Raw genomic sequence first — 72,089 nt, 5'->3', positions numbered from 1 at the left:
GTCTGGTCAAAAAAAAATTTCGTGGGCGTGTGTCTGAGGGAGCACGGCTCAGTAAAATTTTGGTGAAACTGATTACGACTGAGTCCAAAGCGCTAAATATATTTCACTAGTGAGTATGAGTGCGCTCTACAATTTTTGCCGACCTAAGATGCCACTGCGTACCCAAATAACTGCGCCATATACCAAAATACGCGACCATTGGCTGTTTTGAGCACTGTGAGCTGCCTAATTTCAATGGTCACTGTGAGATGTCACCACGGGCACTCGGGGTCAGACGGTAAGTAGGTCACTCATTCGAAGAAAAAGAAAAGTGTTTAAATTTATGACTTGCACGTGAAGCAACTTTTTTGTCTCATGCCAAACCTCTCGGCTTAGAAGTGTGGCAGCTTGGGCTAGTTGGTATGGCATGACGATAGCTATAGCGCGAGAACAAAACGATGACTCGTGTCTTTCGTGTGCTTGTCTCTGTGTCGTCGTTTTGTTCTCGCGCTATAACTATCGCCATGCCTCTCGGCTTAGCTTCTAGCGCGCTCGTCAGGACAAGAGAAGACAAGTAATTACAGATTGCGACGAATCTGTAGCCGAACTCGTACTTGACATAATGTAAAAACTTTTGATTGGAGCGGCAATAAACTTCTTTAATGAAGACAACCCATGGTTACCTGAGAAACATTTGCAAGGTCCCCTTAAAGGGATTTACAGGTGCTTTTTCTTGGCCAAGTTTTTGCACGGGGGCAGAAAAGCTCCCCTATAGGGGTTAAACCTAGAGAGGTGTATTCCAAAAGCGCGCGAATAATTTGTGAAATAATTTTTTATTTAATGCGAAGCATTTCTTGGTGAACTTCGGCGACTTTGCGCGTATCTATCTATCTATCTATCTATCTATCTATCTATCTATCTATCTATCTATCTATCTATCCATCCATCTATCTATCTATCTATCTATCTATCTATCTATCTATCTATCTATCTAGCCACCTACGACTTTTAGCTCTCCTGGCCGTTTCGATAATGTTATCGATACCAAATTTAGTATGACATAACATGACTGTATGAAGAACATATTTGACTAGTCATAACATGAAAATCATGACATGAATGTCATGCTTGTCATTATTTACATTTCATGGTCCTGCAGCTCTCGTGGTGGTTTCGTTCAAGTGGTATGTTGCAAAACTGGTATGGTATGACATGATTGCATGGCGAACACAAACGACAGACCCTAACATGAAAATCATGGCATGCGTGTCATGTAACAACATAACTACATGCCAAGCTCATGATGCGCTCGCGGGCGTTTCGCTAGCGTCACATATACCAAATTTGGTATTACAGTACGTGAATCAACGAAGAAGGTATGTGACTGGTGCAAACATGATAATCATAAAATGCGGGCCATGTAACATGACTACATGCCACGCTCATGATGCTCTGGCGGCCGTTTCGATAGCTTCACTTATACCAAATTTGGTATTATGGGACGTGAATAAATGACGAAGGTATGATACTGGTGCAAACATGATAAACACGAGATGCGTGTCACGTAACAATATGTCTGCGGACCCCAAAAAAACTAGCAGTCACTAACTACCTTCAACCATAAATGTTCCGCCATACTGCCCACACGAGTGGGAACTATTATTACTGATCTATTATTTTATATTATTATTCATCTCAACGATCCGTGTTATATTTGTCAAGCTAGTTCTTTACACTTCCAAACTGACTTCCACATTGAAAAACAAAGCAGAAGAAAACAAAAAATAGGGCAGATATACACTCCTTTTGTGGGAAGACTGAGGGATCGAACAGGGGAGTTCGTCGTGGCCCACTCCTTTCTCTTCTCCTCACCCTCAATTTCCCTTTCCATCTTTTTGCTATACATCACTACAGTAGCTATGGTACGCTTTCTCTCTGTCTATCTTCTTTTTATATCTCTATGTATCTATTTTCCCTTTTCTTTGATTCTCTATTTTTCTGTTTTGCCCTCTGCTTTTGTCTCTCTCTCCATATCTCTCTCCGCACTCGTGCTTTCACCCATCCTAATTATTGCATCCCACGCCGGGTGAATCGGCCCACGTGCCTTGGGAGTGAAGCAGAAGAGGACGAAAAGAGCGCGTGCCGGCCGAGTTATTGCGTTCGTACTGACGATAGTCATTGTTCACTCCAAACAGACATTCTCCGAACACAAACCAAGTGCGCGAGGCTAAAAGCCAAGTCCGTGCCTGCGCCTGGTACGTGTGCATTGTAAATGCGGAGCCGAAACGTATACCACAACAAAGAGAAGTTATGAGGACGTCAAAGCTGTGAGAATGAATGGACAGCTTGAATGACCCGGATCACCCTAGAGCTCGGCGTAGCAGATGCGTGAGGCTAAGAGAGTACAAGCTACTCGTTTGTACTCAAGGAGGTTTTTTTTTAAAAAAAATTTGCTGGAAAGGAAATAATTGCCCAGGAGTGAAGCCGTGCCTATGGCAAGATGGCGGCTCTGGCAGCCATCGTACTAGGGGCATGATAAAGTATCAACGTCGTTCAACAACGGAGCGTTTCCCTCGCACGCCCGACGAGTTCACTGTGGAAACTTTGTCGGGTCACATAGTGCTCCAACTGCGTCTTAGTGGTACTTATTTTTTTTTTAGCAAGCCTGTAATGGGAGGCAAAGTTTTTTGGAGATTCCGTCACCTATATTCGTTTCTCTGTGTTATTTCGTCGGGAACAATTATCCTTTATGTTAGAATTAACGTAGCAATTACAATAACATATCAAAGCCACTTGTTCTCTAAGTGGGCACTATCAGAAAAGAGCATGTTTCCGACATCTTGGCAGGGCAAAAGCTGGCTTCACTTCTGATGCCAAGGCATCGCGGGAGCTTCCACTACAGCAATTTTTCTTTAAACCTCCTTGGTTGTGCTGACTTGACACCTTTTGGGTAGGTTACTTCACTGTACAGTTAACAAACCTCCGGTCAGTTCAATGATTGCTCCCTTAAAACGAAAGCAGTAAGCGTGCTTTAGGGGCGAAGCTTTTTATAGGGGCCCCCGTTCGTCCCTCGTAGCTGTAGCGTGTAACAATTGTTACATTTTGACCTCCAAAGTGGTGCCGGTGGAATATTTCTTCTGTGCGTTGTTGAACAATGAAATATAGTGGTCAATGTACATGCCAATGCTAATGTACATGCTAATGGGAAATGAGAGACAGGAGCATTCGGCTTTTAGTTAACGCGCACGCTGCAATCCCTATCAGCAGCCATTGGCATGTACATTGAGCACTATCTGACAAGACAAGGTTGCTAAGTTATACTCGCTGGGCGTAACCTCCTTGGTTTTTGAGAGGTTTAGCGAGCATTGGGCCGCAGTGCCACGAATACAGTGAACTAGTATATACCACGAACTCGAGGTGGTTAAAGGTGGGAAGTAGACACGAAGCGCAAACCGTAAGAAAGTGTGCGTGTGCCACCTCTTGTTTAGTCCTTGGAATGTCCGCTGAATGGCGGTGCTTTTATATGGGGTATATATGATGAAAAGATGCGAGATGGTGGTACTTGGAGTGCTGAATAGATGGACGAACGGACACACAGACAGATGCATGGATGGACGCATGAACGGATGCAGGGGCGGATACATGGACGAACGCAGGGACGGACGCATGAACAGACACACGCACGGACGGGCGGATGGACGCATGGACGGTCACACAGACGGATGCATGGACGGACGGAAGCAAAAACGAATGAATGGACGAATGCTTCGCCCCACTCTCCATCATTCACTCCGTGGATATGGTGCCAATTTTTTTTTTTCACGTTGCGCCAGAGTAAGCAAAGAATTTTTACCCATTTCCGCTAAAAGAAAGGCGCTTAAGGTAAAGAACTAGCTCATTTAATGCTGTGTTTAGCGTAAGAGAATGTGTTTTTTTTTAAGTATTTCGCTAGACACAGCGAGAAAAGTGGTGAAAATGTGAGAGTTACTCGCTAACGCTCTCGTTCCCCGCCAATGCTACTTGACTACTCTTCTCTAGTGTTGTGTCCTTCTTGTCTCTTTGCTCGCACTATAACTGTCGACATGTCACACCAACTAGCCCAAGCTGCCACACTTTTAAATTGACTACTCCGGCACACAAAACCGGAAGCCTTCCAGAACGAAGTTATGTATTACCACGGGACGGCTCGACCTAGTGAGTCGGTCACGCCTGAGTTTAGCCTGTGTGGTTGTTCGCCTAGTTTTCGCATGAGCTACGGCGATCTTGTCGCCTTTTCGGGCTTCACCCGCAGGTCGGTGTTGGAACCTTCTCCGTGCTCGACAACTCTACTCGCTGAGGCGGAGGGTGGCTCCCGGCTTTTAGCCGTGCCGGTTCACCAGGGTACGTTGGGTATGCGTGTAGCGGCATTCGCTGCTGCACCAAACAGTAGTCCCGTAGTCCCCAAGGGACGGATTGTGTCTCGCTGGGCCCTAGCGGTCAGGAGACGGGCCGTGACCACAGCGCGCCCCGCGCGCTGCGTTTGCCCACATTGCCAGGGTACGTCCGCTTTGTGTGTCGTGATTGAATTACCGCACCAAAGGGTGACCCCTATGTTGGGTCTCTTTGGCTTGTACGCTGAGGCAGGCCGCGTCTGTTAGGCACCTGGCGCCGAGCGGCGGCCCCCTTGCCAGGGTATGGCCGTCTGCCTGAAACAAAAACTTCCCCCTCACATGACCCTGGCGGGGAGGACATGCCGGGACAGACACATAGATGATGATGGATTGATGAGTTACGTGAGACTCTGAGACAAAGCGCCTCTGGGCGCCGCATCTCCTTCCAATCTGACAACGGCATGTATTACCACGGGACGGCTTTATGCTCTCCTACAGTGGAGTACCTAGTACTCTCAATCGTTACCCACTGTTTCTAAACACATGCCGGGGCTAGTCATGTGTCTGAGTGGGACGGCTTTTGCTTTCCCATAGAGTGCCCAGTGCTCTAAATTATTTCTAAGCACACAGAGAATTCGTATACCTGAATGCCTGAATTGTATATTGAACTAGAACCAACGTACAGAATTGTAATGCCTGAACTATGGAGTAAACGTTGCTTTCATTTTCCAGCCTTAGATAGCCACATTTTTTTTCGATTCCGCAGTTATTTATCTAAAATACAACTTTAATGCATACTTTTACGTATTTCACGAATTCTCAATATGCCACAGAAACGAGGACCTTGCAAAAAAAAAACATACTTCAGAATTACATGTAACATTTTGTGCACCACCTTTTATGTGGTAAAGGGCTGAAGATGAGGGGAGTGTATCGGCTTATTCGAGGCTGCGAAAGAAACTATACAATCTTAATGTTCTATTTGGGTGTCTTTAATAATTATATAGCCCCTATAACTCGTTGAACTTGCTCAGAATTTGAACACTTGGGTAGACTTTAAGTACGCTTTTTGCCGTCGACTTCCATAACTTCACTGTAAACACACATACCACTGGCGCCGGCTTTTTCACCGTCTTACACTTCCTCTTAAAGGGGCCCTGAAACGTTTTTTGAAGTAACCACAAAATGAATGGCGCAGCTTAAACCAAGCCTCCCCCTCTCCCCGGACGAGTTCGAAAGAAAAGAAGCTTCACAATTCAGGCAAAAGGTGAAGGTTCGTCGCAACAACCCTGATCTCAATTCGGTCAATCTACCTTGCTGACGTTGCCCCCCCCTCCCCCCCGAGTCGCAGCGCCTCTCCTCTATATTATGTCAGTGTATGGGGCTGACAGCGTCTTCACCTCCTAGGTGTACCCCCCCCCCCCCCCCCCCCGCGTACGCACGCCTATGATTAGTCGGCTGTCGGCAGACAGAGCCAGGAGGTCTATACCATACGCCGACGTCGAGGTGAAGTGAGTGGTATGCAAGTTTGGGTTCCATCCATAGAGCATCGACATCACTGTTGTCTCGCATAATTGTGAACACAACACCCGTCTCTACAGCATCGATCCTTTCTCAAAAACGAGTAACCCCATGAAGCGACGTAAGCGTCAGATGTGTTCTCGCGGAGCCAAGCTTCCATGATGGCTACGATTTCTGTTTCACGGTCGAGTAGACGACTTTTTAACACGCCTAACATGTTCAGAATACTTCCAGCATTAAGATTTATTATCTTGAATTATGCAAGACACTTCTATATGTCAAGCATTTTCATAACTCGTTGAAGGACCTGATCACACGTACCGCTTATGATTATCGTCATCCTAAGCGCAAACAGTTTTGTTATTTTTTTTATGAAACGTCAGCTTGACTTAAGCACCTTTCTTTTTTTTATCAGAATTCCACTGGTTTTTTCTTGCAACGTTAACTCCTGTATTAAAGATATCCTCTGCCCCACCGTGGTGGTCAAGTGGCTAAGGTACTCGGGTGCTGACCTGCAGGTCGCGGGTTCAAATCCCGGCTGCGGTGGCTGCATTTCTGATGGAGGCGGAAATGTTGTAGGCCCGTGTGCTGAGATTTGGGTGCACGGTAAAGAACTCCAGGAGGTCAAAATTTCCGGCGTCCTCCACTACGGCGTCTCTCATAATCATATGGTGGTTTTGGTACGTTAAACCCCACATATCAATCAATCAAAGATATCCTCTAGGACGCTTAGTTGGATTCCTTCTAGCTTTCAGCAATTTTTCAGTACCTTCATTTTTTTCGCGGTAGTTGGCAAAGCGTAAAATTAACAGGTCTGTTTTTAACATTTTTTGCACAAATCCTGTAAATATGTTTGATTGAGGTCGATATCGACCTCGATCAAACATATTGAACTTTCAGTACTTGCTCAAAAATATATCGCAATTTACTTTGCCCATCAAAAACTCACGCGTTTTTTGTCCTCTTCAGTTGTTTTTATTTATATGGTTATTATGCTTTGAGTGGTTTTTTATATCACCTACTCTTATTATATCATTAACATCTCATTATAAAATTTACTCAAAGCACAGTCTGTGAGTAAATTGATCATGTGAGAGTAAATTAATAATTGTGAACATGATAAATGCTTGCCCAAGTGAAGTACCATGTAGCCTGTGCCAATAATCATTTCAGAAAGAATGTCGAACGATAGTCTGGAATAGCCGATGATGTTCCCTTAATTTCTTTGCTTTCTTGTGAATACTTTAATTTTTTCCTCATGAGTAGAAGGAAGCAAACTGCAGCATTCCACCGCTGAAAGGGAAACAGGGAAAGGGATATATATATATATATATATATATATATATATATATATATATATATATATATATATATATATATATATATATTGTGGTGAAGCCTTCGAACAGTGGGTCGTCCTCTCCAGCGCCTTCTAGTGGGTTGCCCTTTTTAGCAAGAAGAAGAGCAGCTCGTGCAGAGAGTCGGTACCCGCATTGACTGTCACTGTCAAGCATCGTCGACAACCATCCGCCAATAAACGTCTCAACAATTTGGTGGAGAGTGCTGTGCCCTTCTAACACCTTCGGTTAGCATTTGATGCCCCTGGAGCTACGATCCCGCACCGTGCCTTCTACCATGCACCAAGACGCCGCACAGCAAACGCTTCCTCCTGCGCCGACGCCATGTTCCGGTGTTCCCCGCATCCGGGACCCTCCTGTCTTCACCGGCGCGGATGGCACCGACGTCGAGGACTGGCTTGCTATGTACGAACGCGTCAGCGTCCCCAATCATTGGGACGAGGCAGGTAAACTCGGCAACCTGGTTTTCTACCTCGCGGGTGTGGCCGGCATGTCGTACAACAACCACGCATCCGATTTCCCCACTTGGTCCGCTTTTAAAACCGCCGTCGTCGACGTGTTCGGCCGTCCTGCCGTTCGTAAGCTCCAAGCCGAACAGCGGTTACGTGAACGAGCACAGCAGACCGGTGAGTCCTTCACAAGCTACATAGAGGACATCCTTGACTTGTGCAAAAAAGTGGACGCGAGCATGTCAGAGGCCGACAGAATTACCCATGTTCTAAAAGGCATCGCCGACGATGCCTTCACCATGCTCCTGGCCAAGAACCCTCGCACTGTAGCAGAGATCATTACACTTTGCCAAAGTTACGAGGAGCTGCGACGGCAGCGCTCGATGACCCGTCGACCACCCTCACGTGACGCTGATCTCTCGGCCTTGTCAACACTTCCGGACCACACCGCCCTGCTTGCTGAAATCAAGACATTCGTGCGTGAAGAAGTTGCCCGCCAGGTCTCTTTACTGGCCTTTGCTTCCCCGCACCGTGCTGAACAGTCGTCAAGCACACTTCTGCCTCCCCTCCACCGAGCCATTCAGCACGAAATCGTGGAGGTCGTTCCAGAATATCACCAGCCGCCTCCAGTATCTACACCACTCAGTTACGCCCAAGTTGTCGCCAGGCCACCCCCACCGATTCCTGTGACTGGCCCTCTTGGTTACACCGAAACCATCGCCAGACCCCAGGCCTTCGGAGAAACTGTGCCGCCTACATATACCGACGTCATCCACGTGCCCCGTGTGCCGCCCACTATGCAGTTATATCAGCAGCCGGCTCGCCCATCGCGTTCTTCGACATGGATGGGACCCACGAACCGATGGCGCACTGCGGACAATCGCCCCATCTGCTTTGCTTGTGGTTGCGTCGGGCACGTAGCACGCTACTGCAATCGTGTGCAGCGACCGCAAGTCGCCTCCAATTTTCCCAGCCAATCGAGCCGCTTCTATGACCAACCGCCACCTACGTCACCGTCGTCCCGCCCCGCTCCATCTACCCGCCGCTCACATTCTCCGCGACGTCGCTCACTGTCGCCGATGCGGCCACGTCCACTAGAGGGTGACCAGGAAAACTAGTCGTCGCAGTCCACGAGGCAAGGGCTGCGACGCTGTCGAACTGCGGAAGCCCTCAGGAAAGACCTTCGAACGTGATAGACGTGCTTGTGGATGGTGTTCGTGCATCTGCCCTTGTAGATACTGGAGCCGCCGTATCCGTGATGGACGCAAAGCTTAGCCGAATACTGCGCAAAGTGACCACGCCACTTTCCGGGCTCTCCCTCCGTACAGCCAGCGCCCAAAGCATTCACCCTACAGCGATGTGTACAGCCCGCCTCATGATTCAGGACGTGATGTATGCCGTTGAATTCATCATAATTCCTTCATGCTCTCACGACGTCATCCTAGGATGGGATTTTCTCTCCCGCCACGACGCCGTCATTCATTGCGCACCAGCAGAAATAGAGCTAACACCATTCTCTTCTTTGACGCCGGCCGACAGTCCATCTACTGCAAGCAAATTACTCGTCAGGGACGACACGCAAGTGCCTGCAAACTCGTCCGCGGCGGTGTCGGTGTACTGTGCCAGTCTTTCAGACACCGCTGCACTCCTCTCACCATTTCATCGTGTTTTCACCAGAAAAGGTTTGCTGGTTCCTTTCGCGACCGTGCAAGTAACTCGCGGCAGCACCACTATTTTTGTTCTGAACTCATCCCCGTACAGTGTTACGTTGGTGCGAGGGGAATGTCTCGGCAGCGTGGAACCCATCGAAGATGCACAAGTCATGGATCAACCTGATGACACGCACTGCCGAAGTTCCAATACGCTTAGTGCTGTTTCTACATCTGTTTCATCATCCGCTGATGTATTTGGTCCTTCCAATGCCGACAACCTTACGCCGGTCCAGCGCTCCCAGCTTCTGGCCCTGTTGGAAGAATTCCGCTCTTCTTTCGATGTCTCTCAACCTTCTCTCGGCCGCACATCGACTGTTACGCATCGCATTGACACAGGCGCACAACCACCACTACGGCAACGTCCATATCGCGTATCTCCCACAGAACGCCGTGTAATCAACGAGCAAGTGGACGACATGCTACGCCGCGATGTTATTCGACCCTCTAACAGCCCCTGGGCATCTCCTGTCGTTCTCGTCGCGAAAAAGGACGGTTCTGTGCGGTTCTGTGTGGACTACCGACGTCTCAACAAGATCACTCGTAAGGACGTGTACCCACTACCGCGTGTGGATGACGCGATTGACAGCCTGCAAGGAGCCGAATTTTTTTCATCTCTAGATTTGCGCTCAGGGTACTGGCAAGTACCTATGGCTGAAGACGCTCGACCGAAGACCGCTTTCGTCACTCCCGACGGCTTGTACGAATTCAACGTCATGCCGTTTGGGCTGTGCAATGCGCCTGCCACCTTTGAGCGCATGATGGATACCGTCCTGCGTGACCTGAAATGGCACACGTGCCTGTGCTACCTCGATGACGTCGTCGTTTTCGCTCCGGACTTCTCAACGCATCTTCAACGCCTGCGGCATGTTTTAACGCGTCTGAGTGACGCCAGTCTGCAACTGAACCTGAAGAAGTGCCGATTTGCAGCTCGGCAGTTGACAATACTCGGCTACGTCGTGTCCAAGGACGGAATTCTCCCCGATCCAGCCAAGCTTCGGGCCGTGACCGAGTTCCCCAAGCCGACATCCATCAAGGAACTGCGCAGTTTCTTAGGACTGTGTTCCTACTTTCGGCGCTTCATCCGAAACTTCGCGTCTATCGCATCGCCGCTGACAAAACTCCTCGGTAGTAACGGGCCTCTCCATTCGTGGTCATCACAGTGTGACGACGCATTCACAACGCTTCGTCGTTTACTGACGTCGCCTCCCATACTCCGCCACTACGACCCTACTGCCCCTACAGAGGTACACACGGACGCCAGTGGTGTCGGTCTCGGCGCTGTCCTTGCGCAGCGCAAACCAGGGTTCCCGGAATATGTCGTGGCGTATGCAAGCCGTACGCTTACAAAAGCCGAGACTAATTACACCGTCACTGAGAAAGAATGTCTGGCAATCGTGTGGGCCCTTACCAAGTTCCGACCTTATTTATATGGTCGCCCATTTGATGTAGTCACCGACCATCACGCACTATGCTGGTTGTCCTCATTGAAAGATCCCTCAGGCCGTCTCGCCCGGTGGGCACTTCGCCTGCAAGACTACGACATCCGCGTGCTGTACCGCAACGGAAGGCAACATGCTGACGCCGACGCCCTGTCGCGCTCTCCCTTGCCTGACGACAATGCCCACGACTCAGCGTCTCACCTTGCCGTTTCTTCCATTAGCATTCATGCCGTTGCTACTGAACAGCGCAAGGATCAATGGATTGCCTCACTCATAGACTTGCTGACTGATCCATCCACTCCATCCACTCGCGCGTTGCGTCGTCAAGCCCACCATTTCGCCGTTCGCGACGACCTTCTCCACCGACGCAATTACAGCGGTGATGGCCGCCAGTGGCTACTAGTCATACCCCGCAGTCTGCGCTCTGACATATGCGAATTCTTTCATACTGATCCGCAATGTGCGCACTCCGGCGTATCGAAGACTTACCAGCGCATTCGCCAACGGTACTTTTGGCGCGGCATGTACCGCTATGTGCAGAAATTCGTTCGCTCCTGCATAGAATGTCAGCGCCGCAAAACTTCAACGCACCTGTCGCCGGTAGGTCTGCAACCTCTACCTTGCCCTGCCAGGCCATTTGGGCGCGTTGGCATTGATTTGTATGGGCCACTTCCACTAACGTCGGCCGGTAACCGCTGGGCCATTGTTGCTGTGGACCACCTCACGCGATACGCCGAAACTGCCGCTCTCCCCGCGGCTACAGCGAGCGATGTGGCCTCCTTCCTGCTCCAACGATTCATGCTGCGACACGGTCCACCTCTGGAACTGCTCAGTGATCGAGGCCGCGTCTTCCTGTCTGAAGTCGTCGAAGCCATTCTCAAAGAGTGCAACGTTGTTCACCGCAAAACTGCTGCTTACCACCCGCAGACGAATGGCCTTACTGAACGCTTCAACCGTACGCTCGGCGACATGCTCTCCAAGTACGTCGCCGCCGATCACACAAATTGGGATTCCATTCTACCCTTCGTCACCTACGCATATAACACCGCCCCTCAGAGCACTACTGGCTTTTCACCTTTCTTTTTATTATATGGAAGGCACCCGTCGCACACCATCGACACTATACTTCCGTACAAGCCAGATCCGTCAGAGTGGGCGCCTATTTCTGCTACAGCCAAGCTTGCTGAAGAGTGTCGAGAGCTCGCAAGGACCTTTACAGCGCATGATCAAGAGCGGCAAAAAGGCATTCGCGCTGACACCAGCACCACTGCGCCCATGTTCCTCCCTGGAGCGCTCGTCTGGCTCTCGATCCCTACCACTTCAACTGGCCTATCTTCAAAACTATTGCCCAAATACGAAGGCCCCTACCGTGTCGTCGAGCGCACTTCCCCTGTAAATTACTTGATCGAACCCATCGAACCATCTTCGGACATGCGCCGTCGAGGGCGCGACATTGTCAACGTGGAGCGCCTCAAAGCCTACCACGACCCGCTCATAGTAACCAGCTGCTAGGTCGCCAGGCGGCTCCCTCTTCGTACCCGGGGTAGTTGTGGTGAAGCCTTCGAACAGTGGGTCGTCCTCTCCAGCGCCTTCTAGTGGGTTGCCCTTTTTAGCAAGAAGAAGAGCAGCTCGTGCAGAGAGTCGGTACCCGCATTGACTGTCACTGTCAAGCATCGTCGACAACCGTCCGCCAATAAACGTCTCAACAATATATATATATATATATATATATTATAAGGAAGAGCTTTATTCGAGGCAAGCTCGAGCTGGTGGCACACACTGATGATGATATCTACAGATGAGGAAATTATACAAATGATGATGACACGTCCAATTGATAAAGAAGAGTCGGTGACTGCGCTCACAATAATTCCCCGTCACGCTGGAAGCGGCCTCCTGGCCGCGCGAGAGACAACATTAGGAATTGCGTCGGGTATACAGTTTCAGCCGAGAAACGTGCACAATTTCTGTCCTGCGGCAACGTTGGTCGGAGATACGGTTAAGTGGTGAGATACGGTAATTAACGGGGGCGTTTGTTCAATCAACGTATAAGGCCCTATAAAACGACTGAGGAATTTTTCACATAAGCCGGGCACACGCACGGGAGTCCACAGAAGAACTTCGTCTCCTGGGGAAAAGGTGACAGCACGGTGTGTTGAGTCGTAGTGAGTCTAGCGAGCTTCCTGAGAGATGCCGGTGTTGATTCGGGCCAGATGACGGCAGTGCTCGAGGCGAGACAAAAATTGTGCGGATAAAGGGCTTGCTGAGGTAGCAGGAGCCGAACGGAAGTAGACGTCCAGAGTTACACTTGGAGAGCGGCTATGGACCAGAAAATAGGGAGAAAATCTGGTGGTGCGTTGCGTAGCTGTATTGTAGGTGAACGTTACGAATGGCAAAATGGCGTCCCAGTTCGTGTGGTCAGGGTTAACGTACATGGCAATCATATCCGAGAGGGTACGATGAAAGCGTTCCGCCAAGCCATTTGTTTCAGGATGATAAGTAGAAGTTGTTTTGTGGATGGTGTTGGCGGCGCGTAGAACCTCAGCAACAATAGAGTAAAGAAAGACCTTGCCGCGGTCACTGAGCAGAACACGTGGAACTCCATGGCGTGAAAATATGTTACGCAGAAAAAAATCAGCTACTTCAGTGGCTGTACCAGCGTGCAGTGAGGCAGTTTCCGCGTAATGAGTGAGGTGGTCAACAGCCGTTACAATCCAACGATTTCCATTGGAGGTCACGGGAAGGGGGCCGTATAAGTCTATCCCGACGACTTCGAATGGCAAAGTGGGACAAGGAAGAAGTTGGAGAAAGCCAGAAGGAGCAGTAGTGGGTCGTTTCCGCCGTTTACATAAGGCACACGAAGAAACATATTTGGCAGGCGCGGATGAGAGGCCAGGCCAGGTGAACCGACTGTGTATTTTGTCGTACGTTTTGTGATAGCCGAGATGCTCAGCAGCAGGATCATCGTGGAATGTCTCAAGAACCTGACGTTGTAGACAACCTGGTATAACGGGGACCCGTTTGTTTCCTTCAACGTGGTAAATATAGCGATGTAAAACACCATCGTGAAGCTTGAATTGTTTCAGTTGTCGGCGAAGTCGGGCGTTTGGAGGAGTGGATGTACCTTCTAAGCGTGTTATTATGGAGCGGCAGTAAGGGTCAACGCGTTGATGTGACACAAGGGTAGAAGGGTGGCCGGATCTTAGCCAATTGAGACCTGCGATGGGTGCTGCGGTGGAAATTGGTGACGGTGGGCTATTACGGTTGGGTAGAGGGCTGCGAGAGAGAGCATCAGCACCTTGGTGCTTCTTACCAGACCTGTAGACGACATCAAAGTTGTGCTCTTGTAAACGAAGCTCCCAGCGGTCAAGACAACCCGTCAAGTTCTTTAGCGACGAAAGGCAGCACAATGCGTTGTGGTCGGTGACGACTGTGAAGTAGCGGCCATTGAGGTATGGACGAAATTTTTGTACCACCCATACAACAGCAAGGCACTCTTATTCGCTTATTGTATAATTTTTCTCGGCAGCAGTCAAAGCATGACTGGCGTAAGCAATGACACGTTCGCGTGCGGTGTTTTGTCACGCTGCAGTAGAACGGCACCGAGACCCTGACCACTGGCGTCAGTGTGAAGAATGGTGGGTGCATCAGGATCGAAATGACATAGTACCGGGTCGGATGTCAGGGCTTGCTTCAACGCCAGGAAAGCATTTTCACAGTCTTCAGATCAGACGAATGCCGTGTTACTTGCGAGCAGTTGATGGAGCGGAGAGGCAATCCTTGCGAAATTGCGTATGAAGCGCCGAAAGTAGGACGCCAAGCCGAAAAAACTGCGCAGGTCTTTTTGACGCAACGGACGGGGAAACTTGAGGACGGCGGCAAGCTTTTCAGGATCCGGTCGAATACCGTCTTTGCTGACTAAGTGCCCTAGAACCTTGATCGTCTTGCTTGCGAAGGTGCATTTTTTCGTAGTCAGCTGTAAACCAGCTTTTGCAAGGCAATTGAGGACTTCTTCGAGACGTTGTAGATGTTGCGAAAAGGTAGACGAAAACACTGTGATGTCATCTAGGTAGCATGAGCAGGTTTTCCACTTCAGGCTACGCAGTACATTGTCGATCATACGTTCGAAGGTAGCAGGCGCGTTACAAAGTCCAAAAGGCATTACGGTAAATTCATATATCCCATCTGGGGTGGTAAAAGCCGTCTTCTCTTTGTCAGATTCGGACACTGGTATTTGCCAGTAGCCCGATCGCATGTCAAGGCTCGAAAAATACTCTGCGCCATGCAACGAATCTAGTGCGTCATCAATTCGTGGGAGAGGGTAAACATCTTTGCGCGTTATTTTGTTCAGTGCCCGCTAATCAACGCAAAAACGTACCGTTCCGTCTTTCTTTTGCACCAGCACAACTGGCGAAGACCACGGACTCGAGGAAGGACGTATGATATTTCGTCGAAGCATGTCTGATACGTTTTCCTCGATTATCTTCCTTTCTGCGAGAGACACGCGGTATGGGCGCCGGTGAATTATTCTGGAGCCTTCAGTCTGAATTCGGTGAGTCGCAGAAGTTGTCATACCAAGAACAGCGGAATGATCGTCAAACAAAGGGCGATGTGTGTTCAATAAATTCAGCAATTCTTGACTCTGGGCTGCTGTCAAATCAGGGCTTATCGTCACCAATAGAGGAGTGGGAGAGTTGAGGGGCGGCGTGCTTGGCTCTGGTAGGTCTTCTTGACTTGGAAGGGCAACAATTGCAACGGGATGCGGGTCAATAGCGCATGTGACTGTTGATCCACAGGGCAACAATAAGGGTTCGGGAGTCTGATTTAACGCAGTAATAAAAGCAGACCCTTCAGAAAAACGAACAAGGCCTGGAATGATCAGAACGCCTCGATGTACCGTGTGGCCATACGGTAGTAGAAGCACGTCGCCATCCACAATGTTGCTGCAATCAACGCTAATTACTTCTTTTCGGGATGGCCAAAGAGCATATTCTGAAGTGGTGACGAGATTAATACGCTGTTCGGGTTCCGAGACAGAAGAGTCGGTGAGGCGCTGACGACAAGATATAGAAGCGCGTGCAGACGACAGAAAATCCCACCCCAAAATGAGTTTGTGGATTCACTCACGGAGAACTGCAACAGCAATATGATGATGAATACCGTCTATGAAAACGTGAACTGTACACTGGGTGAGTGGACGACAAATGGCGTTCGTCGCAGCACGGAGAGACGGGCCCGAGTAAGGTGTTATTACTTTGCGGAGGCGGGAGCAAAGGTCAGAGCGAATAATGGAAATAGCAGCGCCAGTATCCACTAGAGCTTCGACGCGTATACCTTCGACTAACACTGTTAACAAGTTCGATGGTCTGTCTGGAGGAATTGCTGGCTGTCCGGTGGATGCAGTTTCCCCTCCTAAAGCTGCATTGGGGAGTTTTCTGAGTGGGCATTCAGAACATTGGAGGCGGGTCACATAGGCGACAAGGAATGGCGATTGGGGGATGGTGAGCGGCGGCGAGACTCACGGGAGTTCACAGGCAGACCACTACTGTAAGGTGGAGAGGGCGAACGCTGAAAAGAAGACCGGTAAGGCGTGCGCTGGTAGTTCGTGAGTGGACTGAAGCACCCGCGTTCCTCTGGAGCGTAGCCACGTTGCTCGTCCAGTTGACGCCTCCAGCAAAAGCAAGATATATGACCTCTATAGCCGCAATAATAATAGATTGGGCGTTGAGGACGCGGCATGGCTGTGGGCGCATCGGTGGTGACACTGACGCCCAGGTACATGGCCACCTAATGTAGCCGCTGGGATAGTGGTGGGTGCTGAGAGCGCCGCGACTTCTGCGTACGTTGGTACCTGACGAGGTCTGGATTCGGCGGAACAAGGTGAATGTGACGCAGATGCAATCTCTTGCCTAATGATGTCCCGCAAGTTGGTTGGAGCTGAGCCTTAAGTATACGGTGGGGCGCAGGAAGAGCAGCGCCCATGAAGCTCCTCACGAACGATATCGCAGACCAGGGCACGGATGTCGAAGGCTGCAGGAAGACGAATGTCCGAGGCATCATGGCAAAGACGAAGAGACTGAAGTTCTTCTAGTCTCTGGCAAATGGTGACGACATCTTGAGTCGTGGTAAGGTTTTGCGACGCAAGGGCGTTGAATGCGATGGTATTTATGCCTTTGATAATATGGCGTATTTGTTCGCTTTGAAGCATAGCTGAATTTACACGCTTGCACAAGGTAAGAACATCCTCAATGTACGAGGTGTATGATTCACCCACTAGCTGAATGCGTTCAGCAAGCTTCTTTGTTGCTGCTTCGGCGCGAACACTGGGGGAACCGAAAATCTGACGGAGCTGCCGTGCGAATGTGTCCCAGTCGGGAAGATCTTGTAGGTGGTTCCAAAGTCAGGTTTTGGCAACATCAGTTAGGTAGAAAGGGACCGTACGCAACTTGTGTAGAGTATCCCACCTGTTCAACTCGCTGACGAGGTCGTAGGTGTGTCGCCATTCTTCAACGTCATCCCCTTTGAGACCCGAGAATACCGGCGGATCACGCTGGTGGCTGTGGATGGCCAGGGTCGACGGCGGAGGCTGCACTGGGCTGGTGGTGTTGGATGGACAAGGATTGTCTTGCACTGCCATGGCAGGTGGTAGTAGACGACGACCCGAGCAGAGCTTTAGTGGTAACGTGCGAGAGGACTTGGGGATAGAGAAGCACCTCCACCACTCATGAGGGAAAACTTTATTCGAGGCGAGCTCGAGCTGGCACACACTGATGATGATATCTACAGATGAGGAAATTATACAAATGATGATGACACGTCTAATTGATAAAGAAGAGTCGGTGACTGCGCTCACAATATTTATATACATATATATATATATATATATATATATATATATATATATATATATATACATATATATATATATATATATATATATATATATATAGAGAGAGAGAGAGAGAGAGAGAGAGAGGTTATTTCTTCACCCACTTTTTTTTTCTTCCTATTTACATCACATTTGTTCTAATAACTTCCCCTATACATTCCCTGGCTATATTGTCTGTTAGATCTCGTTATATTGTGTCAAAACACGGAACAACGAGCCCTTAGGTATACACTTATTTCCCTTTATATATATATATATATATATATATATATATATATATATATATATATATATATATATATATATATATATATATATATATAATATATATATATATTATGAAGTCTTGGTAGTCTGGGTTGCGACAGCGTTTAATTGAGGAAAGACCTCGCAAAACGAACGGGCAGAGCCAGTACACAGACGATGACGATGATGATGAACCAGAGTGGCAATGAGGACAAAGAGACAAGCGGATGATGGTGATTGCGATCATGCAGGGATGAGGACAATGCAAGTAACAAATGCCCACACTAATTCCCCCCACTTGGAAGCGGACATCCTGGCCGCCGTAAGTCAAAGTGACGGGGAACGTCGCGTGAAAGGTTTCATGCGACAAACGTGGACAATCTCTGTGCTGCGGTAGCGGCGGTCTGTTGGGGCGACGAGTGGTGTCACACGATAATTAACTGGAGAAGTCTGTTCTAAAACAATGTATGGGCCGATGAAGCGTGGTTGGAATTTGTCACAGAGACCAGGAGTGCGAATAGGTGTCAAAAGCAGCACCTCGTCACCAGGTTGGAAAGACACAACGCGGTGGGATTCGTCATAGGTGATCTTTCGCTCGTGCTGTCTCGCTTCAGTATTGATGCGAGCCTGATGGCGAGACTGAGCCAGGCGGGAAATGTATTCTTCGCTAGAAGACTGACACGAATTCCCATGGCTGCTAAAGAAGGAGACGTCGAGAAAGGTAGTCGGGGTGCGTCCGTACACGAGGTAAAACGGTGAGTAGCAAGTTGTTCGCTGAACGGCGGTGTTGTAAGCGAATGTCAGGAATGGTAAAAGAGTATCCCAGTTTTTGTGGTCGGGTTGGACGTAAACGGCTATCATGTCTGCAAGGGTTCGGTGAAATCTTTCTGTGAGACCATTTGTCTGAGGGTGGTAGCTTGAAGCTGTCTTGTGAGTAGTTCCAGAAGCGCGGAGTACTTCATTTACCATTTGTGACAGGAACACTTTGCCGCGATCATTAAGCAGTACACGAGGAGCCCCATGACGCAGTATTATTGCGTGAAGAATAAAGTCTGCAACTTCCACAGCTGAGCCTGTGATAACAGAGGAAGTCTCAGCGTATCGTGTCAGGTGGTCCACGGCGGTCACTATCCATCGTTTGCCAGCAGATGTGACGGGGAGAGGCCCGTAAAGGTCAACACCTACAACCTCGAAAGGCATTGACGGGCACGGAAGTGGCTGTAGAGGTCCAGCAGGTGCAGACGTGGGGAGTTTACGACGCTGGCATGGGTAGCAGGAACCGACGTACCGCGCTACACTAGAAGAAAGGCCAGGCCAGTAATAACGACATCGAATGCGGTCAAGAGTTTTTTTAAAACCAAGATGACCAGCAGTCAAGTCGTCGTGGAAGGCTTCGAGCACCTGAAGTCGAAGAGAGCGTGGCAGTACAGGAACCCAGCGCTGACCGTCAGGGTGGTAGACGTGGCGGTAGAGAACCCCATTGTCCAGCTTAAAGTGCAGGAGTTGACGACGGAGTCGCGCGTTTGGTGGATGAGAAACTCCCGAAAGGTGGTCCATCATGCGTCTGCAGTATGAATCGGACCGCTGGTGCGAGATAAATGTTGCCTGGTCGTCCGAAAAGGGTTGCGTTATTGATGCGAGCGTATGAACTTTGGTAGATGTGGCGTTTGAGTTCTCACCAACGCTGATATGGGTAGTTGGAAGTGGGCAACGAGATAAAGCATCGGCGTCTCGATGTTTTCTGCCTGACTTGTAAGTTATGTCAAAGTCGTACTCCTGCAAGCGTAGTATCCACCGACCCAAGCGTCCGGACAAGTTTTTCAGTGTAGAAAGCCAGCATAAGGCATGATGGTCCGTAACGATTGTGAAGTGACGGCCGTGGAGATAGGGACGGAACTTCTGGACCGACCAAACCACAGCCAGACACTCTTGCTCAGTTATAGTGTAGTTCTTTTCAGCAGGGGTGAGTACGCGACTGGCATATGCAACAACTTTCTCTAAGGAAGACTTGTCACGTTGTAGAAGAACGGCTCCTATACCAAGGCCGCTAGCGTCGGTATGAAGGATAGTCGGTGCGGCTTCGTCAAAGTGGCAGAGCAGAGGTTCAGACGTGAGTGACCGCTTCAACAGCTCGAATGCCGTTTCACATTCTTGAGACCACAGAAAGGGGACGTTCGAAGCGAGTAGTTGGTGTAATGGAGCAGCAATAGAAGCGAAGTTCTGGATAAACCGGCGAAAATAGGAGGCGAGGCCAAGGAAACTGCGAAGCTCCTTTGGTTTTTCGGGACGCGGAAAGTGAAGGACTGCAGAAATCTTGTCAGGGTCGGGCCGGATGCCATCTTTGTTAACGACATGTCCTAAGACCTTGATAGATTTGCTAGCGAAAGAGCATTTCTTAGTGTTTATTTGAAGCCCGGCGCCGGCAAGGCACGTCAGAACTTGATCCAGTCGTTCTAGGTGCTCAGGAAACGTTGACGAAAAGATTATAATGTCGTCCAGGTAGCACAGGCAACTTTTCCATTTCAGACCGCGCAGCACGGTATCTATCATGCGCTCAAAAGTCGCGGGTGCGTTGCAGAGCCCGAAAGGCATCACGTTGAATTCATATAGCCCGTCGGGGGTTGCAAACGCCGTTTTATGCTTATCGTCTTCATGCATGGGAATCTGCCAGTACCCAGAACGCAAGTCGATGCTTGAAAAGAATTCCGCGCCTTGTAGGGAATCAAGGGTGTCGTCAATGCGTGGCATAGGGTACACGTCCTTGCGTGTGATCTTATTGAGCGCCCGGTAGTCCACGCAAAAACGCACAGAGCCATCCTTTTTGCGGACCAAAACAATGGGAGACGACCAAGGGCTAGATGAAGGACGGATGACTTCCCGTTTAAGCATGTCCGCAACGTTTTCTTCTATAATTTTTCTTTCAGTCAGAGACACGCGGTAGGGTCGGCGGTGTACGATAGATGTCCCAACAGTTTGAATTCGATGTGCTGTAGTATTAGTGCGGCCCAGCTTAGACGAGCAAATGTCGAAAGAATTTGCATGTTTCTGTAATAATGCGAGCAGCTGCTGCCTCTGTGAATATGTCAATTCGCTGCTGATAGTGGTGGTAAAGGCGGAGGAAGAAACATGCTCACCGAGGCAAGGCTCTTTGGATGCGATGGCCTGAAGTGGCGTGACAAATACAGGCTCGAAGTCAGCAACATGGGCCACAGTAGTGCCCTGTGGCAGTAAGATCTTCTCCGGTGTAGAGTTGACAGCGGTGACAAGTGCCGAGCCATTGCAAAAACGAACGACACCGGACGGAAGAACTATACCTTTGCGAACGCAAAGTGGTGACGGTGAGACCAATACATCCCCGTGATAGATGTCGTTGGACGTAATGCTGACAATTTGCTCTTGTAGTGGCGGCAGTTCGATGTCTTTCGCAGCGACCAGACGAAGTGGCTTCTGATTGTCGTCGTCAAGCATGTAGTCCGTGTCAGCGAGGTGAACGACGCGTTGTCCACAACAAATCGCCGCGGAAGCAGATGATAGAAAATCCCACCCTAAAATTAGTTGGTGAGAGCAGCGGGACAGGACAGCAAACTGGACATGATGGCGGATGCCGTCGATGAAAACACGCACAGTAGAAAACGCGGAAGGGCGAATGACGTTCCCCTGGGCAGCAACTAATGTGGGGCCATCGTAAGGCGTCATTACTTTCCTTAAATGTTCACACAAATCAGCACGTATCACAGACAATGTCGCACCTGTGTCCACCAAAGCATCGACTCGCACTCCTTCCACTTCCACAGAAACCATGTTACACGGGCCCGATGTAGGAATTTCAGTTCTGATTCCGAATGCAGTTTTTCCTCCACAAACTGCATCACTTAGTTTTCCGAATGAAGTTCAGAGGTGAATGAGGCGGACCGAAGTGGAGAAGTGGAACGGCGGAAGGGCGAAGGCGAGCGGCGTCTCGTGTTTCGGCTGTTTCGTGGTGCAGTCGATGCAGGAGGAGATGGAGAACGGTGCGGGGGAGACGAATAACGCCGACCTTGATAAGACGCCCCGGCGTACAAATCCCGTTCACGCACGTCGTTCCGACGCTCATCTTGCTGGCGCTTTCGGCAGAAACGAGATATGTGGCCGCGATAGCCACAGTAGTAGCAAACAGGGCGAGACGAGCGCCACGGTGGGGAATAGAAGACATTCGGGGCACCTGTAGATAGCGCGGTCAGGTGGGCCGGAGGGTCAGGGGGTACGGAATGGTAGTTGACCGGGGGAGCGGCAGCAACTGACGCGTAGGATGGACGCGGCAATGTCGCGTGGGCGTCGCTGGGAGGCACGGCAGCAACTTCAGGGTACGTGGGTATGGGGCGTAAAGCATGTGGCTGTACGGGCGCAGAGCCAGTCAGGGATGTAAGTTCCTCCCTGATGATGTCACGTAAGGGCATTCCCGAAGGCTGTGTAGGTCGTGGTGTAGGAGGTGTGAAGCCCATGGACCGCAATTCTTCGCGTATAATGTCCCGGATGAGGTCGCGCAGGTGGCCATCTGACGTGGAGTGGTGGTCGCCAATGTCTGGTTGGAGGCGAACGGAGTCCAGCGCATCAAGGCGCTGGCATGTCGTCACGACATCAGCGATGGTAGCCGGGTTTTGCACAGCGAGTGCATTAAAGGCAACAGGCCCAATGCCTTTCAATACGTGGCGCACTTTGTCCGATTCCGGCATGGATTGATTGACACGCCGGCACAGTGCGAGGACATCCTCGATGTATGATGTGTACGATTCACCGGGATGTTGTCGGCGAGTATCAAGTGTCCTCTTCGCGACGGCGGATCGAATGTCCGGGGTGCCAAAAACGTGTCGCAGCTGCTGCTGGAAGGTAGCCCAGTCGGGTAAGTCAATGACGTGGTTAAAATACCATGTCTTTGCGACTCCGGTCAGATAAAATGGGACGTAACGCAGTTTGGCGGCCTCGTCCCACCGATTAGCGACACTTACGCGGTCGTAGTTGTCGAGCCAGTCTTCTACGTCTTCTCCACGATGACCAGCGAAGAGCGGGGGTTCCCGCTGATGTCCGTGTATGTAAATAGGAGGGGCAGCTTGCGTCGGTGCATGGTTGATGACATGAGCGCCGGTAGGCTCGGTCTGGGACATGCTGCCTGACAGTGGGCGCAATCGGCGGCCTGAACGAAGCTCCAGCGGGTAGAGCGGGCTGCGGGAGGTAAGAGGACCGAAAATCCGCCTCCACCACGTATGAAGTCTTGGTAGTCTGGGTTGCGACAGCGTTTAATTGAGGAAAGACCTCGCAAAACGAACGGGCTGAGCCAGTACACAGACGATGACGATGATGATGAACCAGAGTGGCAATGAGGACAAAGAGACAAGCGGATGATGGTGATTGCGATCATGCAGGGATGAGGACAATGCAAGTAACAAATGCCCACAATATATATATATATATATATATATGTGTGTGTGTGTGTGTGTGTGTGTGTGTGTATATATATATGTATATATATATATATGAGATACGGCATCACATGTGAGCCCCCCCCCCCCCCTCCCGTATCGTTTCAAATCAAGGCAGACTTCACCAGTCTACGGCCCTTAATTTTTAATGGTTTCTCACTTACTAAGCATCTTCTCTTAGTAAGTGTGGTGATTTTTGAACTGTAAAATAATAATTTGCCATAGTGAGAACACCCGTTTTTCTGTGTAAAGACCAAGTGCAAATGTTTCTCATATAAGCCGCACCCGTACGTTGTAAAGTACATTGCGTGTGCAAAGGTCAGCTTAATGTTTAATTTATTTTGAGCTTCTACCAAATTTTTAGTTTTTAGCGTTAAGTTAGTAGTTCATAAGACATCTGGTCATTAATTATTTTAAACGGTTTACCCAAAAGATAGCTCCGATAAGTAGGGGCGTATTTCTCAACCAATTATATCAAAACGGGTGTTTCCTGCGAGTGCCGCATGGAGTCGCCGGCTTCTGGATCATTCGAAAATGGCAGCGACTAGGCGGCTGGTGAAAGTGAGTCATTTTCCGCTATCTAACTACGTCTAACTCGTTCGTAACACCACGACAACGCGCTTGGTGTGACATTGTGTGCAATGTGCTTACGTTCTTATTAGTCGCTTTCTCTTTCACATTGTGCGAGAACCTGTTTTCACGTTTTCCTCTTCGCGGCGCCTCATAAAGTAGGCCTAGACATTGCTATCAAATCGGTGGGCCGCACCGCCTCCTGAATGAAAACTCGTCATTTTACCATTTGGCGTCCTCCCTTCTTACCGGCCTGTTGTTTTTGATGTTGGGTATATTGTCGTAGGTTCATTTGCCGTCAAAGTCTCGCAGGTTTGAAGTGCCGCGACTACCGCCTATCATTGAGTCAAATCTCGAAATGAAATGGTTCAGTTGGCTGTAGCGGTCTATGCACTTGCCGGTTTGTTTGTCTCACTTTGGTTTCATGATATTTAGAATTATTGCGAGCGATCCGTACACAAATAGGCGGAGTGCAGCTAGCGAAGTGCACTTTCATTCAGATCTTGGGTTTGAATTTTCGAGTGGACATAATTTCGGTTTAGCTGTTTGTTCCCACACCTGGCGAGGTGCGACAGCTAACGTCGCGTGGGGTAAACTCGATCACCTTCGACAACCCACAAGTGCCTCTTTTTTTTTTTTTTTCGTCTTCTCAAGTCGGTGTGTTAATTTTTTTCTTGCCAACTACCTACGGCAGCGTGTACAAACTCGCCGGTATTTTTGGCAACGAAGTTCACACTTGTCAGATAAGCGTGCTTTCCGTTTCGCTTCGGTAATGGCGATGTTCCCCGAGTCGAGTTGCGCAGGATTTCGCATCGAAGTCACCGTCGTCTACTGCCGTTTCACCGTGCATTGCGATGCAGCCGGTAAGCGCCGGCGGCTGACGCTTGTTTCGGGGCGTTGAGCCTAGTCTAAATATAAACGTCGCCGCCCGCCGCTCTCTAAGTGGAGTTTCTGCGCTGTGCGTGGCTAGCTTTTCCCGTTTCTGAGGCCGATTATGAGCATTCCCTGTTTGGCTAACGTAACTCGCCCCGTTGTTTGTGCGCGGGCTACCGTACAATGCACGGCGCTTTCGTTTAGCAGACACTTGCACGCTTACTCGAACTAACTAAACTACCCTTTGGTCGCGTGAAATACGAAAACGCCAGCCATTCGCGCTTGTGTCACTGGAGCGTACCTTCTGCACGATTCGCACCTCATCTTTGTTTCACTAACGTTCGAATCGCGTTAGCGCGTCACGAAGACGGTCTTGATGAGCACCCTGGCTAGTTTAAAACGAATGCTACGAAATATGGGCGTTCGTAAGTCAGCCTGTTTGTCAAAATCGATGCTTAGTGAAAGTACAGAGACCGAAATAATATGGCAAGATGATATGGCCGGCTCCACTCCAGTTATCTTTTCCGTGCTATTATCAGCTTGACCGAGGGAGTATGGTACTGTCGGCGTTATCGGCTGTCCCGAGAAGGATGATCAGAAAGGAATAGAATGGAGCTGAAGCAACCTCCGCATTACAGCGACTTAATTTTTATAAGTGCAGGCGTGTCGAGGTGTTGCTCAATTGCTTCAAGACGAATTTGTGCTGCCTAGTACAGATGCATTGTGGACTCAAGCTTCTCTAAAACTGCTAATCGCATCGCTAAACCTCGAGATGTAGGTTTGGTTTCCAGCTGCAACATTATGATGGGTTCGAAGCGAGAGAACATTTGTGTTCTTAAGTTCATGTGCATGTTAAGGAACTCCTGGTGACCTAGAGTAATTCAAAATCCTGCAAAGATGTCACTTTTTTTTGTTTAATTTGGGTTGTTGGGGTTGAGTAAGAGCAGTAGCTACTTGGTGGTGTTTAAATAGAGCACAGTCAATACTAAGAAAAATTTAAGCTCAGTGAGATGGTCAAAACTCTTCTTGTTTTTGGGGAGCTAGTGTGTGGACTACAACCTTCACTGCCTATTGTGATGCACAAAGGTATTGAAGGTCAAGATTGGTCTTACAAACTTCACAAAAAATAATAACTGAACAAATAGTACAGAAACTGCTGAAAAAAAAAACTCTGTTGCTGCAATTAAAGAAGCAAATGCAGAAGAGCTGTGGGGAATGCAAAAGACAATACCAATGCAAAGAAATCTGATAGGAATTCGAAAGTGAGGCTACGTACAGTAGTTTCAAAAGTAGTAAAGTTGGTAATAGCTACCAAATTGCATATTATCCACATTCGTGTTTGGGAAGGTGTCGGGAGGTGCCATCGAGAAATGAATTGAATTGTTTGCTTTGGCATCAACAAATGCTTACTTGTTTGGAATGATCACTGGCAACTTGATAGAGCTAGCCAGAAACCTGCCCACAATGCAAGCGAGTGCCGCCTCAGTGGCTTCATTAAACAAAAAATGTAAGTATTAGTGGAGTCATTCAATGCTTTTCTGGTCATGCAACTTGGCTAGTAGTTTCATATAGGGACAAAAACTGCTGCCGCTGCGGTCAACACTGGAGCATACGTAAGCGCATCAGCTCTCAGCTGAATCTTTACAGTCAGATTACCTATGGCGTGGTACATGACTGCATCACAAAAAATAAGAGCTCTACAATCCTGTGTTTACAGTTCATAAGAGCTAAGCTCAATCTGGTGATGCCAAACCTTGAAACTTTGAAATCAATCTGGCAACACTTGAAATCGGGAAGGATGAACTTTTGGCAACGTAATATTCATTTGCAGTGTCAACACACGATGATCTCTAGGTTCTATAGCCTACCTTTAACTCCGAGCTTGCAACCACATTCTGTTCATTTCCGACGTATAACATTCACAACTGCATGTTACAACGACAATATTTCACTAGTGAAAATGTGTCTTCACTTCACATTGTGCAGCGAACCAAGGGCACGCGGGTAGGGTGGCACCTTCACAAATCGCAACGTGCGTTACTTTGACTCCTTAGATGTACTACACTTGCACAATGGTGATGCAACGAATTGATTGATGAAAACTGCTCATAGAGCAGACTTGATTTAATGAGTTGAAATCATGTTTTTCTAAGCTAGAAAAGACAAGTGCAGGTGTTCACAAGCAAAGCTCTGTTGTCCTTTCGATTTATTCAGAACATGAAAAAGGGAACATAGACAAAACACTAAAAAATGTGCCAAGCCGAAGAAGCGCTAACTCCCATTAAGTTTATACTTTTTTTTACAATTAACTTATTTCAGTGCATATGTTTAAGAACCTCATACTGTTGAGCTACTATGTAATCTAAGCAAATCAAGCAAAAATGCTGCAGTTAAAAAAAAAGAGAGAAAAAGATGCTGGTAAATAATTTCAGAAATCAGATAGCTATGACCGACACTTCTTCTAGCGTAGCAAAGCTCTGTGCGAGGCCAGTAAATGCGGGCAGCAAGGTATTAAAGAAAACAGAGTGAACTGATGTCAAAAGAAATAGACGTTAGCTTTTGCCCACTTTGAGTCAGTGTAAATAGAAAAAAATTTATTTTAACGACCATAAAGAAGAAAAAAATGCAAAGCACCTAAAAAACTGGCATAAATCGAAAAAAAAAAAAAAAAACTAGCAGGCCACGAAACAAACAGCTCCATCAAGCAACATGCCTTCTCTCTTTACAAAAACATGCTTTTCTCCATTCACTACAAAGTCATCAGTCCCAATAACCTCTGTGACATCGAAATTTTGCACACTAACGTTTTCAGAATGAAAAGTAAGTGCACCTGCTGCTTGTCACGGTGTTGCACGTTTCTATTCGTCCTTTTCATCACCATCCCTCGTCAAATTAAACACTTTTTACGCTCGCACCTCTGTAGCTAGAGCGACAACCCGGCACACAGAAAGTCCTTGGCATCATCCCTTACATACAACATACGATTCTGACAGCCGTCGCGCACACAAATTTAGGGAAACGTGGAAAACTGAACACCGAAGCCGCCAGGAACCTCGGGTCTCCCTACGCAGCGAAGCTCGCCTCAATGCCACCACTGCCCTCCTGCCGCTTCCGCGCGGCCACTGTGGAGGCATAGCAAGCTCTCCCTATAGCGTTACAGAGCAGTTTCATGACCAGAAAAGCATTGAAGAACTCTGATATTGGTTTTCTTCATATGTGGTGTATATCAAGAATACCTATATTTGAGTGCGATTCAAGTTACTTATATTACAAATACTTTTGATTAAGTGCAATCTGGTTGTATAACAAATATATATGTACTGAATATTAATATGGCTTTCCAGTTGTTTACTTGTTATTTTTTTATGTATTCTTCATGGTATGCAAGCTATCCAGCTTATTACTATTTATTGTCTGATTGGTATTTTGTATTTTGCTCATGCATGGGCTTGAGGAGGGCATGCAGTATCAGTAAATAAGTAAATAATATTAACATTCCTTAAAAATTTTGTGCAGTCTGAATATCTGTAAACCTTTGAAATTTGAAAAAAGAAAGTGGCTCGGAAATGGCTGGTGTATAATATATTCCAGGTGCATTCATCTTTCTTCTTTTTCTTTCTTTTTAACTATAGCTGAGTGTGTGTGTGAGAGCAAGCGGCTAGTTTTATGGCTTCTTTGATCACTTTCAATCCATTCTAGTTTCCCAGAATAGGCACAATGCAATATTGTTGTAGAGGTGAGCAACTTGCATGTGCGTTCATGCATTTATTTTGTTTGCTAATTGGGTGGGCTGCAGGACTCATAAGTTGCAGAAGTCCATGTTTTGATTAAAAGGGACTGCTGTTGTCACATACATTGTCATTAAAGCTTCCGCTGGCTGCATCATCCTTAGTTTGTTACATGCCACAGTAGTCTGGTTCATGCTCAATGAAACATTTCACTGGTGCTTACCTTCATGTGTTTTTTGTCCGCAGGAACTTCATGACATCAGGACCTCAGGAACAAAATGCTTTCGGGACATCCAGGTGGATGAAAAAAACATGCTCACATGGCAGGGGTTGATTGTACCTGTGAGTATTGTGTAGCTCCTTTTGACGGCCTTTTGTTTATGTTGTATGGGTGGGGCTGGTGTTCATTAAGCTTTCATTGTTTACATTTTACCTCTATTGCTCAAAATGATGTTTTGTGTCTACAGTCATCATCATCAGCTTGACTATGCCCACTGCAGGGCAAACGCTTGATCCGCCAATCAACGCGGTCTTGTGCTTTCTGCTGCCACCTGTTGACTTTTCATTCTCATCGAGACTTTTCATTCTCATCGACCCACCTTACTTTCTTTCTCCCCCTCGTGCGTTTGTCTCTCTTCTGGGAATCCATTCAGTTACCCTTAATGACCAGCAGTTATTCTATTAACTTGCTACGTGCCTGGCTCATGTCCATTTCTTCTTCTTGATTTCAACTATGATATTCTTAACCCCTGTTTGTTCCCAGATCGACTCTGCTCTCTTCTTGTCTCTTAAGGTTACTTATTTTCATTTCCATTGCTCGCTGTAACGGCCTCAATTAAGTCGAACCCTCTTTATGAGCCTCCAGCTTTCGGCTCCATTGGTAAGTACGAGTAAGATGCAGCGGTTATGTATATTCCTCTTGAAGGATTGAGGTAGACTACCACTCATGATTTGAGAATGATTGTCGAATGTGCTCCATCCTATCCTTGTCTTTCCAGTTATTTCACTCTCATGGTTCGGCACCCCGGTTACTAGCTGTCCTAAGTGGACATACTCCATTACAACTTCCAGTGTCTCTCCTCCTATAGCAAAGCGCTGTTCTCTGCCAAGTCTGTTGCACACTACTTCATTTTTGTGCATGTTAATTTTCATACCTACTCTTCTACTTTCTGTGTCCATTTCAGTAATCATGAGCTGTAATTGCTTGCATGAGTTAACAAAAAGGGGCATAGAAGAAAAGAAGTGGCAATTAGACATTAGGATAACACAAACCATCTCTTTGGTGGGACACTGCTGCTTGTGATAGTGCAAACGAAGGTTGACTGGTGCACTTGTCACCGTCCTGCGACATGTTCCTGTGACATCCTTGGACCGATGCAAAACTATCATCCCACCAAAACCTCAATCACAAGCAGTGCTGCGACACTGATGAGCCAAATGACAACCTGCATAATTTTGAACAGCATAATAAAAGCCCTGTTCTTGCAAAATCAGAAAAATGGCAACCCCATAGCTTTCCAGGTGACCCGAAGGAGGTCTGGAAGTATTTGAATGTTATTTTAGAAGTTGTAAAATGTTGAGACATCACCACTAGTTTATTTCGCCATAGTTTATTTTTTAAAATGTCATGCTTTATTTTTCTTAACAAAGTTTTGTCACCACGTGTATACCTAAAGGCCTCTTAATCATTAAGGCATTGTGAAGAAGCAGTGCTGAAGGGAAACCTTCCTACTGTGGTCATGTTCTCAAGAAAAAAAGAAGGGGAAGGGGAACGCAAAAATTTGTAACTACTATATTACAATCTCTTCAAGTACGTGATGGCCTTGAGGATACAAGAAGGATGAATGATGAGTGCCAGCATCTACAGACGTGAAGAAATAGGGCATCTGCTTGTGTTTTATACGAATGAAAGATATCTGCGTACAGCTGCTTGCTCATTTAACGGCCCAGCTGCTTACTCCAGTTGTAATACTAAGCCATGCTCAGATATGACCATATTGTGCGTTTGAGGTTGCTGTGATATTGGAACATGGACGTGCTACTACATATTTTTTAATTTTATGAACTCTTTCTATTCAACTAAAAGAAATCGAACAAGGGCTGGGTGACTGCTGGAGACCTAGCATGCTTTAAACGGCACTACTATTGACTAGTCGTATGTCACCATCTTTTACCACTTACCCACTCACACATTGTTGATTTTTTGAAACATGTCTTAGACTTGAGTAAGTTGTTTTCAGTAAATAATATAAAAAAATGAACAATGTTCTTCAATACTGTTGAAATTGCTGGGGGGGTAGGGGGAATCACATAGCATATTGCTCACTTGCGAGATAAACGTCACATGGCCAGCGGCTATTGTGCAGAAGATGCTGCTTCAAGGAGTTCTGACGTAAAAATTTTGCATCTTGATTTTCTGGTGCAGTATGTAGCTAAAGGCCAACTCATCATGGCTAGGAAGTTTGTTTGCACGAGGGCTAATCATTTGAAGTGTTCAGTCGTGGCAGTTCCAGACAGTGATGAGACGGCTCCCAGTGGGGTTTGTAAACACAACTGGGCATGCGAGCTCGTACAACAGTCATGCACTCGGGATCATGTGCATGTCAGCACCATTTTCACAACTGCGGGAGAGCGGACGTAAGAAGCGTGGCAACGAACACATTATCATTTAGGTGGTGGTTGGTTGTTTACGTTCAGAGTGTCGATGTCTCAAGATACTCAACTTCATGAGCTGTCGTGCGGCAGTGACTTCAAAAATGATTTTAAAGGTGCCCAGCAACACTTCTCGAGCATGGTCGGAGAATGCTGCCAAAGAGTAATACAGGCTCCTGAGAACATGTGGGTCACACATTATAGAACAGCACGTGGCTACCTGGAATTTGCCATTCATTTCTGAAATTCAGCTAGAAATGACTCCTCTCTCACCAAATGAGGCCATATTCTAAAATTACAATGTTATAAGCACAAAGTTCACGGTCATTAACATACTCGAGCATCGTAAGATGCATAGTAACCATGGTTGCCACAGGATCCCACGTCATGCGTGCACAACGCTCTTTGTGTATTGCTAGAATTATACTCAGTATAGAATTACTCCAGCACTTTCACGATCACGCTGAAATCAAGCAGTGTGATGAAAAAAGAAAGGGCTCAAGGTCACGATGCATGCTTATGAGTAGACTTGGCTTTTCGCCACTTTTCATCACCCGCTGTGTAGCACTCTGTGCACTCACTGGTACCAAAGGAGAAAGTGCTTAGATCAGTTGACAAGTCCTTGTAACTCCTCTGGCAATTCACGAATTATGAATGTTCTTGGGGCACTAGATTCGCAAACTGCTTGACTAAACTCTTTTATATTTACTAGGAAGACTCTAGCAGTGTCTCTTTAAGTATGTCCTAGGCTGCATCAACTCCTGATATTTTGTGTATGATGTGGGTGTGTGTCCTCACGTATAGATCTGACAACTTGTGTCTCATTGAATATTTTGTGTTAGTACTACTCAAGGATAGTACTTTTGCTAGCAATTGCTGTTGCCTCTGTCGAGCTGATGAAAGTATCGAAGCAGTGCAATTCTGTGTTTCAGGGGCTCACAGTACTCTGTTGTTTCGAGCGAACAGTGAAAAGCGTCAGTTAATTTGGTTGCTACAGGTTCAAACTGCTGAGCTCATAGTTTCGAGTGTGATCCTCTTTGTGTGGGCTACAACTCCATTTAGCAAAATGCATAGATGCTCATGTAACCAATGGGGCCCTGCAACACTTTTCTAGTATAGTTGGGAAGCTCTGCCGATCTATAGTCAAGGCTGCCGAGAACGTGCGAGCCAAATATTATGGCGCAGAACGTGGCCTGGAATTCATGATAAATCCTCAGTCAGCTATAAATGTCTTTCTTCTCTCTAAAAATGACGCTACAAGCTCAATCACTCGTCACAGCCGTAATATTAGCCATTAGCTGATTTGGTAAAAAAAAAGGGAAAAAGTGCTCAGTCACAAGGCACGTGTGATGGATTTTCTTTCCTCATGCCATCCCTCCCTGCTTAGCATCCAGCACTTTCATGAGGATGAGAAAAGAAAATTCAGTTGCAGCGTGCGACGAATCTTTGTAACTCTGCTCGTACTAGACAGGTTTAAAAAAATTTTATGTGGCAGTAAAATCATGAGGCAATAAGCTCTTTGAGTAAATTCATTCCACGGCTGCATGAAAAAGTGTTGCAGGGTCCCGGTAAATGTACCAGGTCAAGTAATAATTAAAATATTGCAGGGTCTTTCAGTTAATAATTTCCAGCTAGGCCTTGTTTTGAAAATACCAACCTATTATCATGCGGCTCATAGCTTCAGTTATTTGATTGGAATCAGCATAACGTAGTTAGTCAACAAAATGCCACCATTTCTTTTGTCAAATAAATTTGAAAGAATGCCAAGGAACAGTAGTAGCCAAGGAGTAGTAGTCAAAAGCTAAGGTTCTCACAGTAATTAGCAGTAAAGTGGCAACAAGAATTGTTGGGCTAAATTGGAAAAGATTGTCTAGCATTTGGTGAGAAAGTAGCGTAGTAGTGAGGGTCTATTGGAGGCATCTTAGCACCAAGCTAAATGCAGTAATTCGAATCCTGGCTGCGGTGGCTGCATTTCCGATGGAGGCAGAAATGTTGTAGGCCCGTGTGCTCAGATTTGGGTGCACGTTAAAGAACCCCAGGTGGTCAAAATTTCCGGAGCCCTCCACTACGGCGTCTCTCATAATCATATCGTGGTTTTGGGACGTTAAACCCCACAAATCATCATCATCATAAATGCAGTAAAAGGCGAGGAAGTCTAGGTGGATGCTGATGATGGGACATTTGAGGACATAATTTCATCTGTGCAAAACAGGGCTTTTGAGAAAAGCTATTATAGTGCACTGAAACCTGCAAATGCGTGCATTTCTAATGGATATGAGCAGCAATACAGTATATATTTCTGCTTTTAGGCTGTTGTGTGGCAAATGGGTCGACGAAACTGCCTTTCTGTATTGTAACCCTTACAACTAAGTCATGACATCTATGGTGATCAGAAGTGTGGTTTAGGCGCATTCATCTCAATTACCAATTCTGTGATGCAGGACAACAGCCCGTACAACAAGGGGGCCTTTCGGATAGAGATCAACTTCCCGGCCGAGTACCCGTTCAAGCCGCCCAAAATCACTTTTCGCACCAAGATCTACCACCCCAACATTGACGAGAAGGGCCAGGTGTGCCTGCCCATCATCAGCGCCGACAACTGGAAGCCGGCCACCAAGACGGACCAAGGTAGAGGGACTGCTCTGCATGCTTACCCTCCCCATGATTCTAGGGAACACAAGCAAACGCACTGCTTGCGGTCTGCCAGGAAACAGTGTACCCTCGTTACAATGGATCTGCTTACAAAAGTCATTCGCATACTGCTTAGCGATTTGCAGCATTATAGTGATCGATCTCCTTGTCTGTTCCATTGATCGATCTTTGTTTACAAGGGACGATTGGTTATAATTACATAAATAATGATGTAAGCAAGGTGGTCAAGACATCTTTATAGCATAATTTCCTACCATGGACACCCCAAATTCAATAGCTTTCTACTTCAAACATGGCTTGCTGTACTATCGGGACTGCAATTAAGCTGGCTGGCAGAGCTGGCTTTGACCTCATTTTATATGTCCTTTCTGTATGTAACATATGATTTTCGGTGATTTCAGTTTGAAAGAAAAAAAAGTCTCAAGAACGATACAGGTTGCACAGCAATGGATAAGCAAAGGCTCACAAATACCAGCCTGCCGATTTTAAGAATCAAGGCCGCTGATCTCTGTGCTACCAACCATCATTTAAGTGACGATGTGCAATATGCCTAGCTGCCACTATGAAAAATCAGCATGCAACGTGCTTGCTCTTGTGTTTTGGGACACCAACCCACGAAATTGCTATCCGCTGCGCTCCAGCTTGGTTGAGGGGTCTGCTGCAATGCCTGGAATGACAATTTGTGGTTCATAGGAGTCCGCGAATGATGTGATTTGTTGCTTTCGACGAAGCACATCACGGCTTTCTCACTTTCTCATGTCCACTGGAGTAATCTTGCTCACGTGGTTCGGATTCGTTGGTACATCGGTGCCGTGAGCATAGTTGCACTTAGCCCCAACTTTGATCAGTAAGCTAGGTCACGATGTGTGTACACAAGCCACGGTGCTTAGCGTTTCAAAATGGTTTCAAAACGTCTACCATAAAAACCGGAAAATAGGTTGAATTCAATAAAAACAATAGTCCTAGAGCACTGTGAGAATGCTTGCTCCAGCACACAGAGGCCTCAAAGAGAGGGAAGGGAGTGTTGGGGGAGCTTGGCTTTACGGAGCTAGCTAAGTGATGTCATGTTACGCTCAGCAATATAATCGATAGTGTAAAAAAAGAGCCTCTCTTTCTCCTTGAAGTAGTCCTAGTGGAAAACGTTTGGGACAGTGCAAGTCCAGTGTATAGGTATCGTTCTTCATCGCAGCCTTTGTCTACTACATCTTATGGTAACATCATAGGTGTATTTAGAATGTGATTTTGAAAAGTACAGTTGTATTGCACCAATGTGTTCAACCAGTATTCAGTTTATTTGCTACAAAAGTGATTGCTGAACAACTTGTCCCAGAGTGCTCTACTGCCTGACACCATTATTTTTGCATAATCGACTGAAATAGGGTGTGCTCCTAAGGTGATTCGCTTCATGAGATCTGCAATGAGTCCAAATATTTCTAGCTCTTCACAAGAGTGGCGAGTTAATTATTCATGTCCTTCAGTGTAAAGGCAACTTGCTTCTGCAGTATACTGCATGATCCAAAGTTAGCTGCTTCGGAGTACTCCCATGATGCAAAATTGCCTGTCTCAGAGTGCCCCAAAATGAAAAATTTTACTGCTCATAAGTTCTCCAGAATGCAAATTTTGCCACTCCACAAATTGCTCAAAACTGGAAGACCTTTGTAGCAACACTGTGAATGTAATAAACAGCATGGTAATGAAAGACTGCAGTAATTAATGAGTTGGAAGTAGGCAGGAAGTGGCTATTTTCAGTCTCCATACGGTTCGGACTTATAGCAGTGGCATTGTGGACTGTGCTGTCTCATTTCGTGGAGATGTGAAGGCCATTTTCACTCGCTTGCGTGGCACATTTGCAGGGCTTAGCTAGCTCTCAGCAAGCTGCAAGGATCGAACAAACTAAGCTGCAGCCAAGTGCAGTGGTAGCTCTTTCGTATGTCCCCTAGTTTTGCAGCAATCCACATGTTAAGATGGTCATTTTGTCAGAAAAACGGGGAAAATGAGAAGGTATTTAGTGGCGCAGAACTGTATTTTGATGCTTATGCCTCAAGAAACCATGCAACATTTCCTGGTGTGTCTACTCCTGCCCGATCAGCTAGTAGAGAATGAAGATTCATTCACACCTCCTTCAGTTAAATGCTTAGCGGCCATTTTCAGAAATCTACATTCCTTGGAGAAATGTAATGTCGCTTCGCGAGCTTGTTCAAGTGGTGTGCACTGGTTTTTTGCGCAAAAAAGAATGTCGCTGCCATTATTCATGGATTTTCGGTTACAGTCGCCGACCGTTTATTCGGACTCAACGTGAACAGCAGAAAAGTCCAAATAATCAGGAGTCCGAAAAAATGGATTCACTAAAAAAAAAAAAAGCGCTTTTATAGGCCCTATCACCCGAAAAACTGTCTAGTCTGCACGCACGCACGCTTCCGAGACAGTTTGCTTAGAAATAGAAAATTCCCAAGCCACTTCAGACGGAGGTCAGCCGCCTTCTACCTGGCGAATTATATCTGCTTTCTTTGCCATCGTGAGCATCTTGTAGCTCCCACATTGGCCGCATTTCTTCACTCCTGGCGGCGCAGCAACAGGTGGCGTCATAGCCATTTCAGCACGCCACGGAACACGCAAAAGAGCGAGAACACAGAGAACAAAACGAACCAGGCCTAGCCGCAGAAGCAGCTGACACACGCCAAACGCCACAGCGAACAGACTCTGTAGGTGGCTTGGCTTGGCCGCTTGACTGGCCAAAATAAAAAAAACGCGTCGCCGCACATAGTCTTCGAATCGGCAGTGGTGATTTCTGGGTGCATTTTGACACTGGCCCGACGTCCATCCATAGCTAGTGCAGCATATCACTGCTGGCAACCTAGCAAACGTATTGTCAATGTCGCTGTCACCGTGTAATGGTGTACGACAACGCATCCGGTCAGTCAAACGGAGTCCGAGTAATCGAATGGCGCACAGTGGGGCGTCCGAATTTTCGGTCGTGAGTTCACATGAGGATCAATGGGGCGAGTGGCGGTACCATGAAGATGTCTGAATAAACGGTCAGCGACTGTATATGACAATTTTGCATGGCTCCCAGTATAACTAAATTGATGAGTTCGCTCAAAGAATGCATGGCCTTTGTGAGACCAGTGAACAAATCCCATTTGACGCGTTTTGGTTTTTTCGCACTCTCGGCACATGCAAGCATGAGGTCAGCACGCACTACTCAGAGATGACGTCTGGTGGGATTCAAGCACCCCTCAGCGTCTTCCATGCCTCTAAGCTCCGCGAACTGTATAAATCACTTGAAGTACATTCATATGCAGTATAAGCCGGCTAATATGTTTTTGAAGGTATCATAGAAAATAGTTGAGGAGCCGGGAAATGCAACAAATGAAAAGACGAAAAAAAATTTTAAAAAAATAGTTGTACAGAACGTAGTAGCAACGAATCCCCGACCGTGTCTGCTAAATACTAATGCATTCGCAGGCTGCTTAAGCCGTAGTGGTTCGTCTTATGCCTGCCGGTTAGTGCGTACCAACTGCGTACCAGGATAGCATTTTGCACCATGAAAATTTACAGTGCAGCTGAAATTCTAGACTCCACAATGTGCTGCAAACGATTTGCCATCATTTCGAGAAGTTCAGGGATTGGGACATCAACTATTGCGGCTTCCCCGTGACTGTGGCGGTGCCTTTGGGGGTAATCATAGGGGAAAAAAGTAAGACGAGGTGGCGACCACCGACAAACGCGCCGGTTTGGCTTATTGCCGACAAAAAGCCTCATCTCAGAAAGCATCCCCAGTTATCTGCTAAGGAACGTATGTGGCGTAGCGAAATTTAAGCTTACTGCACGCATTTAGTAGGCAGCTGTATGAACATGCTGGGCCGCCGATTGCTGCCGCCTTGTTATGTGGGATAATGCACAAGCGCGCAATGCTTTGCAGAAACCCAAGCAATTCATTGTCTTGGAGTTCAGCATTGCAGGTCACAGGCACTGAGAAGCCTTGCTGCATTGACACTAACACATGCTCAGTACAGTAATCGTACCGCTGTTTTAGTCATACTGCACGCTTACATTAAGCGACAGCACAAAAGCGCCGTCGTTCGCTACGAGGATTGCTAGGATATCGCTTGCGAAAATTTTGTCGTCGTCGCGTTAACCCCACAGGCTATTTGTTACATATGTGCACAGTCTGAAGCGGAGTGGGCTTTTTCTAGAGCAAGCGAATCAGTAGACACTGCATGCGCCGACTAGGCGAAGCGCTGCACGCGGCTAGCCAGTAGACGATTTGACTCTCTGTGGCCACACTGTGTTAACAAAAAAAACTTGGTTTTCACTTACAAGAAGATTGTGAAATACATGTATCGCGGACAGTCGATTATGTCTGTTCTGTCACTGTACCAGACTGCGTATCCCAGACCCCGCAGGAGTTTCGAAGTGCTCTTTGGTGTCACCACCACGAGCTATCGCACAGTTTGGGTTGAGTGACTAAATTCTTTCTGCACCTCGGCAAAAAGAAAGAAATGGCTTTGTGGTGGGCACATTGGGCAATATTTTCTGCGGCACTGCATTTATTCCTTTGTTGGCGGCATCGGTGCAGATCCGGAGATGCAAACTCGTAGCTAGTTGTTAAGGGGGGGCGCGGCAAGTAAAGTGCCGATTTTGGTCAAAATATGCGATTTTCTGATTTATTTTTTTTCGTAATCTTCAGACCTTCAACTTCCTTGTTCTAAAATATTACAGCGAAACGTGCGCTGCAAATCCCGCAAATAGTGTTTTTGCCGAGGCCAGTCGCCGAAAAGTGCGAAAAAAAAGCCCCTGAAACGGTGTTGTTCACGCCGCACAAACGCGCCAAGTTGTTGACTGTGGGCCGCCATTTTGGTAGCTTTGGAAAGAGGAGAAAGCCGGCTTCCCGATGGTCGTGGTCTCGTATTTCGCCGAGTGAAAATAAAAGCGCGAAGAGCAAGTAAAAAAACGAAAACGAAGAACGGCAATTGGCTGCGCGGGTCACGTGGTAGCAGGCGCGACCTCTTACTGGTCAAAGCTGCGCCGCCCACCTTGGCAACCTTGGAAGCGCGAGCGCATCTGCGGCCGCCGTGTCGAGAATCATCCGGCGTGCGCTTCGTTTTTTGCCAGTTTGCTGTTTTTGTGATAGTTCGCGTGCTTTTTTTACCAAGCTTTGTTTACATCGGTGGTCTCTTCTGAGTGCTTGCTCATACTGCGGTGCTATGTTGTCGCAAAAAAAGTTCCGGAGCGTCCACAAGTACGGCAAGCGTCGGAAAGCTTGGAACAAAGGGCAGACGACTGCGGCTGCCGTCCCAGTCGCAGTTCCGGACGGAGCATGCTCTTCAAGCGTCACGGAGCCTCTACTCAGACCCTTCGCTGATTGTTGTGAGGCCGAGAGTGTGGAAGGTGCCACATCGTCGTATGTCAGACCGCCGGATGCCGTCGACCGTGACGGACGCTCTCGCGAACCCGATTGCGGTGGCACCGCGTCGGCAGCCGTTGCAACTCCGGGCGTGCGCGCGTCGAACATTCTATCGCGAGTTTCGGCCCAGATTCCGAGCAGTGAAGAAATCGCGCAGCGGGCGCAGACAAGGCGGGATGTTTTGGATGCCGTAGCATCGAAGTCCGCTTCAAAGCGGAAGCTCGAGCTTCTGAACGAAGGCTGCGACGAAAATGACGGCGGTAAGGACTCCACATTCTTCATTGTAAATAAGAAGATGCTGAACGGTCTGCTTTCGTCAGTAAAGTGCAACAAGTGCGACGAAGGGTCGATACGCCTCGAGACTACGCACTGCCTTGGACTCGCGGCGAGGATGGGACTTTTTTGTGACAATTGTGGCATAGTAAACAGTGCGTGGTCGTCCCCGAGGTGCTCCGGGCAACAAAAAACGAACCCCTTTGAGGTAAACGTGCGTGCTTTGAGGGCTGTGCAGTCAGTTGGCAGAAAACAATCTGCCATAAATGACATTTTTTCTGCGATGGACATTTCGCATCGAGCACTGCACCACAAGTCCTACCAGAGACTGCAAAGGAAGTACAGCCACCCTGCCACCACATCAGCTGCCACCCGCATTGAAGCAGAAAGTGCACAGAAGGTGCATGACATCTACAAGGACCTAGGAGGAGTGCCAGGCAACATTGACGTCATTTACGACGGCACGTGGATGACGAGGGGGCACAGAAGTCATATTGGCGTGGGCTGTGTAATCGAGCTGTACACAGGCTTGGTCTTGGACCACTGTGTCCTGTCCAACTACTGCCAAGGCTGTGCTGTTGGCCCCAAGCCTGGTGACGACAACTATGAGGAGTGGCTTGAGAAACACAAGCCACAGTGCCAAAAGAACACCGATGCTAATGCAGGCCAAATGGAAGTAGAAGCAGCTAGGATCATGTTTGAAAGATCGTTTACCAAGTACAAGCTTCGATACATCAATGTGCTGTGCGACGGTGACAGCCGTACGTACCTTGCCCTCACGCAAGACAAGGTGTATGGCTACATGGTGATTAAGAAACAGGAGTGTGTGAACCATGTGAAAAAAAGAATGGGCACTTCCTTGCGCAACCTTCTTGATGAGCACAAATCCAAAGGCCGAGGACTGAGCATGGGTGGCAAAGGCCGGCTGACGCAGGGCCTGATAAAGAAGTTGACGAATTATTATGGCTGGGCCATTAAGAGCCACCCCAACGATGTTCCTGGCATGGAGAGGGCCATCATGGCCACTTATTACCATGTAACATCCACAGACCAGGATCCACACCACGACCTGTGCCCAAGTGGGACTGACTCCTGGTGCCCGCACAATCGGGCATTGGCCAAGGGAGAGCCGCTGCCGCCTCACAAACATAAACTGCCCCCTCACGTGCGAGTGGCACTGCTGCCAATCTACAAGCGCCTCTCGAACAAAGAGCTCCTTGAAAGGTGTGCGCAGGGAAAAACCCAGAACGCTGTGGAGAGTATGAACAGCCTCATTTGGTCGCTCCAGTCCAAGAGCCAGTTCGCGTCCCTTCGAAGTGTGGAAAGTGCAGTTGCAGATGCAGTCTGCCGTTTCAATGGTGGCTGCAAGAGTGCGCTGCAAGAGATCACTGCTCAACTGGGCTTCAATCCAGGAGACTGCTCTTTGCGGCGAGCAGCCGAAAAGGATGCCAAAAGGGTAAAGAGGGCTCAAAAGGCGCATTGTTCCACGACAAAGAAGCGCAAAACTGGGTTGCGCTCTACGGAGGCCAAGGCCACAGCATCTCAGGATTACTGCCCAGGAGGATTCTGAGTGTTTTAGGCATGTTGTGAACTTCCAAACAAGAGTGAACTTTCAAAGTCAGTTTTCTCAACTCTTGATTTTCGCCTATGTGCCTTCGCTAGAACATCAGTCATTTTCTAACAAAGACTGATAGAGTCGTTCCGTTTTTTGCACTAGGCTCAGGAGGCCTTTAGCAGTGCAATAAAGCTTTATCTCTCTTCTTACTCATCATTTAAAATTTTTAGAACACATTTTATAATTACTGCGATGTGTGCGCAAAACAACATCCATGTTTTGGAAATTTTATTTATGATTACAAGAACTAGAAAAATCAACTAATAGCTTCTTTGCACAAGTTGATGCTTTGGGAACATAATAATATGAAAAAATAATTTCATTTAGCAATAATTATCTCTTTAAGTGTGAAGAGCATTAATTAGTATAATTATGCTTGTAACTCAAAAAGTACAAGAGGTATTTGAAAACGGTTTTCATATTTGGAATCCTCACAATCATCCACATACACACACCAAATTTCATCACAAACAGTACATTAATAAAAAAATTAGTTTTACTTGCCACGTCCCCCCTTAATGCATAATACATTTAGTACATAGTTATGCTGCTGTTCCCTCCAGGTACGTATTAACGGGGTTTCACTCTACGTACTTTTATTTTAATGCTTGGAAGAAACAGTCCAGCGTTGCTTGATGTATTTACTCATGCGGTGTCAACACGAAAAGTTTTCCAAGCACCTGAAGTGTCATGTCCTTTTAATAAATGTTGTGCCACTACGGTCAACGCCTGGCAAGCTGTCACTTTGGTGATACTTTCTTTATAATGCAGCATCGTTTGCTTATTGTTGAACCACCCTAGCTCATAGTTGAACGCCCCGTGAAAGTGAAAGTACTCGCAAAAGCAGTCATTGAAGAAAGTGGCCTCTTCTCCTCCAAATTTTAGCTGTCACTGGTGTATGCATTGGTGCACTCAGCCATAATCTAGTCAACGGGTGGAACAATGGAGTTGGAAATGGCATCATCCACAGTAACATAATCAGCACATGAATTTTTTACGCACCGGCGATTGTAGCTGGGAAAGAGCTAAGCACACTCAACACGATCAGACCTGCACGATCAGTCCAACCCATTCATGAAAACTGTGAACTCCTACGACAAATAATGATAATGGCAAGTTCACGCCAACATGACGACAGTAACAAACACCACTTTGAAGGCCTTACTTTACGAGCGATAAAGGCATGTTTAAAACCAATTATATGTCATAGATGCAATGTTTGCGACACCAATCTCGAAGGCAATGTGTTTGCTTGCCCGACGGCTCCTTTATTTCTTTCTATGCCAGTGCGAATGCGCGCTTCTTGGCAGGAATAGTCGGTCTCCCTTAATTTAGGGAGTAGTCGTGATGCGGCCCAGTATGAGGGGTCGAGCTGCTCGGGTCACACATGCTTCCGAGCACTTTCCCCCGGAGATGCGACCGACGTGTTTACTACTCCAATATATTGTCTGTCAGATTTGTTCCGTCGGACTCCATCTTTGTGGCTAGAAGCAATGCCACCGTTCAATCACAGCGCTCTCAAAATCAGCACATGCAGTTGCGTTGTAGTAACACTTCCCCATTAGTTGCCCGCATAGAGCCACGAACGGCGACGCGCTATCTCAAAACACTGTACTGTATCTTTTAGTGAGCCAGTGTGACAGCCAACATTATGAACAGGAGGAATGCAAGATGTCGCTTCACGGATCTGTACGCATGTGAACAAAAAATTGCTTCATATGATTTCCGTTGTGAGACACTACATGATGGGCTCTCTCCCCCATGACCGCAAAGCACTTACAAAGGCTAAGCGATGGGTGAGAGCAGGAAAGGGCTAGTAGAGAGGGTGGTAAACGGCTGGATCGGGCTCATCTGGCTAGCATTAATAAAATAAAGAAGGCGCTGGTTTTCCCCACTTATGTAGCTACCGTAAATACCCGCATTAAATACGAACCCGAATATAATACGAGACCAAACTTTAGAAGTGCGAAATGAAAAAAAATTGTACCCGCGTACAGTAGACTCCCGATAATTCGAAGTCGCTCAATTGGAATTATCGGTTAATTGGAAGTGGACTGGGGGTTCCGTCAGTTTTGCATGCAGTTCAACAGGAAGAAATTCTCGGTACTTGGAAGCTAGAGGTCTGAAATTTCGGTTAATCCGGATTTATTTTCAATCGAATTCCCGGAGAAAATCGTAATGTTTGTTAAATTTCCTATTTTCGAAGTGCTAAAGAACAATGCGTGTCCGACCGGGACCCAAGGGCATCGCAGTTGACCACAGCGCTGCAGCTCAAAGCGTCAGCTGATGGCATCGCAGTTGCATGCAGTGCCCCAGATCACGAAGCGGCTGCTCCGGCGGTTCCGGTTCCGGGCCTCATTGTTGATCTTGTTACCGTCGTGTGCGGACTCAGCGTTTCCACGTGCGACAAAGCTCCACGTGCATTTACTATGGCAACTCGCTGGCCTTATCAGACGCTTGACTTAGCGACGAAAGTCAAAATTTCGAAAGAAGTTGAACGAGGCACCGCCAAGCAAGATATTGCGCAGAAATACGGCATCAAGCCTAATACCCTGTCTAACATCTTGAAGAACGTGCTCAGTACTGGAGGCATTCGAAAATGACCAGTTCAAGATATCTCGCAAGAGAATGCGCACCGGCGCCCAACTGTAGTTAGAGCAAGCGCTGCTCATCTAAATTCGGGAGGCTCGAAGCAACAGACTTCCTCTCAGCAGCGATATCGTTGCAGCGAAAGCGTCATCGCTTGCGGTTATGCTAGGCATCAAAAACTTTGCTTCGTCCGATGGGTGGCTCACACCGTTCAAGCAGCGCCACGATATGGTGTTTAAAAGCTTTAACGGGGAAAAGGCTGCCGTCAACGCTGAAACATGTGATACGTGGAGGAAAAATCAGCTTTGCAAATGCTTGGGAGTATAACGGCCGTAAGATATCTTCAATGCCGACGAGACAGCACTTTTTGACAGAATGTTGCCCGAGAAGACGCTGACCTTTAAGGACGATGACTGTGCTGGAGGGAAGCGTAGCAAAGAAAGAGTGTCAGTGCTGACAGCAGCGAACATGACGGGCACTGAGCGATGTCGCCTGCTCGTGATAGGCAAAGCTGCTAAGCCTAGATGTATCAAGGGCGTGAAAACGCTGCCTGTCGACTACGCGTCTAACAGGAAAGCGTGGATAACCGCAGACCTATTCAAGGATTGGCTGACAAAATTGGATCGCAAGTTCGCGTTATTTAAACGCAATGTATTGCTCCTTGTGGACCAATGCAGTGCATACATGAATGTGCCGCCCTTGAGTGCAATACGTGTCGCCTACCTGCCAGCGAACACTACATCGGTGTTACAACCACTGGACCAGGGGATCATCAAAAACGTGCGAGTACTGCACAGGAAGCATCTTCTTGAGGAGATGCTGTTGTGTATGGGCAATGCAAGTCAGTATGAGGTGAGCCTTCTCAGTGCTATCCATATGCTGGCGCGAGCGTGGGGTCGCGTAAAGGATGAAACCATTGCGAACTGCTTTAGGGCGTGCGGCTTCATTCCAAGTGGTGCAGATGATGACGCGTCTTGTACAGTGGGGGAAGAAGACACAAGTGAGCTTGACGTTAATAGTCTCCTGCCAGCTCTCGGCGACGTCCCTTGAGGAGTACATTGCCACTAACAGTTCGGTAGAAACGTGCGGTGCACTGTCGGACGCTGAGATCGTGGAGGTGGTTCGGCTTAGCGAGCCTAGTCACGAAACTGAGGTTGACAACGACGCCGCCGCAAGTGAGCCACTACCGCGGGCTGCTGATGTAGCCACAGGCCTTGCCCTCAAGCAGCGGTTTTTCACTGCTGAGAGCAACGCCGAGGAAGCACTCGGGCACATATACAGCCTGCAGGACTTGCTTTCTGCTGCAAGATTCAGCAAACAGAAGCAAACGGCAATCACAGATTTTTTCTCATAAACTGCTTTGAAATAAATGTATTTTTCGTTCATTGTGGTTAATTAGAATTACGCTTAATTCGAAACTTTTCGCGGTCCCTGTGAACTTCGTATTAACGAGAGTCGACTGTATAGAACGACGTAGGAAAGGCACCGAAAACACATTTATTGAGCACACATCTGCCATGTCAATCGCTGTAGTCTTCAACAGCGCTTTCCTCGGACATTTCCTTGTCAGACAAATCATCAAATAGGTGCTCGTCTTCTGTGCCATCGAGAGCATTGGAGATGCCACACTTCTTGAAGGAACGACGCACAAGGTCCTCTGGGATGCTTGCCCGAACGTCCACGATTCATTTGCATAGCGTGGCCGGCGACGGCCGTTTCAGCCGCCCGGTCGGCGTCACTGCAGGCTCACCTGAGCGCATCCACTCAGCGTAGCAACACTTAAGCGCATCCTTGAACGGCTTATTTACACAAACGTCGAGAGGTTGCGGTTGAGATGTCATCCCACCTGGGCTCACGACCAGTTCCTTGCGGCAGTCGCACAGGAGCCTCTTCACTGAGTCGACCAAATGGCAGCGCAACGCGTCCAGCACCAAAATAAATAGAAAAGAGAGCAGGGCACCAGGCCTTCTGCACCACAAAGACTTTACCCAGTCTAGCACAAGGTCTTCATTCATCCAGCCTTTATCGCGACATCTCACGATGACATTGTTCGGTAGCTCCTCCCCTTTCGGCATTGTCTTGCGCTTGAAGACGACATAAAGCGGGAGCTTGTGGCCGTCCGCCGTGCACGATCACTGTGACACGCGTTTTTTTATTGCTGGTGGTACGGACACTAACCTGCTTCGAGCCCTTCTCATGAACTGTAATGGCATGTCCACGTAAACTGGCGTTTGATCGGCGTTGCCTATTTGTCCCAGCTGGAAGTTCTGTGATCGGTGCAACGTAATCACATAGCGTTGAAATGAGATAAGAAGCACTTCAAAGGCTTCAGGGAGCTTCTGAGAAATGGAGGTTCGCCGGCGCTGGGAAAATCCAGCTCGGCACATGTAACGGTAGATTCGGTGCTTGCTGGATTTGAAGTCCGAGCTCAATATCCCCTTTTCTCTCGCCAGCTCCGTCGCTTTCATCTGCATCAGCTCCATGTTGACTGGCAAGTGCGCCGCCCGCTGCTGCCGAACGAACTCTGTCAATGCGAGTTCAATCTCTGGGAAGGCCCCTTTCTTTGGACCGCGAAAGCTTTTTCGCTTTCCGCTGCACGTGAAAAGCGCTTGTTTCTGTCGTCGCCATCCACCGACACTTCCCTCAGCGACTCCGAACTGTCTTCTGGCTGCACTGTTGCCGATTTCCTCGACAGCTGCGATAAGCTTTCTTTTGAATGCAGCTGAGTACTGAGTTCGGTGCCCTGGCATGTTGCACCTTTGAGAAGTGAGGCACAGAACACAGCGAGGTTCACATGCCTGCCCGTCCGCTGTCTGAGCGCTCAAAAAACTCAACAAAGAAAGAAATGGCGAAATGGGCGCGAAAATAGCGAAGCCAAGCCGTAGCCACTTGTAGACAAAACGAAGCCGTAGCCAAGTGGCAGTTACGAAACCGAAACTTCAAGCACAATTTCGTTTTTCGGGCAAGTTTTCATTTGGATCCACACATAATATAAAGCCGAAGTTTTAAACGCTAATATTTGGAAGAAAAACTTCGTAATGTATGCGGGTATTCACGGTAATCCTATGGTCGAGCCAGGCCAAGCTGCTTGAAAAGTCGACATGGCCACTTTGTTCAGTAGACCCTTGACCAGCTTGAAATGCTCTTAACGTTGTGTACAGGAGCCTACTCACTATTTTTTTTACAGGTACCTTTTGTCCCATTAAAAACCGAGACTCTGGCCCCGCAGTCTCTATATTAATCGAGTGTATAGCACGCGCATGATTTTTAATTAGCATGCATACGACTTGTGTGACTTGAAAATGATAAGTTTTAAAATCTTTATACTTTCAAGTATGAACAATCTCTTTATTGTGGCTGTTGCTTTCAAATCGCCCTTGTTCACTTCGGTTCGTAGCATTGCTTCTTCAGTGCCACCTGTTGTGTTTTAACTGCCGCACTTCTTGCACAACTGAACGTGTAACATCTGGTCGTGAGCCACTAATTGTGATGCACTCAGCATAGTCCTTCACCATGATCTCCTACTCCGACAGACTGGAAGACTTACCTCAAGCGGCAGCTTGAGACATGTTGGTCCCAACTGGCACCTAAAAGCTACAGGCACAACTGAACCCTCCGTTTTGACAGCCACTCATAAACATGTCCATGTTCATTGAACCTTTCTCGTTCGCACGCATTGCAACACCTCAGGGAAAAGTGCATTGCCGTTAATGGCATCTTCTGCTTCCAAAGAAGGGATGGTGCCTACTTGTGGCGATCTCCCTTACAGGCCAGCATTGCCGTTACATGTCTCTTTGTGGCTGTATAAAAGCTGGCAAACTTGTTTGGTTCTTATTGACTCCACTGTTGATTTGGCTGAATTGATAAGTGTTGCTGTGTCACAATGACGATACAGACCCCTGAAAAGTGGTCTGTTTCTCTTTTGTTTTCGATAAATTTCTTAGGTAACTTCTAGGACATGCCAATATTTGCCAGTAGGGGCACATGCCAGTCGAACAAGTTCTTTGCCTTAACAAAGAAAATTCTGTTTGCTTCAAGAATCTGCTAATTCACTTGGCGCTGGCTCTAAATTGTTTTTGAAGGCCTCAACTTCTGGCGAGTTTAAGGGTCTTCGCTAATAGCTCCTCATGTTCCACTCAAAGTTTCCAGAAATTGTTAGCTCATTGTCAAGGTCTCACAGCTTCTCTTAAACAGTGGTGGCCTTTACTTGATGTTTACTGTTGAAAAAAGAATTCCTCAGTTTTCACCAGTCTCGGACGCAATTCTCTGATACACTCAAAAAGTGTGGTGCTACTCTTTCTGCACTCTTTCAGGTATACTATCAACTTTCGTTCAAGGGCTCACAGCAGAAATGACGGCTCTTCAGGGTGGCTGCGGCATCCATTTGCCCAAAGAATTAGTATGTTGATTTGCGTAATCGGTACACGAGTCATTCGCACACTAGCAAGCACAGCAGTCCAAGCGATCGAATACGGGTGCCGTGATTGTAGAAAACAAAGAGGCATGCTAGCATGTTTGCCAGCAATGAGTAAACTGTCACTCCTCCTAACGGTCATAGGCAGTTGTGGTACAGCTTTGAGGTTACTCTCAACACTAACGCACATGCGATTTTTAAAACTTTTTTTTTTTTCGAAAAAGGTGTGTGTTACATTTGGGTGTACTCTACACAGTACACCTATGATGCTGTTGAATAGCTCCAGGGCTCGTCCATGTCGCTTGATTCTCACCGTTGCCAACTTCTGGCACCTCATGTGCGGTTTCCCTCGCACAGCTGTGGAGGCTGGTCAGTCTGCTCGCCTTTTTTTTTTTGTGTGTGTGTGTATGTGTGTGTAGTCTCATGCTGGTGCACACTGCCTTCTTTCAGCAGACTCCACCAACACCATCGTTGCACTAGTGTTCTGCTGCAGTAATGTAGCAGTTATGGTGCTCGGCTGTTGACCCAAACGCCATGGGTTCAATCTTGGCCCCGGCAGTCACATTTCGATGGAGGTGGGATGGTAGGAGCCCATGTACATTCAATGCCACACAAGAGAGCCAGCACGAAATGTAGGAGCTATGTGGTGAACGTCGTCATGTCGGGTCTTTTGTAGACCTTGAGCCTCAGTTGTCAGAGACCGAGCCCACCAACAGCAGTCTTCAGCGTATCTAGCGACTTCCGAAAGCGAGGAGCACTTAGAAGCATCAGGGCGGTAAGGAAGTATAGTGTCGAGTGGGTGGGAAGGTTCGCGGCCGTACAACAGAAAAAAAACGGGGAAAAACCGGTAGTCGTTTGCGTCGCGGTGTTGTAAGCGACGGTAACAAAAGGTAATCAGTGAGACCATTCGTCTGTGGATGGTATGCAGTAGATTTCCGGTGGATGATGTTGCATTCAGCGAGGATAGCTCGGATGTCCTCCGACAGGAACACTCAGCCCCTATCACTGAGTAATCCCCGTGGAGCACCATGGCGTAGAATGAAGAGTGCAGCTTCGTGGGCGGTCGCTGCCGGTAGAGCAGCAGTCTCAGCGTAGCATGTCAGATGATCGATGCTGACAATAATCCAGCGCTTTCCAGAGCCACTATATGGGAAGGGGTTTATAGAGGGCGATACCCACGTGGTCGAATGGGCGAGCCTGGCATGGGAGCGGCTGTAACATGCCAGTAAGGTGCCGCGGAGGTGTCTTGTTCTGTTGACAAGTGGTGCAAGACTTAATGTATTTCTGCACAAAGCGATACATTCCTTGCCAGTGATATCGTTGGCGCAGCCTTTCATAGGTTTTCAAGACACCTGCGTGAGCACTTTGGGGATTTGCATGGGAATTCATGCAGATGTCAGAGCGCATATCAGTTAGGACAGCAAGGAGCCACTTCCGATTACCAGGCATGTGGTTGCGGTAGTTGAGAATGTTGTCTCGCATGGAAAAGTGGGCTGCTTGCCGGCGTAGCGCTCTCATGGAAGGGACAGCAGACGGATCAGTAAGGTAGTCGAGTAACAAAGCAAGGTATGGGTCTTTACGCTGCTCCGAAAGCATGTCACTGGTGTCGAGTGGTGACAAGGTGGTAAAAAGGGGTGACAAAGAAGCCACAACTTGTGTTAATGGCGATCGTGAAAGTGCATCCGCATGCTTGCGACCGGAACGATATACGACACGGTTTTTTTATTCCTGCAATCGAAGTGCCCAACGCCCCAGGCGTCCGGACGGGTCTTTCAAGGTGGACAGCCAACATAGAGCGTGGTGGTCTGTGACGTCGAAAGGACGGCTGTAAAGGTACGGGCGAAACTTCGTCAAGGCCCAGATTATGGCCGAACACTCCTTCTCTGTCACGGAGTAATTCAATTCAGCCTTCTTGAGAGCGCAACTTGCATGGGTGACTACGTATTCGGCTTGGGTGTCTTTCCGTTAAGCCAAAACTGCACCAAGACCGATGTCACTTGCATCGGTGTGAATTTCTGTTGCAGCTGTGGGGTCGTAGTGACGAAGAATAAATGGTGAGGTGAACAGGCGGCGCAGCTGGCGAAATGCGCCATCACATGCAGGTGACCATGCAGATATACCTTTGCTGTTGGAAAGCAGACTCGCCAAAGGTGCGATGATGGGCGCGAAGTTGTGGACGAAACGATGAAAGGAGCAGAGGCCAACGAAACTTCTTAGGGCTTTCAGTGATGCGTATGCTCCACTACATTATTGTTATTATTATTATTATTATTATTATTATTATTATTATTATTATTATTATTATTGCACTCGTGCGACTCGGTGTCAGTATCTTCTCCTCCGGAAACGTTGCTTGGGAACGAAGCTTCATTTAAAAAAAATCACAAAAATGGCATTAACAGAAAAAGTACAGATGTATGGAAAACTGAGCAGAGGCACCAAACTCACAAATACGGGGCTACCGAGGAAAAGCACGATATCAAGCTGTGGCTTCTTGCTCTGCAAGGTGCTTTCCTAGTGTCTCCGCTGGCTCTCCCAAATACATGCAGCAAAGCCCCACCTCCATGTGGAAAAAATAACTTCTTGAGGTATTTCGTGCTGCCTGATGTTCAATGCATGAAGTGTTCTAGCTCTTGTGTGTTACACATAGAGATATTCCTGTGGATCGGTCATGAAGCATTGGTGTGCTTTATAATAGTTCAGTCTACAGAACAGCGTAGTTTACCCAAGTTCATTATAGTCGAGCTTGGCTATAGTCTAGGGGCGATGCTGCCACATAGACTGTTACAACAATTAGGATTAAGCGTCTCACTCTTCTTTCTGTGCAGTTATCCAAGCCCTGATTGCGCTAGTCAACGACCCAGAGCCAGAGCACCCGCTACGTGCCGACCTTGCCGAGGAGTACAGCAAAGACCGGAAGAAGTTCCTGAAAAATGCAGAGGAGTTCACCAAGAAGCACTCCGAGAAGCGGCCGCCTGACTAAGCTCCTAGCTGCCTAGCACCGCTTGAGCGATGCGTGGTGCTCATGGGCAACAAAAAGTGAAAATGAGGGCAGATGAAAAAAGCATGGGTCTTTCAAATTCTTGAGCCCGCCTTCATTTCAGGTGTACTTGTTTTCTTCTCTCTCTGTATGCGTGCCTACTCAACGAAAGTGTGTGAGTGCTTGAATCTGAAAACTTGGGCCTCTCTAGCAGGAACTTTTCTTTTTTTAATTTCACCAGCTGTGATGCTGTGTGAAATTTGGGTTTTTCTCTCGTTTTCTTGAGATGTCATACATGTTAGTGTGAGGTAGTATGCTGCCCATTTTAGCCTTGATGTTCTTTCGCTTCCTGCCATGTGCAGGAGCAGCAAGTTTGCTATGATGTCATGCTTTAGCGCTAGCTTGCTACTCTTGCTGTTTCATGCGCTGCTTGTTGAACAATGCTGTAGGACGCATCGGGCGGGTGAATATTTGTTCCCGGTATTATTGTCTTTCGTTTTCTTTTTTCAAATTCTTTTCAGTGTTTTGTAAGACAGCAGGCCTTGTCATCGCTTTATTCTACCTTGCTACTGAGCAGTGTTGTAAGCGAAAGGTGCGCACATCTAGGCGATTTTCAGCATTCATTTCTCTTTGTGAGGCAGAAAGGAAACGTTGTTGGAATTTGTCTGTGTGCTCTTTGTTGTTGTTCTCGTCGTGCTGCATTCACACCGGAGAGGTGGGAGGAATGTTTACACGTTCACAGACACGGTGCTTGCATTTTGTAATACCCGAGCTCGTAGCTGGCTCGTGGTGCAGTGCACGGTTCGCCTTAAAGCCCGTGGAAACAAACACACACACAATGGCACGCTTAGCTGTGTCTCAGAATGTGACAGGGAGAACACTGATAGAAAGGGGTAAAAACATTAGCCTGTGTTTTCTTAATCCTACGACACCGCCCAAACACTTAGTGTTACCTAGCCCCCCTTACAAGAACATTTTCGTGTCATAGTCGGCACAGTTTTTTTTTTTTTTTTCAATTATTGTATGTTGTGATAATTAGACCTTTCATGTATTTCATGCGTCGTTTATGATTACTCTGAGCTTACATTTTTTTGTTTGTATAATTGCGCGATAGTACGGAGTATGAGAATCACAAATAAATCTCGATTGATTTGTTTTATTATGGTTGTCTCTGCATTCTTTAGGCAGTACCCCATGTCAATATGTGGGTACAACTAAGAGCTCTAAACTACATTGGAGCTTTCTGTCTCTCCTTTCTACTTATGACTAACCTCATTTATTTGCTGTAATTAGGTTACAATCTCATCACCTTTGTTCTCAATGAAAGGCGAAGCTTTGCCTACTGCAAGGATTCCTCTAACAAAAGCACTGAATAACGAAATTCTTGCTTCCAATATTGTTCCAATATTTCCAATAATTCCAATATTGTTCATGCTTTTGCTTCCTCTCAACAGTGACGAGATTTTAAACAGCGCTCCCGCAGTGACAGAACCTTCGGGTGATTACCCATGAGTTAGTAGGGAACTGAAAAGTGCGAAAGTAGCAGCACTGCCCATTCGATATGTTTTCACGTACATTGCATCAGTAAACCATTGCTGTTTACAGTTCATCGGGTGGTGATTGGATTGGATTGGATAAACTTTTATTATTGGATAAACTTTTATTATTGGATAAACTTTTATTATCGGGTGGTGATGATGGGGACAAATCGTCATCTTTTTGCCGAGCATGGTTTTTTAACTACTGTGTTGGCGCCCACACAGGCACATGTCGTTTCAAGTGACGACATTCACGAATGGGCAGTCATGTTGACATTCTGTATACTGCCCAACTTCTTGCTACTGTACATCTTTCCTTGTACAGGTGCAGCCACTGTTACACAAGTAACGCGGCACACGTTGCAGCGCAAAGTATTAAGCCCTAACTGCATGCATGCGATTTCCTCGCGACAGCGACAAGCAGCAACGATGGATGACAAGATTTGCTGTTGTGGAGGCCCATCCGTTGCTGCCGCTTGTCGTGTCGATCGTTTCTGGAAAACCAGAAAAGACCGCTTGTCTCCCAGAAGACAGTATGGTTAATGCCGGCAGCATGGCTGCGCCCATAGTCCTCGATTCGGTTGCAGTTGGCTCACGACACTTGTTATCTGGGCGTGCTTCAAGGGATGCAAGGTATCGACTACCTTTCTCACATTCACATCTAACTCCAGAAAGAGAGAGCGCCCGCATTTTCTCGTAAATCTCATTATCGAACGTTTGTTCTGATGTCTCGACGGTCGCTTGTGACAATCAAGTGACTGGCTACAATACAAAATCGTAATGCGAAGTGCGTCGTAGCATATACGCTTCTAGGCAGCTTGTTGCAGTTAAATCAAAGATTGCAAAAAAGAAGGTCGCGAAATGCTTTTGTTGCTTCTTTAGGCCACAGAAGACAGTATTAAATTTGGCATGTTATCATCCACCAACTTTTTAACTTCTCTTCACAATCTATGGGTATGCACATGGTGGTTTTCATTCAAGCAACACTAACACTTTGTCGCCGACATGCGGTTGCAACCATCGCATTGCGACGGTTAGACGAAGCAAGTTTTTCGCTGTTGCTAGGAGATTTCGTGCATGATGTTAGGGCTTTACGGCTCAAGCGCACTCGGTGCCAGAAGTGGAGTCAGCTGTGCGTTGTCTGCTATGGTTCCTCCCACTTCGCTACATGTGCTCTGGTAAAGCCACTCACACAGTGTAGATTTCACAGTTCGCAGCGAAGTGGGAAAAACCGTATCACACGACGCACAGACAACTCCACCTCTAGCACCTTTTGCGCTTGCGCCGCAATACTTTGCGCGGCACCTATCGCGGTGCTCCGCTACCTGCCCCGTGTTACCTGTAACAGTGGCTGTGCTTGTGCATGCCGAGATCTCTCGCACTCTGCATACGTGCGGTGTTGTTCAGCTGTCAAGAAAAATGCTGCCTCCTATTAAAAAGTGAAGTTTTTTTTATGCTTCAAGCGAACGCTAGGATCATCGCTGAAGTTGCGAAAAACAGAAAAAAGGAGGATATTGTGAAGGATTTTTAGGGCATGAGGTTGTGCGAAGCAATTGCTCCACTTTGTTGCAAGGAAATCAAACAACAAATAAAAATGGCATCCCTGGCAATTTCGTTATTTAGGCTATCACGTGTTCTGCCTTTTCCTCATTATGTTCTCATATTAATGTCACTCGGATATTGATTGGCATCTTGTGCACCATGTTGACCGCTTAGGGTAGTGTCTGGGAGAGTGCACAACCGGCAGCACTGTAGAAAAGGTCAACACATGTATTGCAAAAAAAAACTTGGAGGACACCTGAGCTTCGATTTGAAGAGTGGGACGCGACAGTTTAATTGTGCTTTGTTTACATCACATTCTATATTACTTGCCACGCTTTGCTTCTCTATGGGCATATGAACCACAAATCTGGGCATGCAACATTGGCTATTTTAAACTATCCTAAGATTCCTAGTGCAGGTGCAGTTGCCAAATGCCCGGTATGCCATATTTCATCATTTTGCAAATTCGTGAAGTGCCCACTAATTATATACTAGGCAATATAGCACCTACATAGCTACACACATTGATAGAACGATAGAAGCCCACTGATAGCACAGTGGGCTTCTGTCACGCTGGGACGGGCAGGCTGTCGCACTTTGGGCTCTCTGCCTCTGTTTTAGGTGACAATAATGCCTGAGCACTTCGTAAGTGGGTGGGCCTTTAAACCATCTATCCATAGTGCAGTTATTGAGAGCTCATGCATCTATTGAAAGTCTAATCAGCCTGCTTGCTTCTTGCACCGAGGCACCTTTCCACTACAAGAGCTCGGCTGTAAAGTGCGCACTTTAATGCATCGGTTGAGACAACTTGAGGTCACTGAACAATGTCCAACATTCTTTTACACCTTTTAAAAAAATGTTCATGGTAATTAGAAATAACAGACAAGTGTCCAATCTTGTCTGTTCTCGTCAATATTGTTTCTGTCAAAGAAAATTGATTCCTAAATTAACTTCTTTCATTCATACCTGCGGATTGTGTGTTACCTTAACGATAATATTTTGAAGAGGTGAAAGTTGCATATCGTTTTTGTTATTTACTTTTTTGAATCATTCAACCTTGTTCAAATTACCTTAAAAATTCTAAACTATGAATTCCTGGCCAATCCCTCAGGGTAAGTGTGTATGGAAGAAAGGCAACCGTGTGCTTATTACTATTACTAATACAAAAGCTTTATAGTAGGTACATTTCAATGAGCATCAAAATTTCGTTCTAAAATTTGTAATGTTTTATTTTATTATTTCCTTTACTATGAAATGGAATAACATTTTATAAGACCCTCAATTATTGGCCACTCCCCCACAGTGGGTATGAGCCACAAGAGAAGGTCGACAAGAACAAGTACTATGGTTCTTTCGTGGTGCTGCCTTTGCACCTTTACAAGGCCGCGGTTTCATTGGAGTGTTTAGCACTAGTGATAACTCCTTGCTGGAGCACGAAGTGGAACCTACACCACTAAACCTTCAGGGAAATCTTGCAGTAACGTGGGATTGCACAGCAGTGCATCGATTTTATTCTGGTGCCCGCAGATGTCAACCAAAGTAAAATTACGGATGATATTCCCAAATGTTTAGGTGTCGCTTAAGCTTGTATTAAAACTATTAAAAAATCAATAAATAAATGAAGGCGAGCTGTGTGAGAGGTCACTACGCCTAAATTCGCAGGTAACATGGATACACGAAGTGCGGCGTTTATATCAGATGCGCCTTTTGCCGGGGGTGCTGCCACAAATCGGTGCAATGTTCCTCAGTCAGCTAACATTACACAGTGAGCCACTGCGCGCATAAAAAAAAAAGAACGGTAAAGAGCTATTGAGTTTCATCGTGCGCGCTCAAGGACATGACGGACGCTGGCGTAAATTTCTTTCCTCCTAGTGCTCTGGTCGGGACGTGGGAAGAAAGAAAGGACTTCATTTGCACTCGCCAGATATTATAGATGATAAGGTGAGACTCAGCTACCCCTATCAGTGCCTACTTTGCCGCTAGACGTTGGCCGGAACCAGTAATACCTTCGGAAAAGTACAGTATTCTTTTGATCTGCGCCGCTTCCTCCTCTCACCAGCTCGAAACCAAACTGCAAGCTCGTGGCGCGTCACAGGGGGCGCCACTGTGACAAGCGAAAGAAAAAAAGCGACGCGCCGGAGAGGAGGCGGCGAGGGGAGAGCAGATGGCGGTACTTTACGATGGGGGTTTAGTAGGCTTCAGGCAGCGGTTTAAGTTTGAGGGATGGCTTGTTTTTAGTCTTTTTTTTTTCTTCCGGGCTGTGAGAAAGCGCGCTTAAACCGCACGACGAAACCATGGACAAAATACGCTTGTTCTTGAGGGATTCGAGAAACTTTTTGTCGCAGAAGTTACAGTGCAGGCATTGACCCTCAAACTGTCGGAGACGGGCTGGTATCCCAGTTCGGCTTTGTACAAGTGACTATCCCGACAGTTCTCGCTATCCAGTAGTTCTTCCAGGTGCTGCAATGACTTCGATAGCCTAGACCATATGCTCCGGCGTTGCCCTTCACCACGAGGCAAGGACCAAACCGATCGGGACAAGTGGCTTTCTGCTACCAAGAGCCACGATGCGGCGGTCGGGTTTAGCCCGACTGTTCCAGCATGAGAGTGGCCCGCTGTGCGCCGAGTCGCGCACCTCGGGACTTTCTATAAAATTTTACATCCATCCATCCAATCGATTTGTGAGGCAATAAACTCGGATACGGAAGTCGTTCTATTACTACCTGTAAAACGGATTTATGACCCTTTTAAATGTCTTTCACATCGCGAATACATTGTCGCCTTACACGCACGTTTTAGTCCTAGCTTCCAAAGTTGTCAGTTACGTAATCTTGATCCTTCGTCCGAACTACAGCTATCATCACAAAAATCCCGCTTCTATGCGATGCTGTTATGCCACCTTTGGCTGGGTGTTCCATTCACGAAGACGCACTCGTTTCGCGTCAGTTTAGTGGACACCTCCATGTGCGACTCCTGAGGAACCGATGAGACATTCGAACGCGTCCTGCGCAGATGCCCGCACTAGATGCTTTTGGACTCACTGGACTCGATACCATATTCTCTAAAGATGATTCTAGGACCTTCCGCGTGTGGTTCTAGGGCACAGAAGGCAACTACAGCGCTGCTGAAATACCTCAATTCAACAGATCAGAGTGGCCGTCTGCAGACTAGATATGTGATCCCACAAGTGTGCTTGAGATTCCGTCCATCCCTTTCTTTTGTTCAGTTTCTTTGTTAACCTCCCCCTGATCAGAGTGACAACCCGTACGTGTGTCTTGTTAACCTCCCTGCGTTACATTGCTTCTCTTTCTTATCGCAAATGCAAAACTACAATATTACTCAGTGAAAGGAGCACAGGACTGCTTTAAGCGTGCTAGCCGCACCACTACAGCACAGGGGCAGGCGTGGGTGCCAGACGGCGGGAGTAGCGAGGACTGCTCGCCGAGTAGAGGACGTCACGCTGAGGTGATGTGCGGCCGCATCACGATGCCCCTCCCCTCGCGGGGCTAGGATTGCCGTCCGCCGGATCACCAAATAAAGTCTTTCTCACCCACCTGATCACTTGGCTGACCACTGCTCACCGTGTGTCCATGTTACGCGTGTGCTCAAATGGTGCTCCGGGCAGTCAAGATAGGGATATATTCAAGGCTTTTCGCATCTCAATCGCTGCTGATAAATGCGTGAGTGTACTCTTTCTGTCCTTCTCTGAAAGAGAACTGTACGTTAGAGAGGAACCTCGTAGTCAACGTTTTGAAATGGTAAGCTTCGAGCGCTGAGTTGCCATATATGACTTCGCGCATTTCGTCGTCTCCTTGTCGCACATTCGCTTGCGCATCTCACTGCCTATGTGCTCATCTTCTTTTGAGCACATGGTGCATTGTTCACGTGTTCATAGAACGAAGTTAGGGAAAGTTTAAGGGCTCGTTTTTCTTTGCTAGACGCGACATTATTAGCGCTAACAAGAAAGCTAAGGAAAGTATGGGGAATGGTATTTGTACAAGTTATGACGTGAATCTGGAGAAAGTAAGGCAGATGAAAAGATAACTTGCCAGTGACAGGGATCGAACCTGCTACCTTCAATTATAACGTGTCTCATGCTCTACCGAGCTACAGTGGCGCTCATCCCCCGTCGAGCGAAATTTGCCATTTGAAGGCTAACGTTACGTCCTGTTCAGTACTTTTCTCTCTTGTAAGTTTTTCGCTCAAGTAAATAAGTACACGTCAGATAGAATGTTCCCCGCAAGCAAGGGCAGACCAGTTTGTGAAACACCGCAGAAATGGTGCCCACGAAAGCATCTGAGCGAGCCTTTACAACGAAAACCAGTGAAACAAGTACGTTAACAGCGACGCTACTGTCAGAGCATCCTCCTCCGCAGTGATGTTTCTTGTTGCAGCATGTATTTTCAATAGCAAACCCAAGTTTCGTTACCAATAAAGTAAAGTATCACGTGATCATGGTTCAACTCTCGATACTATCGGCTAGTAAGATGCATGGATGCTGCAAGATGCTATAAGGGTGCTTCTCGTAATCCACATTATAAATTTTCCTGTGCTGCCCTCTGGTATTTTGGTAAAGGGCGAGAGATCTGGTATTGCTAGAACCAAGGAGGATACATAAAACTTGCTGGAGTGGAAGGGGCGCTGTGCGAGTGAAGCCAGCCGCCGCCATCTTGCCAGTGGCAAAAAGCGTGCTCAGTACCATCGCGAGCTGCTGATTTCGTCCGTTCTTGTTTCACCTTGTCGGCATGTAAAGACAAATGCTTTACAATGGTTGCCTCTTGCGTCGTTCACGGATGTGCCAACAGGTTGAAGAAAGGTTGTGGCCTCACATTCCACCTGTACGTACACGAAAACGTCTTCGACATAGCCATTCCGCGCTTGTTACTAAAGGGAGCTATAGCTGACGCGATCTAAGCGTGCAAAACATAACAGTCCGGATTTGTTTTAAAGGTTTCCTAAAGATCCCGTAACGCGGAGCCTCTGGGAGTGGGCCGTTCACCGTGAGAAGTAGAATGCGAAAGACTGAGATCACTTCGCTCTGTGCACTTCGCGCCAGAGTGCTTTCTCTTTGACATTCAAGGGAAGCATGTGAAATGGGGTTATGAAGTGGCATTGAAGGCACTTCAACGTGAAGAAGGGTTGTGGCTCCGAAACAAACTTCCGAAAGTCCACGTCCAATGGGAAAAGCAAGAAAATGAAGGTATGATATGCTGTACAACTGATCGAGTGCCTCAGTTGCCGACGCTTTGGACTTCTGCGAACAGAAGCTAAAGCTGCCGCAATTCAAGGGTGGTAGCACAAGATCTACGTTTATTAGAACTTTTGATCGCTTGTTTGACATCTTAAACTCCAGGAACTCGCTGGCAAGGTCGTACAAAGCGCACCTTCGGCAGGGGAACGAAGCATTCTGGAAGTCGTTTTTTGCGGAGACTCGAGCGTGCATAAATGGGCTGCGGGATCCGGCAGTGACAGAAGGACTGAAAAAAAAAACGGATTCATTGGTTTTTGGATACGCATGGCAAGCACGGAAAGAATGTTTGACAGACTTGTCAGCCAGGGTCAGCTGAAATACTTACTAACACACAAACTCAGTCAAGACTATGCCGAAAACTTCTTTGAATCGATACGTGGTTGAGGCGGTCATAACAACAGCCCAACAGCTCCGCAGTCTATGGCTGCATACAAGCGTCTATTGGTTCAGACGGAAGTCACGTCTTCAAGTTCTGGACACTGCTCCCAAGATGTTCTCTCCGTATTGAATGCAACGACTCCTGCAGCCATGGTACATCCAAGAAGCAATCTCACTGACATGCGCAAGGCCCCAGTCCTGCAGCCCGATGACCACAACAATACGCATCGCATTGACTAGCCCGAAAGCTTTCCTGCTTTTGTCGGTTCCGTGGTGCCATACATAGCAGCTGGGCTTCATTGCATGTTTGAAAGGTTGAACTGCAACTACCTGTGAAGAGTGCATAGCAGCCATGCACTCCGATGAGCTGACACCTTTGATTAAATGTAAGAGGCGAGGTGGTCTTGTTTCACCGTCGCGAGATGTCATTAGCCTCTGTAAAGAAGTCGAGGACTGAGGCGGCTACAGGCTGAATGTGATTCCATCACAACGGTGAGTCAAGAGCAAAACACCTCATTCTGAAAGTTCTATCAGCTTCCTCCGAGAAAAACTGGTTCCATAAACTAGAGCAGCACGTCCTAGACTTTTATACGCTTGATAATCAGGTTTACCGTTTGTGCAGGCAAATCGCCGAACAATACGTAAAAGTGAGGATACAACACATGACGAAGGAAAAAAAAAACCGAGAATCGGTCAAAAGTAAGGTGGGACTACTTTTGACAAGAGCAATAATTTTCAACCACCAGTAGGGCACCTATGTTTTCGATGATGTGTTTGCTTTGGGCATCGCTATTTGATGCATATGCACTTTATTTGATTTCTCTACATGCCACTTGGCTGCGTACAAGTCGCAATAAACATTTACAACCAGAATTACTTGTTTTTGTCGCTTTAAAAACACACGAGTCACTTCACCCACAACGCGATGAAGCATAAATTCGCAGCGCTCGGCTCTTTTCTGCCACTGGCAACATGGCCGCCGCACGCTCGGCGCGGCTTCACTCTCTCCCGTAGCGGCGCATAGGCGGCTTCCACTCCAGCAAGTTTTATGTATCCTCCTTGGCTAGAACGGAGGCCTCCGAGACCAGAAGGCGCTTCGCGACCTTTCCGCTCGGAAAGGGCGCATGCCCCGCCGTGGTGGTCTAGTGGCTAAGGTACTCGGCTGCTGACCCGCAAATCGCGGGATCGAATCCCGGCGGCGGCGGCTTCATTTTCGATGGAGGCGAAAGTGCTGTAGGCCCGTGTGGGAGCCCTCCACTATACGGCGTCCCTGATAATCATATGGTGGTTTTGGGACATTAAGCCCCATATATCAATAAAAAAAAAAGGTGCATGCGCCGCGGCATCGTGGAAAGGCGGATTGGGCAAGAAGAACATCTTGCAACGCAACAGCTATCAAAGCCCGCTAAACGGTATACGTATAGAGCCATAGTCGGGAGCTTTGCGGCGGTACGATGCGTTCTTCGGACGTGCCGCCGGCTTCACCATAGCTATATATTTCCCATGAGTGCTATTGGCGCTGTGTTCGAATGCAGAACGAGAAGTATAACTTCTGTTTCTAAGGACAAGGCAGAGCGACGTGTTAAAAAGTTTAGTTTGTCCGCGATTAGAATTAAAAGTTACAAAATGGGCATTTGAGCCTCCCAATAAACACCAACAGTTCCCCTACCGTGATGTAACATCATGGGTCCGTACTCTTCAAGAGAAAATTCTGTCGACGCCAATGCGTCTGGACGAAGACAAAGTTTTACTTCGAAAGTTATGCGAAAGAGCGCCGTTATCTAACTTCGCTTAGAACAACGACGGGCTGGGATAGAAGCTCCTTCGCTGGTAAGCTCGTCTTCCATCCGCTGGGAAGTTAGTTGTGGCCGTCCATTGACTTGTCAGCCTTCATTTGTTGCATCGAGACGTGACCTGTTGCAAGCACCGAATAATTCAGTGTGGCGCCACGTCTACGTCTGAGCACGTGATCTGGCAGTGTCCCTCATTACAGTATTCTCAGCGCACGACCGAAGAGGAATGGAGCTCTGCGCTTGGAAGCCCAGAACTTTTACATCAACTAAGGGCTGTCCGGAGTACCCAAGACGCGGGAGTGCCCCCTTATGGTAGTGTTCCTCGTTACTCTAATAAGTTTCTGTGTCTGCCTGTCACCTTGCACAGTTTCGATTGATTGATTGATATGTGGGGTTTAACGTCCCAAAAACACCATATGATTACGAGACACGCCGTAGTGGAGGGCTCTGGAAATTTCGACCACCTGGGGTTCTTTAACGTACACCCAAATCTAAGCACACGGGCCTACAACATTTCCGCCTCCATCAGCAATGCAGCCGGGATTCAATTCCGCGACCGGCGGGTCAGCAGCCGAGTACCTTAGCCACAAGACCACCGCGGTGGGACACCTTGCAGAGGGTCACGACATGCAGCAGATTGATGTTTGGTGCAGCATACTTAGCTATGCACAGATCGTAAGGGTCAACGCCATCGCGCATTCCAGCTTTAGTTCGGTAACGTACCACAGTCGACCCCACGAGCTCTGCCAAGTAACGACGGCAAAAGCGCGTGCGCGTAATCTTTCGCCATGACGCTCAAAATAAATTGAACAACGCCGACAAGCTCCGACGTGACGTAAGCTGCACGCGCTTCAAGACTGACCCCCGTATTCTAGAAGCCCCTTCACTCAACGCTCCACCTTCACTTGAGAAAGCCGATGGGAGCGCCATCTCTAGGCAGGGAAAGTCACTGCATATTTAATAATTTGCTGCTATTCTTGAGTAGCGCAGCGTCATTTTCAGCCGAGCAGCGGCGTAGTGCACAACTCTGTCAAGTGAAGGGTGAAAGTCGAGTCGAGGAGCGTTTGTGAATACTGGGGTGGATGTTCTTAGATATGGCGGTCGCTTGCCTTGCGAGCCGGAAACGACGTTACATGCAAGCACTCGTGCATCTCGCACAGGGTTGCAATGTGGGCTTGTTGGTGATGAACTTGAAAGAATTTCTGTATCGCGAGACGAAATACGGACACAGGAAGGGTTGAAGTGACAGGGCAGAGCGCTACTAGCAACTACATGTTTATTTTCGAGCACTAAGCCGCTTTTAAGCCAAAATCGTCAGCCAGATAGATAACCACGTGGACTCACTCAGATATATGCGCGACAATGTCATCTGCCTAGAAGGAAAATAAAGAAAACATCAGATAAAACCATGTCTCACTGCGTACGTAGAAACCCAGCTCCTTGGGTGACAATGCAATCGAAGGCTTGCTGATACAAACATCGATTATGGCTTAAAAGCACTTCGGTGTTCGAAAATAAACATGTTGTTGCTAGTATCACTCAGTATATCCCTTCCCGTTTCTTTTCCGCCTAGCGCAACAAAAATTCTTTCAAATGCAACTCGCATATCTTTGACATTTCGTCGAATCAGGCTTTCCCGCGGGAGTGTGTGCGTAGAGGAGAAACCCGCTTCTGTGGTCATGTTGTTTCCGTAAGCTTCTTTTTTGTGTGTTTGTGAGGAGAAAGAGGATGGAAAGGTAAGCTGTTGAATGTGATGCGTACACATCGCGCCCACGCCGCTTGCGCTGCATGCGTGCTAGCATGCCCCTGGTATACATGTATGTGTATTTGCGTGCGTGTGTGTCTGTGTTTGTGTGCGTGCGCACTGCTATTTACGTTCCCACGGCGAGTTGCACACGAATGAAGGTGTACAGTTCTTGAGGTGCAAGGTGCACGTAAGTACGGTGTTCCTGCATCGTGATAATGCGCACGAGGTAAGTTGATTTGCATGTTGACGAAGTGGCGCAAGTGTTGCGCGTAACGCGCCTTCGAACTAACCACCAGTTTTGTCGTGTGCTTCGAAAGGAGCGCTTCCTGTTTGAGTCGGGTCAGACGTACCAGATGGCGTCGTCGGCTCTCAACCCAAAAGCGCGCTCTTTGCGCAGCACGCTAACGCTGTCCCGTGGTATATGGCGCAGCGCCGTCGAGAACTCGTCGTTCCACAGCCCATGCTATGTAGCCGCGCGGATGTGTGCAAATAAACTGTCAGGACGTATCTCCGCTTGAGCTACGGAGCAGAACGAGTCGGCGGACGTCCTTCTCCCGTCTTCGCGGATGCCCTGCGAACTTTCACTCGCTTTTGTTTCGAGTGCTGGTGCTTGCTTATGTGACAGCCCGCCGCGCCCGCCGCCGCTAGCAGACGACGCCCCAGCCGCGACAAACTCCGGCGCCGCCGCAGCAGGCGCCGTTCATGGTTGTGTTTATTTGAACCGCGTTGGTCGAAGTGTGCAGCGCGGTCGCAGGGGCCGTGTGCTAGGGCGCACGCACGCACGCACATACCGCGCTGCTCGTATTCGGCGGCGGGAGGAGTTTAGGCCTAACTGGAGTCCGACGGGCGCGCGTGTGCCCGCACAGCCGCAGAAAGTGCCCGGCGAGAGCCCCGGATGCAATGTGACCGTGGTGCCGCTTCCTCGCTTCCCTATCGCTGCCAACAGTCTTCTGCCGTGGCTTTCCTGCGGCGTCTCGCGTCCAAGGTCGTCGCCTCGAAGGAGCGCACGGTGAGGGGAGATGATGACGCCCTTCTCTTTGCCTTTTAATGCCGCTATATTTATTTCCAGAGCGTGCTTCGACTCTCCGGGGTCCCTTTCTATCGGTGTGGCGAGCGCCTCGCTTGGGACGCTTGGGGCGCGTAGCTCTCGAGGCCCGTGGTCGGAACCTCGAGTTGTTTTGCTGAACGCAAACGCGACAGGTTTATTCCTTGGGGCTGCAATATATCGCCGGGACATTATATACTGAAAACCAAGCCCGAAACGGCCAATCACCTCTTAACGGCTATGATAGCGCTATTGCATGCGAACGCAAGAGCGTGGGTTCGATTCCCTTCTGTGACCCGAGGGAAATACAATTAAGCAACCGTGCACTTAATGTTCCGAGTGTTCGGCGCAGTTCAAGTAGAGTAAACAGAAGAAAAAGAACAGGTGTAGAAGGGGAAAAAAACAACAAAAAAGCGGCCAACTCGTCCAAACTTCTGCAGGTTTGCTCAGTTGCATGATAACTCTATTGGGTCAAAATTTTTCCGCAGTACCCCTGACACAGTCATATAGTAGCTTTCACGCGTAGCACCCTATAATTTATTTAGTTATTTGTTATTATTTAACGGTCCGGTATCACACTTCTGGAGAACTGTTTATTGTTGGGTATCGCGCGAACTCTCGCTTTTCGAGAAAATAGGCGAGATGCGTTTGGCAAGTCGAGCCCGCGGTTAGAGTGTACTCGTGGTGAAGCAACCTCGTTCCCGGTATTCTATTTTTCGCTCAACAAAGGCGGGGCTGCGCGTATCTCGCGCGAAAAGTAGGTGCGCTGATGTCACAAGAAAAGCTAAAAAATTGGCTCCCCCGCGTATTTTTTTGTTTACAGACTAGGCGTGCGACTGTAAACTTAATCCAAGTACCTGTTGGCCACCGCCGCTTCTCCAGTTGAGAAGTAAAATTTCGGTTACGAAAAGTGTACGCTGTTTATTTTCAATTTGAGCAGAAAACAAAAAGTAGGAGAGATAAGTTGGCATAAACGAAACGGTTCGAAAACATTTGCAGGCGTAATATAAAGAATCCCTGCTGTATAGTTTTGTTCATATCGATGTTATGCGGGAAAGCTTTTAACTTCAGTTGAACTGAAGCGCTGCTCGCGTGTACCGGACGACCTGCTCATGTGACCCGCAAAGGAATTATTTGCGTACGATAGTATTGACGCCAAACGTCAAGAATAAAATTCTGAGTGGTACGCATTAATGTGCTTGGATTAACTGATGCATGTTCGTTTTGCGGGCAACCACACGTTATGAAAGAGCTGCGCACTTTTGAGATTCGCTAAAGCCTCGTGTCAAGCTTGGTGTTTTTTTTTCTTTATAGACCCAGTGTTTATGTGATGGTATTTAAACGTCACATTTCAGGTTACTGTGATTTCATCACGATTTTTAATCATGATGAAATATTTCCTTTGCTCTAACTTTTCACACTGTGTCACGCATTAGGCCCGACATTACTTTGCTTACGAGCACAACAGTGACAGTAGACATCAATAAATAAGCTGCTTAATTTATACGGAGATAACCTTGTCAAACTTCACGTGAAAACTGGCGTGTAGCTCTGCTTAGAGAGGCAGAATGTGTTTGTATATACTGCCACACTTCCTGCTTTTCTGTGAAATCATCTTTGGTAATGCATGTATATAATTTCTCTTTAATTTATGATCGACGAATATTCTCGCGTCACAATATTGAATTTCGCAATTAAATCTTGATAATAGCATGCCCGAACCGAGTGGATAAGTTTAACGTCTCTCTAGCGAATAGATATTCCCCCAGGCGAAGAAATTTATTCGTTTCCGTGTGACATCAGCTTACCTTTGTGGCTTTCACCAGGCTGGATACTAAGAATAAGTGCACTGGCATATACTAATATTGTTTTCATTTTACTGCGTTACCACGCGCAGTTATATAAGAATGAAACTGCACATATCCATAGAGACCGCTTTCGTGGATATGCTGCGACAGGGAGCTTATGAAATGTGTTTTTCGTAAGCCATCGGTGCATGGTTGCACGACTGCTCATTTCCTCGCATCCATATATAGCGTTCAATTTCGAATTTCAGAAACACATTCTTCTCTTTTCCCCATTTATAAATTTCACCGCAAATACATTCGAAGCACCGTGAACGATTTCCTAACCAGCCGCATTAAACCAGTCTCATAATAGCGAAAATAATGGAATCCCGATATCGGCATCTTGTGGATGATGCGTTTCATTATAAGCTGAGCTTAAGTATAAGTTACAAATCGGTGCACTAATTATTACTGAGTGGGAGGTCTTCTGGTGATAGACATAACATTCATGAATAGTAGTCATACAGAGGAATCTGTATGACTTCTCGTCAATGCTCTTCATCATGACTTTTCACCAAAATACAATTATTTTGCGTTTCATGCTGCGCGCAGAAGATATATGTTCGCGCGTGCCTGTGTGTGCGTATGTGTGTGCGTGTCATTTTCGCACAGTCGCGACTAGCACTCGATAGGTGGAAACGTACTCAACCAGGGCTAGCTTACAAAGACCCTATCCACGGTAGTCGTTGGTGGCACGTTGCAAGAAGTTAGCTATACTTATACGACTCTGTCTGGCTGCGAAATTTTCAGCTTGACGTGTGGCAGCTTGGGCTAGTTGGTACGGCATGACGATAGTTATACGCGCGAGAACAAAACGACGACACAGAGACAAGAAGGACACGAGCGCTCGTGTCCTTGTCTCTGTGTCGTCGTTTTGTTCTCGCAATTTTCAGCTTGACGCCATGGCTACTTTTGAACTTTAGTGTTGGTAGATTAAGAATCCTTTTTTTTTACTATTTAGCGATAAAATACACCGTTCCTAAGCTTTTAGGTTGTGTCAGCCGATGCACGTGGTGTCCTTCTCCCTCCTGGCAGGCTGGTGCACATCGAGACAGCCAAAAGCAACTCGCAATGTGCTTTCAGATTAGGATTGGCGAAGTTGCGTGCATGCTGGCAAACGCATATAGCTACCACGATGCTCGCTATGGATGCTGATCCTACGAGAAGGTCCCCAATTTGTACGCGCAATGCACGTTCTAGTGTGAACTCTAGAAAAATGTAGGTTCGCAAATAAGTTCAGCTGAGGCTGTATGTCCAACCAGATTACACTATCTGAAGCTTAATTGGTAATATGTGAATTTGGGTAATAAAGTTTGCTGTCGCTTCACAAAAAAAAAGCGTATTAGGCTTAATGTCTTGCTTATTGTATTGAGTGTTCCCGTGTCACTCTGTATCTGGCATATCTATTTTACGTAACTGCGTACAAGTGTAGAAAATTTAAAATGAACAATTATTTATTGGCAATATATCCGTGCGTTGAAGACCAAACGAAAGGGTGGAAATTTTACAGGTTTTTATATATAAATTTTCGCATATCAAAATTTAATTACTTATTGTACAAGAACAGGAATTGCACATAAAATGTGGCTTCTTTTCTATTTCGCTACAAATTTCGCGGTTTAGAATGCCTGACTTTTTTGCCTTCCTTTCGCTTAAATTTTGGCTCGTATTTAGAATCCACCCAGCGGTGACGCTGACCCTAACTGCGTCGCTATTATTCCACATCTCAGTCGCAGGCCCAGAGGCAACGCCAAATCCAGGGGCACGCGTTGAACAGAACGCTGTCGAAAAGTTGTTACGTAAAGAAACTTCGTATGCGTCAGCTGCGCAAATCGCCGTCACCCTCATCCGTTCGAGGCAGCCTTGCGCATCGCGCATCGATGAACACAGCGCATGTTTTCTGTTATCTTTATTTTATTTTTGTTTTTAACGCAGTGAATATGCGCAAGTTTTCTGCTTTTCAAAGCACAGCGGAAACTTACATCACGCACTCGTGGAACGTGTCATAGTCACAAAAGCAAGTTCTAAAAAAACAAAGAAAAAGAAGCAAATGTGGAAGTAATAAAATATAAACGGGGTGGCAGTCGTCACATATGTGATGCGTGCTCGCCTTGACGCCCCATGTATGGCGCAGTTGGAGAGCACACCTGTTTCACGGGCACAGAATCGAAACTCCTGGCGTGCAAGGTCGCCGTTCTGCAAAACGCAGCTTTATAGTGTTACTCTTATTTTTTGGCGCGTCCGTTAGCTTGGGAGAGGGCTTTCAAAACACCAATGCACATGCACTCCTGTCCTCGTTATCTACTGAAGTCGTTGCTGGGCTGCGTATAGACCCTTTCACTGTTTGCAAACACAGACCCTTGAAGATATCCGGTTTTGTCCGATGGGTCGCCCGGAGAGTGTTAAAAAATAAAGAAGAGTGTTAGTAAATAGCCCGCTGATTTTCTACACTTTCCTTCCCTCATTTGGCAAAATATATTCAAATAAATCTTCTTTTGAGCTACATGAAAGCTACAAAAGATTGCCTTGAACATTACGCACGCTGTTTTTATCTGAAAAAGCAATAAGAGACTCTTCTAACCCTTGAACAAACGTGAAAACGTCTTTTCAGTTTCGACGTTGCGGGCTGGTAAATGAAGTGACCGCAAGTTTTTTTTTTTTTTAGGGGGGGGGGGGGCACAACGTTTGCAATCTTGAAACCGTCTATAGAGCAGACAGCATGTCTCCTGCGGATGTACGAAACAACGCCTACCTGCGTAGGTCAGTGTGAATTTTCTTTGTCTCTTTCTTCAATGCAAAGTATTGTTTGGTCGCACAGCGAAAGGGTTTGGTTAATATATCGGGGAATCGGGACGTCGCTTCGACGCAAACTTGTACTTAGTGTTAATAACAAAATGTGAGCGACTCAGAGCACTATAAGTACTTAACTATGGGAAAGCCGTTAGCTATCTTTCACGGATGTTTAGGATAAATGGTGAGTGATTTAAGGTTATATATGCGCCCTGCTACACGTAGAAATGATCAGTAGGCGATACAAACAAAAGAAAGATGTGCTCAGAGGGGAGTTGGCACATGGCTGACAAATATGTTTAGCAAAAGTGGTAAACGATGGAGAGCACTCGTTACTGTGATACGGGAGAGCAGGAGGCCGTCCCAGTCTTTATGTATTGACAGAGACGTGGAATACAGCGAAAATATTCGCTGTGCGAGCACGTGCACAAACAACTACAGCCCACGAAGGCGAAGAAGGACGTGTATTTAGAAAAAAAGTTGTTAACGATTCAGAGTACTTGCTGCACTACTATGGGAGAACTGAAAGTCGTCCCGAGATATCGAGTTTCGAAAAAGTTTATTTACACTATGTACAGAAAACAAACGTGTCATACCATTTAGTAATAGGGAACATACACTTCGGCACATCTATGTACCACGACAAACATCACTAGGCTGCAAGGAAAACATCATTGCTCTAATATACATGACAATGTTGGCGTATACGTGTACACAAGAACTCATGCGATATCGTGATACAATGAATGGTATAGCGATACAATAGATGCAATGAAACACAATTGGTTACAAACGAAATCACGAGCGACTACTCAACGGGCGCTGCTTAGCACCACGTCGGTCAAAAGAATAAGTTTTACCCTTTCAGGTTCAGCATTGACGAAAGGGCACGACCAATGCCGCAGAAAGTTGTGCTCCCCGAGGAAGAAAAACTCCTCAGAGAGAAACGCGAGGATCTCTTGACTCATTCGGCCCAGTACCAGCCACAAAGTCCACCGGCGGCAGTTCGCAGCCACAGCCTCACCTAGGTTTTTGTAAGCTGTGGTTTAGAAAAATGCTTAACGATTTCGAGTACTTCGTACTCAACTATGGGAGAGCATTGAGACGTCCCGCTAGAACAGATTGAGAAAAGTTTTATTTACTTCAAACAAGAGACAATCACTTTACTACTGGTCACTAGCGTTGCGCATACAAAAGTAGACCTACTTACAATTCAACACATACTACCTGACGAAACATGCTTATCACCTATGACACTCGTGCTCGTACAACAGACACGCTTTCTGTGCAACTTGACAATGATAGCTTGGGCCAAACAGGAAAAAATGGTAGCCTCAGAAGAATGTTACTTTTCAGAAACCACAGAAGCAGTCTACGGCATCATGCCTCTCGAATCTGATACCCCTACAGTGTGCTAGTTGATGACAGCGTTCACTACGGAAATCCACAGTAAAAAGACAAACGGTAGCTGCATGTTTTCGGTGCGAAAAATTTGTGAGGAGAGGAGCACATTTCCTTTAATTAAACAAAGTGCTTCCTTTCCGACGTTTGAAGTTTAGTGCACCTTAGTGGTTGGTCCGTCACCAGTAAACATTGGCACCCAGTAAGGAATCATATCGAGCATGGTCGTACCCCTTAGCCGGCGCGTCCACCTTGCGGGAAGTGTATAAAGGCCCGGCTAAGGCCCCGAGGACATACCGTGGCGCCACCAACATGATGACGTCACTCATAGGATGCCAGGTTGCGTTGTCTGCTAGAACACCGCATTTCCCGCCCTTTTGCTGCTCTCTCATGGTTGAGTACGAAGTACTTTAAATCGATAAACATTTTTTCTGAACACATCTTATCTGTGATGTCGAACGATCGCTTCGCTGGCCTCTCTAGTGGAGCCCCTCACGGCCAATAGTGTCAAAGTTGGCGTACACTCAGCTTAGGCAACAACCTCTGCTTAGATAAGGGGGAGAGGGGGGAGGGGTAGTGGTTTTAATAATTGGAGAAAATAGAAACGTGAGCCCTGCTACTATATGCAGCAAAGGGCGACACCTCAGCAGTATACCTGACAAGGGAATGGAATATGAAGGGATTTTAAAAGAGATAGAGAAAGTAAACAGTGAGAAAAGAAAAGGGTCTGCGTACACCTGTGCTCTCATGGTGTTTTTTTCCGACGATAGTGACCACTCAAAGCAGAAAAACTCAGGATAACGCCCTTCCCCCCTCTTCGGTTTTATTGCAAGTGATCGCCCCCCCCCCCCCCCTTTATAATGGGCGGCTATAGATCCGCCCCTGCCCGGTAATTTGGGGATATATGACATCATTTCAAGAGTTGAGAGATCTCTTTCCAGCTCGGTTTGAGAATTATTTGTCAACTCTCGGCTTCGTGCTGTGTGTAAGCTCAGTTGCTCTCAGATCACCACCGATCGGCAGCGTTTTCTGACCATGCTGCAAAAGTGTTGCGGGGCCCCTCTAATGTCCAATCACTCGCGTGTTACAATCGAGCGCTCGCTAGTGTGATGCATTCACGCGATGTGGTACATTTACGAAATTGATATTTTCGATATATTTAAGAAACACAATACATAAGGCTAATGTAAACGAACAAGAGGCATATGTCAGCTCACACAACACACGCTAATACAATAATTCAGAATCTGCTTGTTTATGTCAACAACCTCAAATATTACCGAGGAATGTAAACGGAATAAGTTCCCCTGCTAGGAGCTGAATTAGCTCCTACCGTACTTGATGACAACTATTATTGAACATATATCATTTGCAGCGTATGAAATTCATGATTACAAAATCCTGCTAACCGGCGACATAAACGATAAAAAAGACAACAGTCGACTACATTGTTCAAGCACCAAAGCCGGGAAAATTATTAAAAAGGGCCTCTAATATCAAGCATATTTCATGCACAAAATTAAAATAATAATTTTACAAATGAAGTGAGGCCTCTGAACTTCAGTAGCGCTAGATGGTAGTATGC

At 47.2% G+C, this 72,089-nt stretch overlaps 2 protein-coding genes across 3 annotated transcripts in view; both read left to right on the top strand.

Moving 5' to 3' along the window:
* Window positions 1-23,857: 23,857 nt before the first annotated feature.
* Window positions 23,858-52,331, top strand: Ubc10 (ubiquitin conjugating enzyme 10). 2 transcript variants are annotated; one of them, XM_037425180.2, is made up of 4 exons: window positions 23,858-23,980; window positions 28,837-28,932; window positions 33,684-33,870; window positions 51,021-52,331. In XM_037425180.2, the coding sequence occupies exons 1-4, from the start codon at window positions 23,954-23,956 to the stop codon at window positions 51,173-51,175; spliced, it is 465 nt and encodes a 154-aa protein (XP_037281077.2). In that variant the 5' UTR covers window positions 23,858-23,953; the 3' UTR covers window positions 51,176-52,331. The 2 variants fall into 2 exon arrangements, with proteins under 2 accessions (XP_037281077.2, XP_075745728.1); XM_075889613.1 differs by lacking the exon at window positions 23,858-23,980 and adding an exon at window positions 24,829-24,852.
* Window positions 52,332-64,290: 11,959 nt separating this feature from the next.
* The window catches only part of Sarm (sterile alpha and armadillo motif), a 264,254-nt gene continuing 256,455 nt past the window's right edge, over window positions 64,291-72,089 (top strand). Inside the window, exon 1 of the mRNA XM_075889606.1 lies at window positions 64,291-64,430. Coding sequence (XP_075745721.1) covers window positions 64,317-64,430 — 114 coding nt within the window. The 5' untranslated portion in view covers window positions 64,291-64,316. The remainder of the gene's footprint in view (window positions 64,431-72,089) is intronic.

The sequence above is a fragment of the Rhipicephalus microplus genome, chromosome 3 (assembly GCF_043290135.1).
Source record: "Rhipicephalus microplus isolate Deutch F79 chromosome 3, USDA_Rmic, whole genome shotgun sequence".
Classification (NCBI taxonomy): Eukaryota; Metazoa; Arthropoda; class Arachnida; order Ixodida; family Ixodidae; genus Rhipicephalus; species Rhipicephalus microplus.
Note: the sequence above shows the minus strand (reverse complement) of the source record. Positions and strands in the feature narration are given on the sequence as shown.

Excerpts from the sequence above, each read along its gene's own strand:
- Ubc10 (XM_037425180.2), top strand. The coding sequence starts at position 23,954 with ATGGCAGCGACTAGGCGGCTGGTGAAA. Across the intron at positions 23,981-28,836 it reads CGACTAGGCGGCTGGTGAAA|GAACTTCATGACATCAGGAC; the intron begins GTGAGTCATTTT and ends TTTTGTCCGCAG. Across the intron at positions 28,933-33,683 it reads GGCAGGGGTTGATTGTACCT|GACAACAGCCCGTACAACAA; the intron begins GTGAGTATTGTG and ends TCTGTGATGCAG.